This window comes from Callospermophilus lateralis, chromosome 16, assembly GCF_048772815.1.
Source record: "Callospermophilus lateralis isolate mCalLat2 chromosome 16, mCalLat2.hap1, whole genome shotgun sequence".
In the NCBI taxonomy this organism is placed as follows: domain Eukaryota; kingdom Metazoa; phylum Chordata; class Mammalia; order Rodentia; family Sciuridae; genus Callospermophilus; species Callospermophilus lateralis.
The window spans coordinates 62,906,355-62,978,443 of NC_135320.1; the positions used below are offsets into that span (position 1 = coordinate 62,906,355).

The 72,089-nt window shown below is 32.9% G+C and overlaps 1 protein-coding gene and 1 pseudogene across 2 annotated transcripts; one reads left to right on the forward strand and one right to left on the reverse strand.

The window, feature by feature from the left end:
• Positions 1–11,190: 11,190 nt before the first annotated feature.
• On the forward strand, positions 11,191–55,177 carry Emc2 (ER membrane protein complex subunit 2). Of its 2 annotated transcripts, none has more exons than XM_076835922.2 (11): positions 11,191–11,261; positions 21,128–21,241; positions 21,729–21,793; positions 22,357–22,442; positions 24,489–24,546; positions 39,909–39,994; positions 40,149–40,208; positions 43,209–43,290; positions 44,263–44,373; positions 46,380–46,484; positions 54,774–55,177. In XM_076835922.2, exons 1-11 carry the CDS (start codon positions 11,222–11,224, stop codon positions 54,858–54,860), a joined length of 894 nt encoding a protein of 297 aa, XP_076692037.1. In that variant the 5' UTR covers positions 11,191–11,221; the 3' UTR covers positions 54,861–55,177. The 2 variants fall into 2 exon arrangements, with proteins under 2 accessions (XP_076692037.1, XP_076692038.1); XM_076835923.2 differs by having other exon boundaries at positions 11,214–11,261; positions 21,115–21,241.
• LOC143382321 (U6 snRNA-associated Sm-like protein LSm5 pseudogene) lies at positions 32,850–33,776 on the reverse strand (annotated as a pseudogene).
• Positions 55,178–72,089: the final 16,912 nt, after the last annotated feature.

Here is a 72,089-nt window from a genome sequence, read left to right on the forward strand (position 1 = left end):
ACAAATAAAGATGTTGTCTGCCGAAAACCAAAAAATAAATAATAAATTCTCTCTCTCTCTCTTTAAAATAAATAAGTAAATAAATAAATAAAATAAAAAACAAGAAGATTCAAATTGGCATGTACAGCATCCTACTAAGTTAATAATAACTCTATATCTCTGTATTTCTGTAAAACTTGGTTTTCAAATGAGACCAAAAAACAGCTGATATCTTACCTTAGTCACTGGGCGTAGGAAACAAACTACTATTAAGTAATGAGGGTGAATTTATTTAATAGAAAATTTAAAAGATAAAGGATTTAAGAACAGACTTTGAGACTAGAGCAAGAAAATACAATGCGATAAAGATCAAAGGCAGTTACTTCATTCTTTTTCTCCAGTGCCAAAGGGACTCTCATTTCTTCATTTTTTTGATGCACCTGAATCATTACTCTTTCTATAAGGAGCAGTTTTTTCTGGGTCACTTACACAAACCCAAACATGGCCACTCCAAAGTTAGCTTTGTGATCTACCTAAATAACCCAAAGTTGTCAACTAGAATTCTAATTCCAAATTGTTGGAAGAGACAACCAGATTGGCTCAGTTTGAGTCAGGAGTCTAGAAGTGATCCAATCAGCTGTGTGTGTGTGTGTGTGTGTGTGTGTGTGTGTGTTTGTGTGTGTGTGTGTTTACGGGGACAGGGAGGATGTCCTATGATCCGATGATCAACAGAGACTGTGAGAACACCATTATACTTGATTTACCTTTTCAGCTGGTGATAAGGACTTAAAAGCTTTCTGTATATCCCTAGCCCAATTCCACCAAAAAAGTGGACATAAAGTAAGTAAGGAATGATTGATAGAAATGCCATAAAGCCAGTGAAGTTTGGAAAGTATAAAAAATAATGTACATATTTCTTATTCCTTAATAATTTTTTCACATGTATGCATCCAAATCAGGGTCGCTACAAGAAACTTCAGAGTCCTATTTTTTTCCTCAGAGAGATATTATCATAATTGCCAGTATTTTAGGCCAATATGATTCTCTGGGGATGAAAACTTGAAGATTTTCATCATGGCTACCAATGGTACGGGAATAGACCCTGTATCACAGAAAAATTTTCCAGAAATAATTATTCAAACTTTGTCTTGTTTATTATTAAAAATTATGTTTATACTTCTAGTTATATGAAACCAATGCTTATATCTCTGCCTACTTCATATTTTATATATGTATGTAAACAAGGAACAGGGTTAGGCTAAGCAGTGATGGACTAGAAAAGATAATGTTCTAAAATGCAAGAAACATGAACTAGCATGTTGGCCCCATAAAGATATTACTTGTTTTTTTTTTTTTTTTTTTTTGTAATACTGGGGATTAAACACAGGGGTGTTCTACCACTGAGCTACAGTCACTTTTATTTTTTAATTTTTAGACAGGGTCTCATTAAGTTGCTGAGGCTAGTCTCAACCTTTCCATCCTCATGACCCAACCTCTCAGGTCACCAGGATTACAAGAGATGCATGCCATGCTCCTAGTCCAAAGTATTCATGTATTGATAACTGCCTCCGTTTCCTTTTAAAGCTGAAAAAAGTATTTTCCTTTTAAAGCTGAAAAAAGTATTTAAAAAATAAAATTCTGTTCAATGACACTCATATTTTGGCTTTTTTCACCTACATACACTGAGAGGAAATTCCAAAGAGAAGTGGGGGGTGCATGTTAGTGGGGTTTATCAGCAGTGTTTTAAATTGGTTAAAGAAGTTCAGTTTTAGATTTTGTGTGGGAAGATATGTGAGACAGGTGTGATTATAACCTCACTGCATTCCAAATCATCACAGAAAAGTTAACTTAGAATAGGTAGATGCTTATTTTATAAGCTTTAGATATATTTGGGCTTCCGGATGTCTGGTTGAAAATTAAAGACAAGAGTCTATAGATTTAATTTAAAAATTTAAAGTAGATTCAGTAAAACATAATAAAAAGGCAATAAACAGAAATTACCTTTGCTGCTTCTGAGATATTATTTTCAAATCTACAACAGACTGATGTTTAATTATCACCAAAAAAATTACAAAGTTTGCTAGATCATCCTGTACTACTGCTAAATAATAAATGGAAAAGAAAACAGAAAGTCAATGATGATGTCTTCATTAAAATGATTATTTTAACCACTTAAAATTTATTCATGTCAAGTATATCCTTAGTTTTTATGACATTTTCACATTTAATTTTCTCAAGGAACCTGTGAGGAAGGTATTACCTTCCATCAAATAAGATACTCAGGGATTAACAGAAGGTTGTATTATTAATAAATTGTCAAGTCAGAAATGAAATCAAAGTTTTAAGATTCCAAGGAACATCCATATTTAAATATATTAACAGAGATTGAAAAAAAGAATGAATTCGATTTGCCAATTCTTTTTGGCAGTAACTGTAAGAAACATCATGTCCTTATATTTTGTCATGTCTTCATTTGGATCAGTATTGGCATTGCTATGACTTCATTTGGGATCCATTCTTCAGTTACAATTATTTTTTAAAATTTGTCTCCTATAGTTTTGTCTGTTGGTAAATCAAAGATGAACTTCAGAAACCCTGCTACCTAAATCTTGCAGCAAAAGTTTCATAGTGTATTGAATAATATATCGATTTTCTCTCTTAAGTTTTAAAAATAATTCTGTTTTTGATTTAAAAAATTGCTTATTTAAGTTAGTTTAATCTGATCTTAAAAAAACAGTACAATGAAACTTTAGAGAACTATTCTCAAAATCTGGACCAATGCACTCTGGTTGAACTTTTGTTTTTCAGTTAGTTATGCTTAGTGTGCAGCTTAGATTGATAATCTTGTCTGTGTTGACACTTTGTTATCTACTTATTGATATTATGCTGCCAATTATAACTATTTTCATAAGTGATAAGCCAAATTTAGCTCCTGAAAATGCAAAAATATTTAACTATTATCATTAACCCTTTTTATAAAATGATACCAACATCATTTTTTGTTTTTCCTTTCCTAGAATTTTTAGAATGGAAGAACTTGTGCTCAAAATTAAATGGTTTAAGGTATGATTAGTCTATTTATGAACTAAATAATCTATAAGACTAGCTTACATTTTAAAACCATATAGTGTCCTCTACTGATGTTGAATATAGATTAACAAAAATCACAAGTACCATTTTTAGCAAATCAATTATTCCTTAAGTTAATAAATAAGGTAGTGTCTTAACTAGGGAAACTGATACATTAAATAGATTACTTATCATAATTTTGACTATATAAGGTACATATTTCAAAATAAAATCAAATGTACTACTCTTACTTTCAAATTCTAATTGGCAAAAAATCCAATGTTTTTTTTTTTAAAAGCACGATTCTTCTTCAGATTTTATAGTATACCAAGATCTATAATTCATGAGATTTCTAATTTGTATTCCTACATGTGCATATTGCTCAATTTACTGTTTCACTGGGAGGCAGGACTTCGCAAAATTATTTGGTAACAGAAAATAACACTTTGCTTTTAATATCACTGTTGGAAAATATTTGACTAAAACTATATTTTTTTTCTTGTAAGAATAGTAAGGAAGTTAAAATAGAAATTAAGAAAAATAGGGAGAGAGCACAGATTTGCAAATTTTTCTCAATCTGATGCATTACAACAGACACAGGCAGGATTTATAAGGGAGTCTCCTGTATTATCAAGGGTCTAGGTTACATCATCATTGATTTAATCTTTTCCATCTCCTAATTTTAATGGCTCTGCTTTCCCAAAGGCTGCTGTAATTTATCCCATGGGTTGAAATTTAAAATAGCAACACTGATGCTCAATGTTCTTTATTGTCTTTTCCATTTGTTAATACCACACCTATTTGTAGAGATAACAGTGTTTTTTGCTCCAGTTCCAATAAAAATACTCTTTGTGTATTCACTATTTTGTCAATGAGATCAAGAAAAATATTTGTGACTTATGAAATGAATAATGTGAAATAAAAAACTAACACATTTATTCTGCTTTAGCATAAAATTTAACTGAAATGAATTTTGCTGAATTTAAGAGACAAGAGTATATCTAAAATAAATTTGCCAGAAATGTTTTGCATTAAGAGATACTTCAAGTATAATTTTATATTTCTTCTTAGATCAGACTAAAGCATCTGAGTACAAAGATGAAGTTCTAGGCAATTTATCAGTCATTGTATTAATAGTAGTATTAACAGTAATATTAATTCCTACCAAAGAAAAGAATGATTCTTGATTTGTATCTCATAAAATCCAAGTCAATTGTCTTGTCTTCGTGGATTTTACACACACACACATACACACACTCACACAAGAGTACATATATATATATTTTTTTCTGCCATGTCTTACCTTCAACACAAGGCAAACATCGGTGAACTAGGCATTATATACTAGAAAAAGACATTCTGTGCAGTTGAAATACAATTTCTATATGTCAAATATCTGGAGATTTCTATCTAATATTTCAGAAGAACACAGACCCTACCTCTCACCAAAATACTTCACTTAATAGTGTTTACCTTATGCACACCTAGAGGAAAAAACAATAAAGGCTATTGTAGCAGCCATAGAAGTGAATTGCTCAAATCTCCCTTCAAAAAGAAACTTGCTGTTCAGATGCAAGATATGCAGGGAGCTCACAGACTCCAGGATTTATTTCAGCTTGTGGGCCTCCCCAGCCAATTTGCTAGTGCAATGCTGGGCTTGGCCATTTCTGCCCCTATGGGACTCCCCTAATGGACAACATTTTCTCAGTAGCTTTACATTGAGTTGGCTGCTATTATGTCAAAACTAAATCATGGTCTGAGGCTTCTCCTACCTAATCTTGCTTCTTACTTACTTTTCTTTCACAGGTATTACATATGTATCATGGTCTGAAAGATCTCTCAATCCATCTCGCTTTTTTCCCTTTGTATCCATCTGATAGAGTGTGCCTAGTAAGTTTATTGCATTTCTAACTCCACCTCAGTGTCTGCTTTCCACAGGACCAAAGTAACACAGCTACTGTTTACTAAGACTAGTACATGAAGGTTTGATGTTTTCTCATGAACAGATTGAGATTAGGTTTAAAATTTCATAATATTGTTATTGCTGAAAAAATAGTATCAACTGAAATCACATCTCCCCCACCTCTCTTCCCCTAAACTAGAAATTGTTCAAGCCTGTTAGTTAGAGATTCAAAATAAATGTATAATGTAAACTTAATGGATATGAGAAAAAAAAGAGTATTATAATGCCGAAGCAATATCTAGTGAGATGGCAGTCATTTGAACCAAGTGGCAATTTCCAAAACATTATCTATATTGTTCCTTATCTCAGTTTTAAGAAAAGAATTTTATATAAGAGTTAAAAAATATGTTCTATACTTTGTTTTAAAAAAATTGAGATTGTGTTGTTTTCTAAGGAATGAAGGGGTGATGTATCATGGGATTGGTAGAATGAATTTAGGGGATGGACAGTCTTTTTAAAGACACTATTCCAGGAAATTAAGTGTTTTCCCCAAATAAATCCCATGGTTTAACTAAGCCCTCCTGTATGCAAAAGGACACATAATTAATAATATGAAGACTTTATGCCCAATGTGACTACTGGTCTTTTAGATAATTTTAGCCAAAAGTGGTCAGTATGACCACTGAAAGAAAAAGATGACTAGAAAGTAAATGGCCAGTCACCTAGTGACCAGAGTATGATAGCTCTCAACTATAGGTCTAAAAGAATGATTTAGTCATTTGTAGGTACAGATAGTTCAAAAATTAAAGTCACATCTTTAATTGAAAACATATAATTATAGCATATGTATGTTGACATTTAATATATTTTTGCATGAATTTGCCGTTTATTGGGAATAAATACCTTTCTGGGCATTTTCAAGTAAAGAATTAATCTACAGTCCTATTGTAAAAAGTAGAATCTAGAAGGTCTCTGGAGACCACCAGGTCACAGTAGGAGAATTTAGGAATATTTGGTATCCAACAATGGATGTTCCTGAATATTACATTTTTACATAAGAGCGTGTTAAATTTATACAGATGTATATGTGTGCCTTAACAGAATACACACTATGGGAGAAATTAAACATTTGAAAAACTAGACTCTTAAGTATGTTCTAAAAGAAAGAAACATCTCTAATTTATTGTTCATGTGGGAAAAAATCTGGGAATACTCCTTCTGGAGGTACTTTCCTCTTCACTCTTAAAACTATGGCACAGAGGTATAATTATCAGTTCGTGAATTCTATGTAAAAGGACCAAAATGATCTCACTAGAAATGTTTCCCAGAGGCTCTCTTTTGCCTTCTAAAATAATATAATCAGATATAAAATGGCTGGTAAATTTAAAAATATACACATTGCAAATGACAGCAAACACAAAAAACTAGAAGTACCAAAATGCTACAGTTCGGCCATCAAAGAGGGTATAGGTGTTTGTTCTGGAGGACCGCATTAATTATTGAATCCACTAAAAGTATAATTAAAAACATTGTCCAGTAAATTCCTAAAACAATTTATGCTAATCTGGATTTTGGTAAATAAATCTCCAAGGAAAACTGGAAAATTTCTTTCCATGGCATGTCAGAGTGAAAATCTATTGACATGGAATGAAGATTAAATAAGTACTATTTTCCTGTAAATTAAAAAAAGGGATTATGGTTATGATCCACTAATTCAAAATAATAATATGATTTAAAAGCTGTGGTAAATTTATATGAGAGTTCAAATGAAAACAATTTACTTTGATGGATAATTGTCATGGCAAATAGAGGTTATAAACTGTACTATATAACATGGGGCACTTTAATTCACTATGATTAAGACAGAACAAAGCAGACATTAGATTCTAAATAAACGATTTGAGGAAGATTCTAAATATTACAAAAATCAATTAAAATACTATTGTACTGTCTTGTTAAATAATGTACATTGAATACATGCCATAAAGTTTTATTAAATTTAAGATGCTCCTTTATTCTTTAATGTCTGAAGATATTAATTGAATTAAGTAAACCATAAAAGAGATGATTCTAAAATTCTTTGTGGGCCAATTTGGCTCAATAAATAATCAGTTTATCCCATTTCAAAGAAAATGGGGGCTTATGCCCAAGTTATTCCTGTCTTATACCAGTTCATTCTGATTTACTGTCATTCTAACACTCAAACATAACCAGGTAGAAAAAAATCCAAATCACAGTACAGCTTCACCTAAAAAACACATTTCACAATAAATGAGATAATGCTTCACATCATATTTGACACATTTTATTCATAATGTGGCTAAAAATATAACCTAATATTTGGATGAATAGACATTTCCTTGGGATTTGTTGGCAATATTCTGTAGTCAGAGAAGCTAGCTTTGAGAACATCCTATAAATGGGCTGGGGATACAGCTCAGTTGGCAGAATGCTTGTCTTACATCACAAGGCCAATCCCCAGCATCACACACACACACACACACACACACACACACAAAGAAAGTTTCTGAGTACATCCCATAAAGATAGCTTAAAAAAATACAATAGATGTTTATGTTTTCAGGGTCATAATTTTATTTATAGAAGAGATTTCTTTTTTATTTGCAGTTATAATAAACTATTTTTTGTCATTGACATAACAATTTTTCCTGAATGTTCCTGAGGAAGGCAAGTTTTATTAGACATAAAATGTTGCAATCTATAAATAATTACTTTTCCCACTTGGAAGAATAGTATTGGTGACAAAATTTCCCTTCAATATATTTTTCTCATAAATATTTCAAATTTCATCTATGATCTAACGAATCATCTCCATATGAATAACCCATCTTACCTACTAGTGGCAAGAACTTGGGCAAATCATTCATTTCAGGTTTTGAGATTAGGAAATACATAAAATGTTCATTTGTGTATATTAAACTATGGGTCATAACCTCATTGGTGTATCACACCAGTATTTTTAGAAAAAGAATTGACTAAATTTGAATAGAAAATATATAGAAATGATAATAGTTTTTAAATTTTCAATTTCAAATATATGTACATACAGCATGTGACAACCTAAAATGCACTCTTTAGTATGCACTGTAGGAAAAAAAAAAGTTTGAAAACGTTATTCTAAATAATCATGTCTATTTCCAAAATAAAATCCTTTCCAGCCTAAAAGTTTGAATTATTTCTTTTAACTTAGTGTCATATGCTTATTGCTTAACAGACAATAGTAGCTAGCTACATTTAGTTGAAGTGATTAAGAAAGTATATCCTCAATTATTTGTAACCTTTAAAATTCCTTAAAATCTTTAAAATATACTTTCTTCTTTATCCCAAGGGCAGCAACTCCCTCACAAACTGTAACAAAATTTTAGACATCAACAATTTAGTGAAAATATTAAGCACCTCTTGTATGCCACATACTATGGTAAAAAGTTGGGAGATATAAAAATGAATTGATATGGTCCCTGCATTGGTTGAATTTATAATTTTTTAGAAAAGCATCAGATACAAAAAGAAAACATCTTATTTTTAACAAAATGGAGTTCATGTGTGTACTATCATGAAATATTATCCTTAATATCCACTAGTAGAAGCCATCATTTATTTTATCTACTTCATTCATTCATTCAAGAAATATTTACTATGCATGCACTAGGTATTTTTCTAGGCTTTATGCTGCAAGATTAAAATGACAAAGTTGGCCTAGTGTTAAGTGTCGTAATGATTACAGGTTATTAACTAGGGACTATTTTTTACTGAATGGTCAATAAAGGTTTCTCTGAGTAGATAGGAATGGCTAAAGGAAGATGATCACTTAAAGCTCTGGAGAAGAATATATAGGAAAAGGGAACAGCTAGGAAAATGCCAGACCCAAGGCAGATAGGAGCTAAGCAAGTTTGAGGAATTGCAAATAGGTGAGCATAGCTGGCAACTAGTGAAGAGAGATGGAACAGTAGGTGAGATAGGGAGGTATTTGCAAGCCAGATTGAATAAGAACCTATAAATCATAGTAAAGCTTTTGGAACACATTTTTGATTGCCATAAGGAGCCATCTGAGGACTTTAAACATACAGGTGTTGTACACAAAACAGATTTTACATAGCGAGAATGAAACAAAAGTTGGTTATGAGATATCAGTCATTCAGGCAGGAGACAGATGGCTGTGACTTGGATTAAGCTGGAAGCTAGTGGAGATCAAAAGAGGTAGATGATTTGGGGAATGTTTTGGAAATTAAATATACAATGTGCTGATAGCATGAATATGGAGAGGATAGTAAAAAAGGGAATCAAGGATAACTCCTGTAACTTTAGCTTGTACAACTAGATGGTTTTATCTGTGATGAGGAAAAGCAAGGTGTGAGTGCTAGAGACAGCAGCAGCAACCTAGAGTTCTACTTGCATATTAGCTGTTCATCTAAGTGAATATGTCAAGCAAATAGAACTGGGCTTGGGTATGAGTTATGAATTTAGGGGTCATCACAATATAATAGTAGTTATGGAAACAAGACTTTAGTTGCAATAATTCTTTTAATTTGGACAACAACTTAAGGTTGTTAACTTTTTATACATTCTTGACTTTTTACATATGAGTGTCTCTGATGCTCAGAGGTACTGGCTGAAAGCCACCCAACTGTTAACTGGTAAGGTCTGGGTTCAAATGTGAGTCGTTGTTCTCCCCATTACACCAGATCATTTTATTGGAACATTAGGAGAATGTGAATCTTTGAGGGGAGTATATTTTAATTTTTGAATGAAGGACTTTTTAAAAGTCTACTTAGTCTGGAGAGAATGAAGCTCATTCAGAATCTAAGTCCATAAATTCACTAGTCTTTTCTGTCCTTATGTGACTTCTTTGTGGCAGATGGCATTGATTGTTCTTTTTTTCCTTCCAAACAAAAAGCAACCTGAGGTTGCCAGGGACTGGGTATGAGGAAATGTAGGTTAAAGGGTACAAACTTTTGGTTATAAGATGAATACTTCTGGGACCTAATGAACAGTATAATGACTATAGTTAATAACACTGTATAGTAAACTTGAAATTTGTTAACAGAATAGATACTAAGTATTCTCACCCCACCCCCACACACATTCACACATATGCAAACACACACAGTAACCATGGGAGGTAAATGATGTATTCATCTGATTGTGAATCATTTAAAAATGTATATTTATATCAAACCATCCATCATCTTATACCTTAAACATACACAAGTTTTAATTTGTCAACTATATTTCAATAAAGCTGGTAAAAATAAACTCTTACTCTCTAAGCTTGTGGGATAGAAGTCCTTTTTTCTTCTTTCCTTCTCAAATCGTGACTGCATCTTATTCATTAACCCCTAACTATGGCTGTTTTGCAGGAATTTTTAAGTCTTCTTTTCTCACTTTAATCCCCCGCTAAAATTTAATATTCTTATTGTTTAAAATACTAAATATATGCTTTGGACCCTCTAATTTCTTGCAATCCAGACATTTCTCCTTAGCTCAAGAATAGGTCCAAAGGTTCCTGAAGGCGGCTTCAAAAGAGGGTTCCCCCTCGCAGTAAACAGGTGGAGCAAAGTTTAGGAGCTGTGAAAGTCTCACTTGTGCCTTCATTCATTATTTACAAGCACCAACACATTGGCTGCTTAAGGAGATTCATAACTAGAGTGGCGGCAGACAGGCATAATTCCATGCAATGTGGTCGGTAGGAGAGCATTCATGTGAACATTAAGCATAAAGGGCGAGTGTCCCACTTAGCCTTTTAAAGAGATTTAATAAAATTTTTGGAGTATTTCTGTTTAGTTCAACCTTAAAAAATAAATGGGAAGCGAATACCATTAGGGAAAGAAAAAGGTTGGGGACAGAGGAGGTTATTTGGGTAGAACACTGCAACCAGTCCTGAAGTACTGACTGGGGACTATGAAGATAATGAATAAGCCCATGTATTAAAAAAAAAAACAAAGTGGGCACCACCGATAAAAATGATAAAAATCTAGGGTCAATAAGACACCTCACCCCAAATCTGTTCCGACGACAGGCCGGCCGCCTCAGGTTCCGCAGGCTCCTGACGCACCGCGCACGGCCTGGCTAACTCCGCCCCCTTCTTCCAAAAGCCCTTCCGTAGAATTGCGTGCACGTGCGCGGCGGACGCCACCCACTCCGCTTTCTCGGCCAATGAGAAATGGCTTCGTAATTCACTACCGCCCGGTTGCAGGTCACGTGACTGCGTCTGCCCGCCCTCTTACCCCGCTGCCTCTAGGTTCTAGGAAGATGGCGAAGGTCTCAGAGCTTTACGATGTCACTTGGGAAGGTAATTTCGGGCGGGGCGGGCACAAAACGACCCAAAGCTCTGGGGGAATCGTTTGGAAGCACCCACTACGCTCGGACAGGTGTGTTCTCCGGTCTTTGTTTGGCACCGGAGCTCTGACTGGGCGGGCAAAGCTGAGGAAGAGGTTGAGGCTGACCCTTTCCTTGGCCCGGCCACTGACTCTGGCATTCCCTACTGCTCGTTTAAAGAATGACTGACCTCCCTACCTCCGCTCCAGTCCAGCGGCCCGGCGCAGCTTCCATTTATGAGGCCGGAGCGACTTGGAGTTAAGGATGTCACACTTTTCCTGTGGTTCCTGGGCGGCGTGGAAGGGGCGGGAGAGTGGATTGTTGAAGCTTCTTTGAAGCCAAGAAGTACAGGGTCTGTAAGGCCTTGTGTTGTCAAGTGTTTGGAAGTCTTTCAAGTCTGTGCAGAAAAAGTGTGTAGAAGACCGGTGAACAAATTGTTATTTTTTCAAAACCGGGTTTTTAATTTCTATGCTTTTAATTCTCTGTCCCACTCTCCCCTCAAATCACTTTTACACACTCCATACCATTTTGTACCTATTCCCTACCAGTAAATCCTATTCTAAAGGGGAAAATAACTGTTAACTCTTGGACAGGTGATCACGTGTGGCATTCTTGTGTCTCATCCTTGGTTGATTTAGGGCAGAGTGTTTTTAAATCCCCAAACAGCCAAACATTGAATCCATTCTGCAAGAAAGATCCCCCCGCCCATTTTAGAAACTTTCGTGGGAGACCTGCTTAAGAAACTTCAATTTCATTAAAGCATGAAGTTTATGTTATTGAAATTCACATTGCCAGCCTTTAACATAGTTCAGTAGATTTCAGTAGCTAGTTTGTTCAATGAATGCCTTTGTGGGATGCTTAAATAATGGCCTAATGACATGTGGACTGAAAATTATATTTACTGTTTGATCATGAATAAATTTCTAAGTATTATGATGTTGCAGACATGTAAGGGAAAAGACAATTTCTTTACACTTACAGTACATTCAATAATATAGATAATATATTGGTTTTGTGGCTTGTGGCACATGAATATTTCTGCTGGTACTGAAGGAATGCATTATATTAAACAGAAGTCTTAAATGCTTAGTGTTAGATCTTGCATATTTCAAGTAAGACAGTCCCTACTTCATAGAATCACAGTCTAATGGAGAAGACAAACCTGTGAATAACTTTAAAAGACTTGTCAGGTTATATCCTTTCAGCCAGATGGGAAATATGTGACTGTTTTCTTTAATATTTTTAAAAAGTTTTTCAAATGTTTCATAATTTTTCAAAAGTGATATTTTAAGGTATGTTTAGTATAGCTCATTCTTAGCTCTGTTAGACTTTATAATTTCTCAGAATTCTTCTCAGAAGTCCCGTACTACAGAGAGCCCTCCTTAACCTCACCCCCTTCCCCATCCCTCTATCAAAATTTAGAAAAAAAAAAAAAAAAAAAGAAAGAAAGAATAAAGAAAAAAATCAAAACTTGCCCCTGGATCATGTGTTTTCATCCCATTGAAATACTTATCCAGTTAAGTTTTAAAATTTTATCTCTCCTAGAATGAAAGTAACCAGTCTAGTTTTGTTCACTGTCATGTCATTAGAGTTGGAAATTTGGGAGGAACTCTGATTGTTTATTGACTGAATGAATTATTAATGGGATTAATGATAAACATTAACAGATTGTCCCAAAATATAACTAAGAATAATTTTTTTAGTGTTGGATATATTTCTTTAGTATCTTAGGTCAACTTAGGCAACTCAACTAATAGTATATGGTTTGTTCACTTGTTCAGTGAAGGTTTAGACTTTTTCAGAATTAAAACTGTTTTAAGGGAATTTTAAGAAATTAGTTTTCTAGATTTTTATTTCAGAGACTCAGAATAACAGATTTTTTTAGGATGTATGAGGTCAATGAAAGGTCTCAGAGAGATTTGGAGGGGAGTAGTGTCAGAGGTGTGTCCTTAGGAATTCCATTGAATAACATCATGAATTGGTTAGTTGAAAGAATAATGTAATTCTTGTAATAGGATAATTTATTACCTGTCTAGTAGTTCTAGCACTTTCCAAGTCTCTAACAAACTGTACAGAGATATAGGATTTATGGCTTATTAATTCAGCCACTTCAAAGCATCTGTTACATAAAGAAATTTATTGATTGGAACTTTGGATGTGGGAAAGAGAATTTAGAGTTGTAATAAAGTTGTCAAATTTCTTGAGACAATATTGTTAAGCAGGATGTAGACAGGATACCTAGCACAGTTGCCTGACATGTAATAGACACTAAATGAATATTTGTTGAAAAAATTTTTAATATTATGTTTAAGAGAATTTCACTTGTTCATGCTCACTGTTCCTGCTTCATCTTTTTTTGTTCATTCTCTCAGTAACCACAATTTGGTTTCCACCCCATATCTCTTCTCTAAGGTCTCTAAGAAAATCTAATGTCAACTCAAATGTTTGTGTTTTATACATCTGTACTACATTTGCTAGTGTAGATCACTCTATGAAAAGTTCATAACTTTCTTTTTTCCTCCATGCTTTCTTAATAACATTCCTCCAGGTTCTTTTCTTACTTTTCACATCTTTCCTCTACTGAGTTCCTTACATCCACTTGCTTCTTTTTTTTCCCCTGATTCCTCAGTGATTCCTTCTGTAGCCCTCTTTTTAATATGTCATGTCATTAGGTTGGTTATTAAACTTGAGATCTGTAGATTCTTGATCTGTGCAGGCATGTTATATGGTCTGTAAACTTCATGAACGTACGTGCAAAATTAAGATTATGTGTGCATATTTTTGGGAAAATATGATTCAGAGATCTCATCAGTTTTGAAGACCTCTAAAATGGGTAAAATGTCTTCGGTCTGCAATCTTGTCAACACCCAGGTGTAAATATCAGCCTGTAATATGCTAAAAAACATACTAATTAAACATATAGTTGAATGCTTTTTATCAAGCACTGTTACAGTTATTGAGGATACAGTGCTGAACAAGACAGGCAAGTTCCCAGAGTTCATAGAATATATCCTGAAGTTTAATTTTTAAATGAAGATTCGTATTCACAGTTATCTTAGGGCATATCTTCTGGATGTTTTGTGATAATACTTAAAATTAACTTCTCCTCCCCCTCCTACATACAGCTTCTAACACCTGCATTTTCACTACTTCTTATTTTTTGCATTTTTCCTAGAAAAATTAATAGCACCATTTATCTTTCCCTCTTCATAATATAACTCTTGCTCGTTATTTGAGATATAGACCCGCTCTTTGAAATTATGTTTTAAAAAAGCATATCCCCTTTCATACAACAGTGCTATTTGCACAATCTACAAGAAATAAATTTTAGAAAACAACTCTTTCAAATATGTTCATACATATATATATGTGTATAAGTTGAAATTAGAACTTCACTTGAAAAGTATTAGCATGAACATTCCATTCTGTTCTATTCATTCTGTCTTATTCCCTCCCCCACAAATGCTGCAAGAAGTACCCTAAATTGATTTCATATTCCACTGCTGGGTTGAAATATAGATTTTGAAAAACTCTTTTGCTGAGTTCTCTGTACATGAAAATAAAATAATTCTTCCTTTTTTCAAATCAGGTGACTCGTTCTTTCAGAATGGGTCTTTTCAACATCCTGTGACTACTCCAATTAAACAAATTCATAGGACTACGGATAATTTAAAATTTATTATCTCCCAGGTATCTTACGGAGTATGATGTTTCGTGTAAATGAATCTGTATTACTTGGGAATATATAATTAAGTGAAGTATAGAAAATATAGGATTGGAGTAAGGAGTTTTGAATTAAGAGTCATCAGAGTAAGTAGCAGGCGTGTTTTTCCATCTTTCAGAGGCTAGTTGTCTTACCACAGTGACACCTAGTCCTCATGGAAGGAATAAGCAGAATAATCCTAGTCACTCTCATAACCTTTGGTCTTTAGATGACCCCACATGGTTTACACAGTTAATTGTTCAGGTAAGCAGTGAGCCGTTTACTTTACACACATATAATAAAACCACCTTAATTTTGAGGTGCTTACCTCTTGGTGGGGGTACTTAGGGTAAAATAAAAAGTTTAACCCACCCTTGAGTAAAGAGTGCTAGAAAAGCCTTTATAGAATTCTAGCCAGTGGCTGAAACAGTTATCAGTTGTTTTTCCTTAAAATCGAAGTAACTAAAATTTTGCAGCATTTTACGTTTTGTAAAATGCCCTACATAAATTACTTAATATTAAAGTCTTAAACTTCAGGGCCAAGCAGATGAGGAAAATGTGTGAAATTTGTGAAAGATAGTATTGGTGCCTATGTGCCTATGAAGAATTGGTGAGTGCATGCCCTCCCAACTATAATAAAAAATCAGCTTATAAACAAACAAAAAGCCTCAGTCAATTGTATTATCTAAGCAACAATGTAAGAGATCCAGGTTTTACTTTATGTAAAAGTTTCATCAGAAATTTGTAGGACAGGCTTGTGATCCTTTGTATTTTATAGCTGAGGTGTTAGAAATGTCAGCTGGTAGGTCCAAGATCACCTTGCTGATGCACATCAATGGCAGAGTTGGAATTTAAATAGTGGTTGTTTAACTGTAGATCTTTTCCCCTTTCTGCTAGTTATTACTCTCAGATGTTGGCATATTTTTTCCCTGGAAAGTACTAGATAGTGAATACTAGTGGTTTTTTTGTGTGCCACATGGTTTGTCTTTACTGTCCCTCTGTGATTGTAATACACAAACAACCATGGATATTATCTGAATGAAGAGGGCTCTATAGGTTCTGATAAAACTACAAAGCATGTGGCTATAGATTTTGGCCCTGGGGCTATAGTTTATTGACCCCTGTTTAAATCTCCTGATCTAAATGCAATGTGAAGAGCAAACTCAGAGATGGTGGAATTATAAAAAAGACTAAGCATTTGCTGCTATAGAATGTGCCCTTGTCTTAGGGAGAAGCTCTAAAACCTCTTCGTTCAAAAACCAAAAGAGAATTAGTAGTGTACATGAAAATAGGAAAGGATATAGAAGGTAAAATATTAATAGTAGCTAAAAGTTTTTGAGCACATGCTATACTAAATATGTTACTCAGTGCTCACTACAATAATCATATGATGCCATTATTATATTTTTATCTCCATTTTTTAGATGAGAACTGTTGACTGGCAAAGTTATTAACTCAGCTCATATCACACAGCTACAAAGTGGCAGAGCTGGAATTTGAACCTAAGCATTTTGAGTATAGCATTTCTATTCTTAACCACTGTCTACTACTGCCACTACATGGGTAGAAGAGAAAACGAAAGAAAGAAAATAACACAAAAAATGAAAATATTGAACCATTTGGGTGTTTTTATTGTTTACAGTTTTTCTGTTAGCTTGTGAGCTTTTTAATCGGGTTTCATTTTTATGTTTCTAGCATATGTCATAAAAATAACAATGCATTTCTGAATGATGAGTGAAAATCATAGGGATATATCAATAGATATATCAACTTATTGCATATCAGAAGGGAATGTCTTAGAAATTAGGTTGTCTGATAATTTATCTTGACTATAAACAAATTAGTGGAGCTGGATGCAAAATCCAAGACTGACAAGTGTGATCTTGACACTTTTCTGCTGTTCATTTTTATGTGAAATTAGTTTTCCTGTGATTTTAAAGTGAGGTGTGGCATTCAGTAAAGTTTTTATTCTCAGAAAGCTTCCTTTTCTTTTCTTTCTTTTTTTTTTCTTTTTTGGTGTAGTATTCTTGCTTTCTGAGTTTTTTTTTTGGGGGGGGGGCGGGGTGGCTTCCTATTGATCTTGGGCTGCTGAATTTTGATTTCACTTTCCTTTGTTTTGAATCCTGTCCTAAAAATGAGGCCTGACCAGTCAGGACTAACTACCTGTCAGAGGACCACCTGCTCCAGATAGTTCAGTCCTTCTTGCCATTGTCTATTTGCACTCAGCTGGGATTGGCAAGAGCAGAGCCCTTCTTGTTTCAGATGTTCTTCACATAATAGTTCTTAGTGCTTTGCAGTGAACATGTATTGGCTCTTTGGGAGTTCTCCTGTTTTGGAATTTATCAGCTTGCCACTTATTGCTTCCTGTAGCATTCTTCTGTGTTGATGTTGGTACATGTAGATCTTGTAGCTATTGATAGTGCCATTGTAGCTGCCATCATCTTTCCAGAGTCTTTCTAATTTGAAGAAAAAAATACTTCACATAATTTGTACTATTTTTCTCCATTTTCTATATCTGATGCCATTGCTTAATTGTTGCGTATCGTTTAGATCACTTCATTGATTTGGAAGGAGCTAATGCTTAATGAGTTCACACTGTGTTCCAGATTTTTCAGAGCAACCCAGTGTATAATAGCTGGCTCCAATGTATTGGGAGACTAAAGAACTGAGGCAGTCAGATCCAAGATTGCACAAAGTGAAGTTTATTGGAGGACTAATTGACAGAAACACCATCCTGAATGGCAGTAAAACCATGTGCATACTCACAATTTGGGTCAGAGGTCAGGGACTTTGAAAGAAGATAAGAGAAAAAAGCTGGAATGTACCTGTTTTATCTTAAGCTAATATCAAGAATATCAGGCACATACCTGGAACCAATGATGACAGGGTCCATGTCAGTAAAGCTCAACATACCACTCTATTGGTTTCATTTATTTATAGCATGCTGGAAAACTATGTGGGGGGAAAACAGACCAGGGTTAATCAGAGGCAATCATGACAGTTGACTCAAGGTGGCTGCAGTCATGTCAATCTGAATCTCTACAGATACTTTGCTAAGAACTTTATATATACACACATACACACAAATACACATCCCTGAGTTTTAGGTGTATTATCTCCATAAGTGTGGAAATTTAAATATATTTTCATTAAGTTGGATGAGGTCATTTAAGAGATAAGAGTTTTTATTCAAACCAATTTCACTAATCATACATTTTCCATGATTAGTTTCTTTGAACTTTTTACTACTTTCCAGTAGATCTTCTGGTTGGTTTGCTTGCTTGCTTGCCTGCACCACAGTGATTTTTGTAGCATACAGCTCTAATCATGTTGTTTTTCTTTTGCTCAGAAATTTTCAACTAAGAACCTAATTCATTACTTCTTACCTTCTTATTTCCTGTATTTTCAATCCCGGGGACCCAAATCCCTAAACTTTCACGATTTTGGGGGGTGAGGGGTTTGGGTCCCTGGGATTGAATTCAGGGACACTCAACCCCTGAGCCACATCCTCATCCCTATTTTGTATTTTATTTTGAGACAAGATCTTACTGAGTTGCTTTAGCACCTCACTTTTGCTGAGGCTGGCTTTGAACTTGCGATCCTCCTGCCTCTCAGCTTCCTGAGCTGCTGGGATTACAGGTGTGTAGCACCATGCCCAGCTTCAGGAGGTGGGTTTTTTTTTTTTTTTTTTTTTTTTTTTTGTAGTTGTAGATGGACATTATGCCTTTATTTTGTTTGTTTTTATGTGGTGCTGAGGATCAAACACAGTGCCCCACCACTGAGCCACTGCCCCAGCCCTTCAGGAGTTCTTTTTTCTTCTTCTTTTTTATTTAGAAACAGGGTCTCCCTGAGTTGCTTAGTGCCTTGCTGTTGCTGAGGGTGGCTTTGAACTCACAATCCTACTGCCTCTGGAGCTGCTGGGATTATAGGCATGCACCGCCACGCCCAGCTAGGCCCTCCTCCTCCTCCTCCTCCTCCTCCTCCCCCTCCTCTTCCCCCTCCTCTTCCCCCTCCTCTTCCTCTTCCCTTTGTGTTTTTAGTATTTTTCAGTTTTAGTTGGACACAATGTATTTATTTCATTTTTCTGTGTTGCCGAAGTACCTCATGCATGCTAGGTGAGCATTCTACCACTGAGCCACAGTCCCAGCCCCAGGAATTCTTAATAAGAAAATTTACTTTATTTGCCTTATGAACTCCTTTTTGACCTTTAAAACTTAGTTCAAGATCATTTCTGTGCAGAATAAAATATAAACCGATTTATATGTTTCAGAAGAAGAAATTAACTGTATATCACTCTTTCATGATTTGTCATGATTTTACCAATTCTGGGGCCATTTTTTAAAATTAAATTCATTTTGTGATAAATTCTCTTTTTATGATATAGAGCTCCATTGTACTGTTCATTTAACTCATCTGTTCAACAATATTCAATTCAACTATTTAAATCTGTCTAGCATGTATATCTATAGAAGGAAGAAGGTGATAACTTCAAAGTGTAGAATATATGTAAGATTTTCAGATAGTAATAAGAAAGCATGTATGTGATGAATTGGATGGTTGATTTAAACTATGTGTTTTACTCATTTCAGATTACTGTAACAAATATATCATAGACTGGACATCCTAAACAAAAAATATTGATTCCACATAGTTCTCAAGGCTAGGAAATTTGAGAAGCAGGTGCTCGAAGAGCCAGTGTTTAGTAAGGGTAGGAAGCCTACTTCTCCTCACCTAATGTAGAGGAAAGAGAAAAGATACAGTCTCTAACACCTTTTTTAAATTTATTTTTGAGTTGTAGTTTGACACAATACCTTTACTTTATTATTTTTATGTAGTGCTGAGGATCAAACTCAGGGCCTTGCAAGTGCTAGGCAAGCACTCTGCTACAGAGCCACAACCCCAGCCCTGTCTCTTACTCTTTTTAAAGGCACTGATAAACTCCCCCAAAGCGCCACCTCCTAATATCATCACATTGGGCATTAAGAATTGAGAGGAGGCACATTCAGTCCTTAATATTGTGGGGGAAAAAAAGGGACTAGATAAGATAGCTTGTGTGTGTGTGTGTGTGTGTGTGTGTGTGTGTATTTCTATTATTATTAGTTCTTAGTCTGTTTTGAGCTGCTATGACAATAACCCAGACTTTTTTTTTTAATGAATGGGAAGTTTATTTGACTTACAGTTCTGGAGACTAGAAGTCCAGGATCTAGGTCTGCATCTACCAGAGGCCTTGCTTGTGTTATTCCATAGCAGTAGGACAAAACAATGTGCAGAAGAGTAGGGAGCTGAAACTCATACTGTCATCAGAAACCAACTCTTGTGATAAATAACCCATTCCTGTGATAATGACATAGTCCATTCATTAGGTAGAGCCCTCATGACTTAATCACTTCTTTAATGGTTCCTCCTCTCAACATGGTTGCTTTGGGGATTATATTTCCAACACATAAACTTTGGAAGATACATTCACATCATAGCAATGCTGTTCTTTGAAACTTGCAGAATTCCCTGTTGTATTATAATATGCAAAGTTGTTCTGTTGATTTTTATTTTTGTCAGTGCTTTTGGCTTTATTTTACATTATTTGTATTATTCCTCATTTAAAATAACAAAAGATTTCCTTTACTTTTACTTCCTTACATGGCACTGTAACATTAAGGAAATTTATGTTGAATATTCCTTCATTGCTGAGAGTCTAATATAATAATTATAATGAAATTTTTATATTCCTGGATCAGTGAGTAAACTTCAAAATACCTTGAGTATTTAAAAATTTCTATAGATAATTGTATTTTTCTGGAAGAATAATCCCTGACTTTTATCAAACTCTGAAAGGTCTGTGACTCCCCCAAAAGTTAAGACACACTGTTGCTTCAAGGAAAAAGCATCTGTGTAGCAGATTCATGCCATTCATTACTTTTAAAGATAGATCACTTCTGAAGCTTTTTCATTCTTCTAAATGATCTATTCAATTTATGTACTACTTTATCAACTTGGAGATATGGTAGACTTCTACATTAATATGAGTTTATTTTCTTTACACAAATAGTAGATTTCATTTTTTCAGTTATTTTTATGTCTATCATTTGTGTGTATATATATATATATAATACGAAAAAATAACTAGCTTATGTTTTCAGAAATGCGAGATAAAATGAGGAAATGGAGAGAAGAAAACTCAAGAAATAGTGAGCAAATTGTGGAAGTTGGAGAAGAGTTAATTAATGAATATGCTTCTAAGCTTGGAGATGATAGTAAGTTCTTCTGTTAATTTATTACATTCAGACTCAGCACATTTCATTTATGGTTTTTCTCTCTTTTTTTAACCTGTCTTATGTATTTTCTACTGGTCAGATCACTCTTACCTGTGACTTTTTGTTTCATAAAATTTAATACTTTATTTTTTTAAGAAAAAAAATAATTGCTAGTAGAAGTGAGGCTATCAAATAGGCATTTTTATTTTAAAGCTTACAAGCCACCAGATGTCTTGCCAAAATGTATTTCATGAAGAATCTTAGAATAGTAAAAGTATTTAATATTGGATTTTTTTTTTACCTCATAAGATATCAAAATATTTTATATACCTGAAAGGATGCTTTCTTTCCTTATTATTCTGGAAATAATAAATCAATTTTCAATTATAAGTTATATTCTCTAAAGTATCACAAACTAAAGAATACATTAATTTATGTCTAGCAGATTTTTATTTTAAACTGTTCATACCCCTCTTCATTTATCTAGTTTGGATCATATATGAACAGGTGATGATTGCAGCCCTAGACTATGGTCGAGATGACTTGGCATTGGTAGGTATTTAATTATTGTTTTTTGGACTGGGGATTGAACCCAGGGGTACTTAACTGCTGAGCAACATACCTGGACCTTTTTATTTTATCTTTTGAAAGAAGGTCTCACTAAGTTGCTTAGAGCCTCACTAAGAATCTGAGGCTGGCCTTGAACTTGCAATCCTCCTGCATCAGTCTCCTGAGTTGCTGGAATTATAGGTGTGAGCCCCCATGCCTGGCCTATTTTATATTTAATTTGCTTTATATGTATATAAGTGATTAAGACTTGGTACATGGCTTGTATTGAATATTTTCTGTAATTAGTATTGACTATTTATCTTAACAGTTAGTTGAGGGCTGGGGTTGTAGCTCAGAGGTAGAGTGCTTGCCTACCACATAAAGGCCCTGAGTTTAGTCTCTAGCATCCATTTTTAAATACAAAACAAAAGAACAGAAAAGTTAAGTGGCACTAACGAGAAATTTTCAGACATAGTAAAAACTATGTAAACCATTCCTTGTAACCCATTTAATATATATAAGATAATTACTACTGTTCAAGTCTTTTTTACCAACTATTTTTTCAGTTTTGTCTTCAGGAGTTAAGAAGACAGTTCCCTGGGAGTCATAGAGTCAAACGATTAACAGGCATGAGATTTGAAGCCATGGAAAGGTAACCAAATCTTGTGAACAATGTGATTCCATTTAAAAATGGCAAAATGGAGATTGTGTTAGGTTCTCTCATGCTCATGGCACATCATTCATTGCACGAGGTCTTTTGCTGTCGAGTTCTAGAATAGTGTCAAAGTGTTTCTCATCACAAATCCTGTCAGTTACTCCCAGGAAATGGGTATTGTAACCCATTTACCATCTCTGACCTTCTGAAATTAGATCATGCTTTGGAGTAAGAGCTGGCTTCAAAGTCTTGTTTCAGTATTTCCTAGCTTTGACTTGACAAATTATTTAACTTTTTAAATTCTTTTCAAATTCATGCCTCTAAAATACAGATATTGCCAATTTGTAAAGGTTGTTTTGAGAAATATACATACCACATACATGCACAGACCCAAACACATACACACTCAAAGCAATGAAAGACACTATTATTATCTAGATTAGAAACACATACACACATTCAAAGCAAATGAATGACACTATTATCTAGATTGGAGTTATAACCTTTTTAAAAAACAGAATTCTGTTTCTAAGTGTACTCTTAACCTAGTAATGGAAAAGAGAAAAAAAAAATGGTCCTTTTTTTTTTTCCTGTGCTAATTGGGATTGAACTCAGGGTCACTCAACCACTGAGCCACATCCCCAGCCCTATTTTGTATTTTATTTAGAGACAAGGTCTCACTGAGTTGCTCAGTGCTCGGGGTTGCTGAGGCTGGCTTTGAACTCATGAGCCTCCTCCCTTGGCTTCCCAAACCACTGGGATTACAAGCATGCACCACCATGACTGGCTGAAATAGTCTGTTTTAATTGAAGCGTTGTCTATTGCTCCCTCTTCAATGATAACTTTAGAAGCACATCTGTAGGTACTCCAGGAGAATTACGAGTTCATTATATCTATAATGTAATGAATGATGGAGTTGCTATTTGGGACTGAAGCTAGAGGTACAGGCAGGTACCAGATTGTGTGGGACTTCATATATCCTACTAAGAAATTTCAACTGAGAGTAACAGGAAACCATTATAGGAATTTAAGGAAAGAATAACAGTTGGATTTGTCTGTAAGAACATTGTAATATGGGTGTGTAGTGAGTAATTTCAGAAGGGAAGCAGTTTTGAGATTGTTGTACTAGAATTATAAACTGTAGCAGAGATTGTAGAGAGAGTAAGATGAAAAGAAATTGAGAGGGTCAGAAAATAGGCTACCGATTACATTTTAGAAATGAAAGAGAAAAAGAAATTAAAAATGCCTTTTGGTTTTCTATCTTGAATGTTCAAATGTTATCTACCAAATGGAAAAAAGGAAAAAAAATGTATATAGAATGAGGAAGAAATATTTCTGGTAGAAAGACTTGTTGAGTTTGAGGTATTTGATAGTTAGCTGTGAACAATGAGAAAGTTGAACAAATATTCTGAGAGAGGTGTCCATGAGGAACAAAACATAGAAAATAAAGTCTGTTTTCAAAGATTTATGTTTGTAATGGTAGGATAAAAAGATGAGTCATACCAGTGAGAATGTCATCCAGCATGATCTATTCAGTAAGAGTACTGAATATATTCTTATGGTTTGGTGTCCTCAATCTGTAAGGCTTTTCTAATAATCAGAGACATAGAAATGAATCTTCATCTGTCTGTTTACATTATCATCTGTTTTTGCCTCTTGTCCCCTTTTCCCATTAGAACCATTAATTTGGACATAGGTGTTTGTACTGTGTATTAATTATTAACATTAACATATCTGCCATGTCCCAGGTTTGGTTCTGATGCTTGCTCTATCTCTTCAAACAGTGTTGCTAGTTTTTACCTTTGTATTCAGACCAAATTCAATCAGTGTTTTTTGAAGTTTTCTGGTAAGTATTTAAATACAGTGTGTTTTTATTTAAAAACTTAGACTGTAGTAAACTTTCCCTTTTAAATGCAGATAAGAAGACTTGGACATCAATTATGAATGCAGTTGAAGCCCTGCCAGTTAAATCTTTTTCTGTATTTACTATTATCACTGCATTTTAAAGATAATGACTCGATTTTCCTTTTTCTTTTTAAATAGATATGATGATGCTGTACAGCTATATGATCGAATTTTACAAGAAGACCCAACTAACACTGTAAGTTGACAAATTGTCCTGAGGATGATCAAAAGTTAATTTAAAAGATAAAACTAATTCATTTACAAAATAATGGAAGCATACATATGGAACCAGGTTTTATGTTTCTATTTTAAATAGTTTATAATGGACCATCTTTTAATAGATTTAATAGTCTCCAGTAAAATTCAATTTCTAGAAGATGTCTTTTTAGGAAAGAAGTTAGTTGAAATTAGGAAGGAGCAGGCTTGTACTTGAATAAAAGCCCAGCAGATCTTAATGTTTTTGTGATATTTTGAAGCTTATGAAATACTAACTTTCCTAGTTTATGTCAATATGTTTTAGTTGTCTTATTGGACAATGAAAAAAGTCATTCAGTGATTTAGTATAAAGAATGTAGGGTATTATTTTTTAATCTACCTTACACATCAATAAGGAAAACAATCTGTGAACATAAACGTACATATACATACATATATGTATATATATATGTATGTATATTATAGTATTTGTTTAAAAAATAATTCCCTAGCAAATTTTTTTTTAAGTTGACAACACTTTAGGTTAACATATTGGCAAAACTTTAATAGAAGATTCTCAGACTCTTACTAAATGAAAAGATACTGGAAGACTTTAGATATATATCACTCATTTTAATGTTTTTTTTTTGTCATTATTTCCATGTATACATGTGCCTGCTGAAAGGATATTTTCACAATTTTTGGACAAAAATCAGATTAAGTCTTTTCCTTTTATAGAAGGAAAAATGGTTACATTAATACATAATATAGGTTCATGAAAGTTTTTACTTACTTGGCAAGCATTTCTTTAAAGTTAGACATTTTTAAAAATCATGTAATATATGATTGTAGATCTTAAGATACAAAAATGTTTAATAATTGAGCAATTACTTGATTTATTTTAAAGAAACTATACTAACATGGGAAATTATTTAGTATTCAAATATTAGTTTTTAGAGTATGTTTTTCCCAGTCATTGGTTATAAATCCTTATCTCTTTTTACTCCTTTTGATATTCTGTATTAATTTACTATTTTATATTATAGTAGTTGAAGTAATAAAGACTCCTACTTTTGTTGTAATCTCACCTTAGGGAGATTTTTCTATGGAAACTTCTAGGGTTTTTTTTTTTTTTTTTTTTTGAGTATTTGTTTTTGTAAATATTTGAATAGAAAGGTTTTGTTATTTTGTTATGATTCTTAAATATAGAAAAGTGTTCTGATAACCACAGGCTTAACTGTTATAAAATACAAAAATAAGAAATAGTTTCTGTTGGTTTATCAAGATACTTATAAAAAGTAAAATTGGCCAGGCGCCATGGCATAGGCCTGTGACTCCAGTGACTTGGGAGGCTGAGGCAGGAGGATCACAAGTTCAAAGCCAGCCTTAGCAACTGCAAGGCACTAAGCAACTCAGGTCTCTAATTAAAATACAAAATAGGGCGGGATATGTGGCTCATTTTTTGGGTGCCCCTGAGTTCAATACTTGGTACTCAAAAAAAAAAAGTAGAATAGGAAAGTTTTTGAATCATTTTCTAATCTTAACTGTCTTATTAGCTTGCCATCTTGGTTAGTATTGGTTCTTTTAAAGTCTGGTAAAATTCAGCAGCATATCCATCCAGTCTTGAGCTTTTCTTTATTTGAAGGCTTTTAAAAAAATTTCGATACTTATAATTAATTTATTTTGGTTTATTGTATTGATAATGTCACTTTTCTATTTCTCATTTGCACATCTTCTTGTATAGGCTAGTGAGATTTATTCTTTTATATCCTCTCATGATTTTGTTTTATCTTTCTTCTTCTGAGTATAGAATTCCCTTAAACATCTACTGCAGTACTGGTCTAGAGGTCATGAATTCCACACCCCCCTCCCCACCCTTAATCTGTGTTACCTTTAAAACTTTTTATTTCTTCCTCAATTCTGAGGTATAACCTTGCTGGGAGTAGTAATCTTGGTTAGCAGTTATATTCTTCCAGGATTTGAAATATATTGTCCTATGCCCTTCTGGCCTTTAGTATTTCTACTGAGAAATATGCTGTTATGTTGATTTGTTTACCTGTGTGACTTGGTGCTTCCCTCTTGCATCTTTTTGTATTCTTCTTTATTTTGTACTTTTGGCATTATAACCATGTTGTGTAGAGGTTCTTTTTGGCCATGTCTATTTAGGGATATAGAAGCCTCCTGTACCTGTATATTTTCCCCAATATTTGGGAAGTTTTCTGCTATTCTATAACGATATGTTTTTTGTTCTCTCTAATGTAGCTTTCACCTTCTGGTATGCAAATTATACGATTGATCTTCTAATGGTGTCCTAGTGTGTTAGTCAGCTTTTCATCCCTGTGACCAAAACACCAGACATAACAACTTAAAGGAGCAAAGTTTTTTTTTTTTTGACTCAGTTTCAGAAGTTTCAGTTCATGATTGGCTGACTCCGTTGTTTTGGGCCTAAGTTGAGGTAGAACATCATGGAGGAAAGGCATGGTAGAGCAGAGCTTCCAGGAAACTGTAGGGACGAATAGCAAGTGCACATGCACAAAAAGGGGTTAGGGACAAGATATCAAGTATCAAGATATAGTCACTAATGGCATCACAGCCAGGAAGCTGAGTGGCAAGGACATGAGATAATCCCAGTGGCACGTCTCCAAGGACCACTGATTCAACTAGGTCCCACCTTCTACCATTTCTACCACCTCCCAATAAATACAATCAAATTATTTGTCCTCTGATGAAGTCTGAGCCTTCATAATCCAAATATTTCCCAAAAGTCTGACTTCCAAACATAACTGCACTGGGGACCAAGCTTTCAACACATCAGCCTTAAGGTAACATTCCATATCCAAGTCATAATACTCAGAGACCTTGTATGTTGTCTTTTTGTCTTGCTGTCTTACTGTAATATTTTGACAGTTGTTCTTAAGCTTTAATACTTTTTCTTCTACTTGATTATTCTGTTGTTGAGGCTTTTAACTGAGTTTTTTCCTGTGTATTGAGCTTTTGATTTTTATTTGGTTCTTTTATAAAATCTCAATCTCTTTATTGAATTCATATCCTGAATTTTTTTAATTCATTCAACTGTTTTCTCTTGGATTTCATTGAGCTTTTAAAAATGATTTTTATGACTACTTTGGCATTTACCCACTTCAATATCTTTGAAATCTTTTACTGTGAAGAACTTTGAGAGGTGACATATTACCTTGTTTTTTCATATTTCTGTGTTTCTGTATTGAGGTTTGAGCATCTGTTCTAATGAATTTCGTCCACTTTCATGTGATAGCCTTCACAGTATGTGCCTTTCTTCTGCTAATGTGACTTGGAGTTTTGATTTGTTGTGTAATATTGAGTTTATTTCCAATTTGACTCCATAGTATAATCTTCCTATAACTTTTTTGGTTACAATTTGTGGTTTTGGGCACAGAGTGTACCATAAAGGATGAGAAAGACCCATTGTCTCTGCAAGACTTGTTAGGGTGGGGATACTCCAGTACTTTAGGCACATATGGTATAGGTGGCAGAGAATGTGAGATATGCCTCTGTGTGGTTACTCCTATTATGGAGGCATTAGCTCCCAAAGTACTATTCATAGTAACTCTATTATTTGAAAGTGATTCTGATTCTTGGTGTTCTAGGTACATTGAAGGGCTTGAAGCTCTTGTTCTCTGATCAGAGACTGGTACAGATCTAAGTGCTTCACAGGGAGGGCCAGCTGGAATCACATAGCTCCCTCTCTGTTGCACTCACTTCACGCTTATGAGCCCTATGCACTCTGACCAGGTGCAGCTGTGATTGATGTAGAGGATTCACATAGATGTGATGTAATCAACTATTGTGTTTTCTCTTTCTGCTGCTACTGTGGGGTATTTGCCCAAGAACCAAACCTCAACCTCCCTCTATCTATGCTTCTCTGGGGATAGGTCAACAGCTGGGAGCCTGTATACCTCTTTTCTTTAAGTAGAAGTGTTTGTTAGGGTTCATGCAGAACTGGGTACATGGCATATGTCAGAGCTGCAGCAAAACCTTCTGGCTGACCAATTTTGGGCAGAGTGTGTATGACACCTGGAGTATATTCTCTCAGGAGGTTTTTAGTCTATGTACCCTGGAGCATGGTGTATGTCAAAGCCATATTTGGATCCCTGGAATGATTCAAAGGAATGGGAAGAAGGAAGAAAAATTGAAACTTGGAGCTCTGGGCTGGAGAGGTTATGCAGGGACCAAGTTATTGACTAGGTTTTATCCCGGAGCCTTTAGACCCGACTTCTGCTTTGAAGCTACATGCAACTGATATTGCTCTGCATCACAGAGGGCAGCATTGCTGATCTGCTTGCTGTGCCTTCCACTCCCTTTCCTGTCATAGCCATTGATGCTTGGATTAAGTCAGAAACACTTATCTAAGCCACAACTGTCTCGTGTAGCCACTGCCCAGCCACTAAATGCAAGAAGATATCCACAGGAACCCTGTAGTATGATTATTCTCAGTTTTATGATCCCCAGAGAGTTTAGTGTCTTGACAGTAGGATCCGAGAATTTATTGAGAGATGCAATGAATTTCTTCTCTAAAGCCAGCTTGTTTTGCAGACTCCAGATCACCTGTTTATTTAAGCTGTTTGTCTTCAGTGTTCAACTTTCTGAGTCACACTGTGACACTTTCTCTTTTACCTTTACTTCCTTGGAGGGAAGTTTCCCTTTCCCCCACCACTGGGGTATCTTGCTTCTCTTGCCTCATCATTCTCCTTATTCTCTGGAGTTCACTTAGTTTCATTGTCTGTGCAATTTCCAGTACTCACCCAAGTTACCCACCTCCACAAGCAGTTGTGTTTGAAGAACCAAACTAAGGCTGAGTCTATCTATTCTGCAATCTTGAGCCCTCCCACACCTTATTATTCTTTCAGAAACATTTGTTGAGTGTTTGCAATATGCTTGGTGCTGGAAACAGAAGAATATATTAGATAGCATCTTGCTCATGCTTTTAGGGAATTAGCATGATGTAATGAACACATTGCGGACTTATATATAAATATATTAAATTCTGATTTTTGGTGACTTACTGCATGAGGTTTGAGCCTTATAGATCTTGAATAATGAGTATGCCTCATCAGATCCAAGTGAATGACCTGAGTAAGCCTTAGCATTAAAATACAAAGCCCCCTTAGGGTTGGAAAAATTTCTTAAAATGATTTAGAGTGGAAGTTTTCAAATTTTTATTTTGAGGTGATGAAATGGGACACCTGGCTATTTCTTTAAAGTTGTAAAATATTCTTTTGTTAAGTAATGCATACTTATGTTAAAATTATATATAATAACAAAATAAAAAATGCAAAAACCTAAGTTAGTTTTTCTACCTCTGAGCTCAATACTCCTTACTTTAGGTAAGCAGACACTGACAGGTTTTTTTGGTATTGAGATTCTTTTTTATTTTATTCTTTTTTATTTATCTTTTTTCTTTGACATTCTTGCACAGACAAGTGTTTGCATGTGCATGCTTGTGAGTGTGTACACGTGTGTGCATGTGTTTATCTTTTAACAGGGAGATTGGTTGGAAATGCAAGTAGTGTCATACTCTGCATAACCATGTCTTTTAAAGATCAAGTCATATTAGCACGTCCTTTACCTCATCCTCTTGAGTAACTGTATAGCATTGCATTGCATGAATATGTAGTCCCTGTGATGAAAAATAGTTTTAAGTCCCCTTTGGTGAACTCTTAGATTGATTCTAATATCATCCTTTCAGACAAGTGAATATCATTTGTAGGATGAATCCCTAGATGTAGTACATCTAGGTCAGAAAATCCATACATTAAATTTTCAATTTATAATGAACACATTTTATTAGTATATAATAGTGGGATTCGTTGTGACATATTCATACATGCACATAACATAATTTGCTCCATTTCATTCTCCAGTACTTCCACTTTACCTCCTCTAATCCCCTTTCTCTATTCTACTAGTCTAATTTTTATTTTTTTAAATTGATGCCTTATGATTATGCGTAAGCATGTTGAACATTTTTTCATATATTTGTGAGGAAGAAGAATTCCAATTCTTTGTGCTGTCTTCATACATGCATATAGCATAATTTGGTCAGTTTCATTTTCCAGTAGGTACCTTTCCCTCTTTTTCTCTTTTCCTTGATCCTCTTCCCCTGCTGTTTTCTCTTGTATTTTTATGACTCTGTCCTTTCATAAGTTTACTTTTTTTTTCTCTCTAGCTCCTGCATATAAAAGAAAATCCTCAACCTTTGACTTTTTGAGTCTGGCTTATTTCACTTAGCATGATGTTCTTCATTTCTATCCACTTACCTGCAAATACCATAATTTCATTCTTCTTTATGACTGAGTAGAACTCCATTGTGCATATATACATATCACATTTTCTTTACTCATCTGTCAATAGATACCTACACTGGTTCCATAACTTGGTTATTGTGAATTGCACTGCTAAAAACCTTGGAATATATGTATTGCTATAGTATGATTTCATTTCTTTGGTTACATACTAAGGAGTGGATTAACTGGGTCATATGATGATTCCATTTCTAGTCTTTTGAGAAGTTTCCACAGTGATTCTATAGTAGCTGTGCTAATTTGCAATCCCACCAGCAATATACATGTGATCCTTTCTCCCCACATCCTTGCCAGCATTTGTTATTATTTGTACTCTTCAAGCTTGCCATTATAACTGGGGCAAGATGAAATCTCAGTGTAGTTTTCATTTGCATTTCCCTGATTGCTAAGGATATTGAACTTTTTTTTTCATATATTTGTTAGCCATTTGCATTTCTTCTTTTGAGGAGTGTCTGTTTCATTTGTCCATTTATTGATTGAGTTATTCAGTTTTTTTGGTGTTTTTTGAGTTCTTTGTGTATTCTGAATATTAATCCTCTGTCAGAAGAGTAGCTAACAAAGATTTTTTTTCATCTGTAGGCTCTTTATTTATGTATTTTTTTATTCTTGTTTCCTTTACTGTGCAGAAACTTTAATGGCATCTACTTATTGATTTCGTTTCTTGAGCTTTACAAGTCTTATTAAGGAAATGGGTGCCTGGAGGTTGACCCTATGGTTTCTTCTAGCAGTTACAAATCTATACTTACTTTTTATGGTGGACCAGAGTGATTATTTGCCTGTAACCTTTCTAGTTATATATTATCAGCTTGTTTTGTTTCAATCCTTGCCATTTTAATTGGTTAGAAATGTTATCTTGTTGTTATTTCCATTATGAATAATGTCAAACATCTTTTAATATTTCTTATGAAACCGTTTGTATTTCTCTTTCCAAAGTGCTTCCTTGTATACATTTTTCAACTACAATTTCATATCTGTGATTAACCATTTCATTCCTCATTTATTTGTCTCTATGGAGAACTGTATTTTATACCTCTGAGTTGGTTGTACAGAGTAGTTAGAGGTGCAACAAGAGAGTCTATAGAACAAGCATAGCATATACCAGCTATACTTCAAATTTTTAGGTTTTATTCTCAGAGTATGGAAAATGAAGTCAAGTTTTGATTAAGGATATACCTGCAGATATTTTTAGAATAACTTGTCAGCAATGTGGGATGATTTGAAGGATTTGAGAAGAGATAAATCATTTGGAGCTTGTTTTATTTCAGGCCAGAGATAATGAGGATCTAAGACTAGAACAGGTGGAATTGATTGGGATAGGGGAATGAATTACATGTGTTTTGTAATAAAAATATTAATTAAAAATTAGCTGTGAATATGTTTTATAAGCTCTGAAGTGTGAAGATTTCATTCACTAGACCATCAGAAAGAAGTATTAAACAGGACTATTTGTAAACTTTTATTCCTTAGATTACCCCCAAACCAGTCAGTTTTATTAAGTTTTGCTTGCTTTTAAAATATAGATTTTTCCATCATTTGAATGCTGCTGCTTTTTTTTTTTAGTTCAAATTGAATTCTTAAATCAACTCATGTATTTTAAATGTACTTATTCAAAATCAGAATTTATCATTTTGTTTGGAACAATTGTTTGAAAAACAAATGGTAATATAAATGAGGATGGAAACAGATATAAAATGACAGAAAAGCAAATGCCAAAACAATACAATCTTTGTTTCACTGACTACTATAGTGTAATAAAAAAAACAGCCAAAAGCACCTTTATTTCTTAGTCTTCAGAAAACAAGCTCATTTCTTCTTTTTCCAAGATAACCATGATTAACTTAGAAAAATGATTATACATCTTCAAAGCATTTCCCTTTAACTGGAAAATTAGCTTTAGAGAATCTTGACCTTAAATGATTTTTTAAAAACTCCATTTTGTTTTCATTATAAAACAAAATGGAATCTAGCATAAGTCAAGGAAATTCACTTCAGGTTCTTTTCCTCCAGGAACCAGCATTGTTATTTTGACTTAGTAAATTTGATCTAATTTAGTAATTCTTCCTTCTGGCATAATTTCAAACTCAGCGACATCTTCCAGTACCATATTACAAAAGTCATCAAATCCTAGAAGCATGCCAGCAATTTCCTTATCACTCTTTATCACATTGTAAATTCTTGATTCTAACTTGTCCAGAAACTCTAGCAGCAGCAAGTGCGGTGGCTTGGTAGTTAGCTACCATGACTAAGCTGGAAGTGGCCCACCGTTTGAATGCTTCTTGAGGAGAAAAACTTAGGTCACCAGCCTCCAACGTAACTAGCATATGGTAGGCCTTCAATGAATAATTGTTGAATAATGCCTTCAAAAAGAAAGTGTTATAATTATTGTCTTTTAGTTGGTTTTATATTTCAGAAGGATTTAGGTTTTTTTCCTGAAGTGTGAATTGCCTATTGTGATGTATCAGATATTTGAAATCTTATTTTGGTATTAGACATAACTGTCTGTGTGCCAAGGGTGAAGGTGCTTTAAAATGCCACATATTCTTGGAGGCAGGAGAATCTGGAACTGTGCTTTTCCTTTGCTGGCCGGCTAACCATTTCTTCCCAGGCTAACCATTTCTTCCCAGGTCCTCAAATCTGGACTACAGGGAGCACCGGATTTTATTTTGCTCGGAGACCTTAATCCTTCAATCCTTAGCCCTTCAATCAAGGGCTGTCTTTTCACAAGTAATTAGTTTCTTAAAGATGTGCCTTTCAGGAAAAATTGCTAGCTAGCCCAATTGTGTGTTATATTAGAGAAAACATGTAGTACACTTGAATATTATTTATTGTCTTTAAGGGTTTGAAATATTATATAATTTCTTGATTATTTTACTTTAACACCATTATACATGGTTTTAACTGGGAAATTCTTATAGGAGCATAATGGTTCAAATCTAGTGTATCCTCAGAGGTAGCTCCCTGTGGCCACCTCCCCTTTTAATATTTCAGCAAAAATCACACTATCCTTTATATTCATACTGAAATTTTAAAAAATACTGTATTTCTGTAGTGTTTTCTTCCCAAATATATTTATATTATAGTTATTATACATATTTCACCTAGAAGATATGAATTCCATGGGGCTAGACATTGAATTTCACTTACACATAGTGAGGAAAAAAAGTAGAATCTGTGTTGTTGGTCAGTTCATTTATTTTTGAATGGTTGTAAATTTTGCCATGGTATTCTTTTACTAGAGTGATTTCCACTATCAAACATTGGGTTTTCAGAGCAGTTATTGTATTTCTTAATGCCTTCAGCTTATTAATTTAGAACGTTGATTAAAGAAACTGATAAACTGTTTGAAATGGTATAGGCTAAAAATCTGCTGATCTTTGTGAGGGCAAAAATGGAGTTGTTAGCATCGATTAAATAATTATATAGCTTATTTAATGTTTATTAATTCATTTTTTTTGACTCGGTACAAGTAAAACATACTCAGATAAAATAACAGTTTATATAATTAATCTGGGATTTTTTCTACTTTACAGCCAACTTAGAGTAAAGCTGCAGCTTTCTGCAAAGCAGAAGGTGTGATAAATGAGTATAATTGAAAGGAAGGCTGATATAATTAAAGAAAATAATGATGGTAATGATAGTGATGATGAAATGCAACATTTCTTGAATATTTATTGTGGGCCCTCACTAAGCTAAGCACTTTACATATGTCATCTCATTAATTATCACCATAGTCCTCTCTAATATTATTAACTTTATTTTATGGGCAAACAGGATTATAACAAATTCAAGTGCCTTGTTCAAGATTATACAGCTAGTAAGAAATAAATTCTGGGGGCTGGGGTTGTGGCTCAGAGGTAGAGTGCTTGCCTAGCATGTGCGAGTCCCTGAGTTCGATCCTCAGCACCACATAAAAATAAATTAAAAAGAATAAAAGAATTAAACTCTGGATAGTTAGTTAATTATTCTAGATTCATGATTAATGTTCTTAATCATGAAAAAAGAAGCAATGGTAATGAATTGGAAATGGAATATGGCAGCTACCTGTCCCCCATACACAAATTACAGTACTTAAACTTAGTCATTTAGATTGTACTTGCCTTTTTCAGAGAGTATATGAAAAACAAATGTTTTTATTTTTTTTAAATTTTCGTTTTTATTTTTTTCAAGTATCCTAAGCATGATTCTTCATAGAATATTATATATACTAGGGAAGTTATGATAGAAATTGGTCTTTTTTATGAGCCCCTTTTGTATGTTCTGGGTGAGTTCCAGAAGGTAAGAGAAGCCTTTTTTGAACCTTATTCTGGTTGCTTGGTCATTTAAAATCCAGGATTTTGTGTGGCTTCAGGGAAATGTGTATCGTTTGACTCTGGGTAGGACACTGGATAAGGAATTGGATGGCTGAATAATAAGTGTCCATAGAACAACTATGGCAGAGAAGAGAAGTGTACAGATTCAGGAATCCTAGGATTTGCTGTGTAAGCCTAGGTTTTTGGTTTTGATCCATGTAAAATGAAGAGATTTAACTGTTACTACCTACTCCTCAAGTTCATTCCAGCCATAAAATTGTATGCCTTTATTTTTGCAGCTGATTACTACGCATTACTTCCTTTAGTGTCCAGGACTGTTCTGTGTGTGAATACACAAAAACTGAGATGTGTGTTTCTATTTTCATCTTAAATTTTTTTTGGTAGAGAGGTACCGGGGATTGAACTCAGGGGCACTTGACCATTGAGCCACATCCCAAGCCCTACTTTATTTAGAGAAGGGTCTTACTGAGTTGCTTAATGCTTCCCTGTTCCTGAGACTGGCTTTGAACTCATGATCCTCCTGCTTCTCAGCCTCCTGCATTGCTGAGATTACAGGTGAGGGCCACCATGCCCAGCTTCATCTTAATTTTTTGAATCAGTATTTTTGTTACAATTAGTTGTATATATATTGTATTTAAAATTTTACATATACATTAAATGGCAAGACTTTTAATACCTTAAATGAGGCTTTTCTTTTCTAATTCTGTATCCTAATGAGTACTTTTTGAAGTTTCATGTTTTACAACTGAAATTTTAATCATTTATAAAATGTAGAACAGTTTTTATTATAAATATATATATTGACTTTTGCAAAGATTGAGCCAAACAAAATATTCAGAATATCATTATATGTTACAGGAAAACAAAGTACAAGAAAGAAATGCAGACTAGAAGTTTATTTAAGACTTTAACATTTAGTCTACTTATTAGTATTACCGTTTGTACTAAATCTTTCTGTTCCTTCTCCTTTGGTTAGTTTCCTTACCTGTATGCAGTAGTCAGTACAAAGCTGAGTATTCAAGGGAAACCCTCTGCAGCGTGCCAGAGTTCTTACTCTGTAATTTCTTTGCTTTTCCGGTATTCTGTCTTATATACTCTAGTGTGTTTGGTCTTTCTGGACTCAGTTCCTTCCCTGAACTCTGTAACTCAACTAGGTTCAATCTGCTTTTCTGCTCCCTGCACAGGCAGCCTTAAAAATTTCTAAAGATAGTAAGCTAGGACAATACAAGTAGGGCTCACCTGGTTTGCTTCCCACCTCTCATGGATCACTGTCCTTCATTGCCTGATGTTCTGTAGCTTGAAAAATAGTTATTTCATATATTTAGTCCAGCTGGTGCAGTCCAGTAGGACAAATCTTACTTAATATTGACTGGAAAATGATGTTAATTTAAAGCATTTGTTATAAAGATTGGTTTCAATCTCCAAAACACTTCATTTTTAAAACTGACCATTACAAAGTCAATTTAATTAATTAATTAATTTTTACGTGTTACTGAGGATTGAACCCAGTGCCTCACATGTGCCAGACAAGTGCTCTACCACTGAGCCACAACCCCATCCCTCAATTTAATTTTAATATTAAATTTGTTTTACTTAGTTCTTGTATAATTAAGATATTCTTTTTTCCACAAAAACACATAATTCAAAATAATACTAACAAATTATTTAATTAGTACCACTATAGAGTCTTCTTTTTCAGCATATGTCATAGAATAATCTAGGAGTCTGAAATTCCAGATCCTGTCTCTTTGATAAATGGAAGTTGTGTACACCTTTATTTTTATAAAAAGTACTTTTTAATTTTTTATATATTGCAGCATGAATCTAGGGGCACTCTACCACTAACCTACATAACCAACCCATTTATCTATCTATCTATCTATCTCTTTTGAGGCAGGGTCTCAATAAGTTGTTCAGACTGGCCTTGTACTTATGATTCTCCTGTATCAGCCTTCACAGTAGCTAGCATTACAGGCCTGTGCCGCTATACTTGACTTAAAAGGACTGTTTTTTTTTTTTTTTTTTTTTAAAGTCATTTTGAGGGGCTGGGGATGTGGCTCAAGCGGTAGCGCGCTTGCCTGGCGTGTGTGCGGCCCGGGTTCGATTCTCAGCACCACATACAAACAAAGATGTTGTGTCCGCTGAAAAAACTAAAAAATAAATATTAAAAAAATAAAATAAAATAAAGTCATTTTGAAAGATTAATTTTCTTTTCAACACTCTAGAGTGGTGCTTTACAAACTGTATTCTGCAGAAGACTGGTGAAACATTAGTGTGTGTTCAGCAGGGTGCCTGGTCAAATAACTGAAAAAATAAGTTAAAGTTAGGTGTTCCTTCTACACTGTACTTCATGAAATTCATATTGTGTATAATGGTATTTATTACAATGTTTTTACTACCCTTTTAGTTGTTGCTATATATATTTATTCTTTGTGTCTTATTCATTAAATTTTGTACAAAATTTTCAGCAAGTTTTCACTGCGTTTTTATAGTATGTTAGCTGGTTATAAATCCTGTAAGGATTAGGATAATATATAAATAATTAAAGTAGTCTTTGCCTTTCCTTTAAAGATCTTATGGTTAGGGCTTTTTTGTAAGACTTAATACATAAATGTTAAGCATAGACCATAGGTTGAAAAAGCTGTAGATAGTACTTAATTCTGTTATATGCTTGGTACTGTGTTAGCTGCTTCACAGTGATACTTGGATGCAGATGGTAATGCTGAGGTTTGAAGAAGTTAAGAAAGCTGATATGTGGGTTTAAGTTACTTGTCATTTTGTTTTGTTTTGTTTTATTTGAGATATTGGGAATTGAACTCACAGGTGCTTAACCACAGAGCTACATCTACAACTCTTCTTAATTTTCATTTTGAGACAGGGTCTAGCTAAGTTGCTGAGACTCACCCTTGAACTTGTTATCCTCCTGCCTCAGGTTCCTAAGATGCTGGGATAACACACATGCACTCACCTTCCTGGCTTTTTGTTTTTAAAAGCTGGATTTTTTTTTTTTTGTCATACCATATTGCCTATGGAAGAAGTAGTGTCATGGAAAATGAAAGGAGTAAATTATGCTTCAAATGATGCTTGATTGGTGAAATCAGATATTATACTTTTCCAAAGAAGTCAGTTTCTTGATTATATGTTCCTCAGTATTTATAGGATTTGAGACAAGGGTCTTATTTTAAGTCCAATCATAATGGCCTTAAAATTTGAGTAATTTCAGAGCTTTAAAGTTTGAGACTTTTTAAACTTGATGGATGTTTATTATAACACTTTTATTGTTTTTCATAGTGGTATTATCCTAAAAATATTTGAATGTGCCTACCATGTGGCAGGCATTATTCCAGGTCTTTGGCATGAGCCAAATAATCAGGGATATGCATTCATAAAACATGTCATTTTTATTACTCAAATATTGTTAGCATGATTACAAATATTTTTCTTGGCTTTACTTATCAGGTAATGTCTTGATTTCTCTACTTTTTTAACTTTCACTTCTTCAATCCCAAATCATTCAGTCTATACCCCACTGGGTTTAGCTCCTATTACTCTAAAGAGACTTTGGATTTTTACCTCTGTCTGTATCTTTTGTAGTGCATTTTACATAAAGCAACAAGTCTTGTATCATAATTAATAAGCTTAACAATTCTAATCAGAGTATTTTATTGTTTATCCTTCAGCATTTGAATTGAATAGAGATTGAGGGAATGCAATTTAATAATTTGTATAGTGCTCTCCAGTTGCTGACTTTTTACTTTAACCTCAGAATTAGTTATACACATCAATTTTTTTCCTGTCCCTTTGCTCATGTGTTTCTCCTGATATACCATATAACTTCCTGTTTACTTTCTTAATGTCTGTTCACCTTTTCTTTTTCAATATGGGTGTCACGTCTGGGAACCTCTTTGCTTCTTATCTTTACACTTCTTCCACTGTGCTACAGCCTGTGTTATCTCTTTCTTGTTGTCTTGACACCCTATATATCTCTATCATTGCCCTTAATGCATTAAAATTTTTACATAATGTGTCTTTCTCATGAGACTGAGAAAGAGGTTATCTCATTTTTAATCTTTATATATTCATTGCCTGGCATAGTTCCTGACCAAAAAAAGTAGATATCTAATTTATATTTGATGAATGTATAGATTAATGGCATTGATTTTTGTATTTATTGTTAAGATTTTAATTTGAGTTTTAAATGCTTATTACAAAATGTTTCTGTCAAGACTTGTTTTATTCTTTTGAAAGACTCATAGGTAGATTTTTCTCTTAAAATTGTGAAAACATTGTCAGAAGCCATATTTGTATAATGACATTCAAGGGGCCATGGTGAGATTTTTCCCTTAATCTCCCCTATTCCTCTACCTCTTAAGATATGGATCTTATGAATGAGACAGAGTAAAGGACTTTAGGTTGGATAAAGATTAGGATTCCCTGCTGGCTTGTAATTATCAGAATCTAGATGACTGTTTATTTGGATGAACTGATGCATACATTGTATGCATCAAAAGTAAAGCATATGTGATTGTTAGAGGAATGTTTGAATTCCCCAGTGGGATGTCATGGGGTATGTTTATAAACTCACACTAAGCAGTAGTTCCACAATGGAATTTCACTGGCATTGAGATAATAATTTGCACAGTCAAATTACCTTCTTTACAAAAACCCAGGGAATCCTGAGAGCCTAATCCTTTATTAATGTCAACCCATAGGCTGCCAGAAAGCGTAAGATTGCCATTCGAAAAGCCCAGGGGAAAAATGTGGAGGCCATTCGGGAGCTGAATGAGTATCTGGAACAGTGAGTGTTTTACAAGAGGATTGTGTTTTGTTATTCTGATAAATCTTTTTTAATTAAAATGGAATTTGCATTTGATTTTCCTGCTTGCCTCCATGCTGTTCATTTACAGAATAACTACACATTTACTTTTTTTTCCCCCCTTTTCTCCCACCAGATTTGTTGGAGACCAAGAAGCCTGGCATGAACTTGCAGAACTTTATATCAATGAACATGAGTAAGTTGTTAAACACATAAAATTTTGTTATGAGTGAAATTTTCTTCATTAGAGTGGGTTTCCAAAGAATTTGTAAGAAGGTATGAACCACCTGTCATTTTAAATGAGGAGCAAAATAAATTACCAATTAAGTTTAAAAATAACGTATCAACAGTTTTCTGGTTATAATGTGTGAATAGCTCTAATGAGGTCATTTGTGTTGTGCTTAATTTGTTTGTTTGTTTGTGTGGTCAGTAAATTTTTCTTCAAAATACAGATAGCAGTCTTTGGAATTTGAAAGTTCTGCATTTTCAAAGCTAAGGTTATTTTTGGTGAATTAAAATTGTGAATTTTTAAGAGTTCAAATTGTTCTTACCTACAAAGAGTATAATACTTCCTGCTGTTTAAAAATTCTGTCAGTTGTATGCATTTATTAGCCTTAACACTAGAGAATTAAGTCTTCCAAATATCGAAAGAAGCTTTCAGTTGCCTGGGTTAAAAACCAAGAATAATCAAGAATGTTGAATGCTATAGGGAACTTGCTTATTGGATATATAATGTTTTTGTTAGCTTTTTTATTGCTGTAGTGACAGGAGGAAATTCCAGTGTGAGGGGATTAGTGCAAAGTCTCAGTGAACATTTTCTAATATCAGAGAATTAACCTAACTTCCATCTGGAGATGTAGTTTTTTTTTTCTTTTTTTCCCTTAGTTTTTCTAAATCCGAAGTATATTGCATTGTTTGTTTCCTCCTTTTTGAGAGAATAGAATCAAATTCTCATGCATGTACATGAATAGTTTACTTTGTTCTCATACTTGTAGAAGCTGAAACAGGAAATAAAATAGCATGAAGACATTTGTCTCTTGCCTTTGCTCAAATCTGTGTGTGTGTGTGTGTGTGTGTGTGTATGTGTGTGTGAACGCACGTGCATGTGCACGCGCTTCCACATGCATACAATATGAAATAAAGGATCAAGTAGTTATTTCCATAATTTTAATAAAGGTGGGAGCTAAAATAAAAGCAGTAGGTGTTATTTAATGAAATGTGTACTATATTCCAGGAACCATTCTTTAGTTCTCTGCTGTACTCTGACTGTCAAAGTCTCTGTTTTCAGTTAGGAAAACAGAGATGTCTCTATGCTTGTATGTACACATATATAAACATACTCAGTTATATATTATGTACACATATATAAACATAGTTATGATTATGGTACAGTATGTTTTTAAATAACAAACTGAATTTTTAGTGTACATTGAAAAAAATTAACATTAGTTTTATTCTGTTTCTAAAGTAAATTTGTTTTGTATTGCTTGAAGGTTTTGTGATTAAAAGTAATAAAGGAAATCTTTTTTTTTTTTAAATTTTCAAGTTTAAAACCTATGCAGAAAATTTAGAAAACCTAGTGTAGCTTAAGGACCAAGATAAAAATTACTTGAAATTCTATCATTCTAAGTTAATTACAGTCTTCCTTTCCTGTTTTATCTTGCTTTATATTCTATCAGAACCAGACACATAGTCCTCAACACATTTAAGTCCCTAAGAAATTTATTCCTAGCCTTAATATGAATTTTTGGCATCATCTTAGTTAAAGAATATATATATAACCAAACTTTTTGATAAATTGGATGTTTAAGGTAGAGACAACTTTCCTTTTACCTTTTAGAATGGTAGATACTAAATAGTCATAATATTGTTCTGACATTTATTAAATCATTTGTTCAAGTCTTTTGTTTAGTCACTTACTAAATGCCTTGGTGTTTCAAGAATTAATGCTTCAAGAATTAATGCTGTCAATTCATAAATCTAAAGTGCTTCAGTTCTTTGTTAGTGTGCAGGGTACAATTAGTTCGTTGGGCCCTTTGGGTTTGACTCTGGTACCCACTTTTTATGTCACCATTGACAACTTCATCAATATTATTACCACAGATTTTCATTGTGGGTCTAGGCAACACATATTAGGATTGCAAGCTGTCTGGAGGAGCACAGCCTGGTATTCAGTTTACATCTCTGCTGCCCCAGTGTTCTCAGCTATACAGTGATGATAATCTGCTTTCAGAATTTTTGTAGGATAGAATATTCATAATACTGCTAGTGTGCAACACATAATGAGTATTTTATAAGTTAAACATTGGTGAAGCTAGAGTATCTGTATTTCAAAAAGTAAATATATCAGGCATTAATGCAAAGGTAGGTACCTATGCATATTGGTAACGAATGCTAAAAATAGCTGTAGGTAGTTTTTTTTCTTTTGGATAGTGTCATCACCTGAGAATAAATTTAGAATACCTGTGTTTCTTAGTATTTCCTTTTAAATAGTAAGAATAGTTGCATGGTTTTAAACATAAAATATATTAAAGTGAATAATAATGATGACATGGTTTAAAGCTGTTTTCCAAAGCCATTTCTGGTAATTTTCAGCAAGATTTTCATTTTACTACCACATGATTTGAACTAGTAGAGGGCATATCAAAACTAACAATCTATTATTCATAGGTTTAAAAGATATAATTTAAATATAATTTAATATTTGACAGTAAACTTAAGTAATGAGAATCTTTGTAATAGAATATGTTGGCAAATATATGTCTGTGAAGGATTTTTAATGATTAGGGAGTATTTGATAAAGTGTGTAGTTCCTCTTTATGCTAGCTATTTGAACATTTTGTTAATGATCTGTGGACTTCCAAAAATTATTTTATGTGTAGATCCAAGGTCTTAAAGTCTTTGTTATTAATAATGTTTAAATATCATGATAGTGGCCTAATTTTTTAAAAAGTAGTATCTATAAATTGTTCATAGACTGCTTTAGGATTTAGACATACATTTGTTTCAATACATTAAAATTTTTATATTGGTATTTATGAATTTAGGATAAGTACTTTATTAATAAAGCCATTTAGATTGTTTTGGAAATAACGTGTCTTGACATAACTAAAATTGTTTTCAAATTTTTTAAAGGCATACCTAAGATAAAATTTGTGATTTTTCAAAAGTAATTTCTCCTCTTGATATTCTTCAGCTATGCAAAAGCAGCCTTTTGTTTAGAGGAGCTTATGATGACTAATCCACACAACCACTTATACTGTCAGCAGTATGCTGAAGTAAGTGTTTTTAGAAACAACAAATTTCTGTGATTTTATTTTTCTTGCTCTTGTGTATTGTTATGGTACTAAGAATATTTTTTTTCATTGAGGTGAATATGTAAATATTTAAACCATCTGATGAATATTGAGTGAGGGAATAAGATACTGAATTTTTACTATTACAGTGGAAAAGCTGGACTTTCAACTAAAACGGTGAATTCTTTGTGTTTTATATAGTATATTAAACTATTTTGTTTCCTAATATAAAGTTATATGTCACAATTGTCACCATTTAATTGCTGTGAAATTTACAGTGATTATGGTTTTTAAATTCATATTTTTGGAAATTCATATTAAGGCCAGTATTTTGGGATGAAGGAAGTGTTTAATCTGTCTGTGGTTAAAAATGGTGTATAGGGGTTAGGGTTGTGGTTCAGTGGTAGAGCAGTTGCCTAGCATGTGAGGCACTGGGCTCGATTCTCAGCACCGCATAAAAATAAATGAAGGTATTGTGTTTATCTACAACTAAAAAAGAAAAGTGGAAAAAAAGAATATCAGTATAATTTTATGCTATCAGGTTAGAGGACTTCATTATTAAGGAATGCAAAAGGATCATTTTTTTTTAATTATTAGAGTACAAATGTAAAAGGGCAACTCAATATCCAGGTCTAGATTTGTAATGGTAGTAACAGAAAATATACTGATGTGTAGCACTTGCAAGGCAATACAAGCAGAAATTTTTCTGAGCTTTTTTATTGTGCTTGTAGTTTTAGAAACTACTCAGTGATCTTAATGTTCATAGAATAGAATAGCTTTTTGGGGGAAGTTATGTTAGATTAGATTTAATAACTGTAAGGTGAATTCTTTTAACATCTTGCATTTGTTTACATAATATCTGTTTTGATTACTTAATGCCTATGGTATGATGAAGCATGCTATATTTTAAAGTAGTAAAATAAACACATTTCAGCACACTGCAATTTTTAACAGGTTAAATATACCCAGGGTGGACTTGAAAACCTCGAACTTTCAAGAAAGTATTTTGCACAGGCATTGAAACTGAACAACAGAAATATGAGGGCTTTATTTGGGCTTTACATGGTGAGTTGAGGTGCATGCTTAATGTTATTTTGCAAAATCTGTCTTTTAAACTCCATTTAACAATCCTCTTTATCCATTCCTTGTTTTTTTTTTTTTTTGTATTAATAACAGCAGGTTGTAAGGCAGTTTTATATTTGAATGTTAAGATATCTTAGCTATTTGACATTTCCGTATAAAATATCTTTTATATCAGAATTGATATCTACTCTTACACAATTAAATAGTAATATATAACAAAGTATATTATATATATTTTAATTGTTTTGATATTCTTGGGTTTGTGCCCAACATTATTTTATTTGTTACCTAAGTTTACTTGTGTGAGATGTTTTTAAACTATGCTAATAAAAAACATTAGAAAATAGAATCTCTAATATGTCAAATTAATTATTTTTATGGCATAGAAAAAAGTTTAGAAATTGTTGGGAGTATGTAGTTATCTACGCTTTATGCCAAATGAAGAGCTTAGAAAAGCCATTTAATAAGAGCTATGGGAAATAAAAGAATTTGCTGAGCTTCATATATAAAATGAACACCTCTGCAATCAAAGAGACTAAGAAAATAAACTTTAATAGGTCAGTTCTTTGAAATTTTGTTTTGTTTTACTCTTTCTATGAGTTTTCTAATGAGTATCTTGTTATAGCTCAGTAAAAAAAAAAGACTTGATTTAAAAAGTGATGGGAAGAAATATAAATAATTTTTAGAAAGGAATGACAAAATAAGGCTAGAATATTGTTCAAAGGAATTTAAGAAAATTCCAAGTTTCAAGTGCTTAGAGATATAGTTAACAGTAACATATGTTACTAAATAAATTAAATACTTACTTTGAAAATTGTGTGACAATACATCATTATTAATAATACATTTACATTGAAATTTATGCACCAGGCATCGTGTTTGCATTTTTTTGTTTTGTTTTAAATCCTTAAATCTTCACTTGAAGTATTTGAATAGATATTTCTGTCATTTCACAGATGGTAAAACTGATATACAGGCTTAATTAATTTACCCAAATATGTACACAGAGCCCCCAAGTGTTTAAGCTGGGATTTCAGTTCAGGCATTTTAATCCAGTCTTTTAACCACTGCATTTACAAAAATTCATATCCAACAAGTGATGAGACACAGAAGTTTTGTTATTAACTACAGATACATCATTGACAGTGGAGGTTAACCTATAACACCCACTTAGGTAAAAAAGAAAGGCTTAACCTTTTTATGAATCACTGGGTGACAGATCCTTTTAAGAATAAGATATATTTAAGAATAAAACAGAATTTATACCTTACTCTTCCCCAGAAATACATCATTATTTAAAAATTAGGATATGATTTGAGGGATTTATAGATTCTTCATGGGTCCAGATTAAGAATTTCTTATTTAAATACGTTTTTTAAAAGGAGAAGGTATAACAAATTATAGTTATTAATGAATTCTGTAGAACAAAACTTAAAAGCTCTTTATCGAAAAGAGAAATGGGTTAGTTAAAAGGATGTTCTTTCAAAGGTCTTCTATTGAAGTTGTTTTTGTCAAGTCAGATCACTCCTATTGGACTGAAATTTTTTCACTTGTTAGTATAGTATAAATTATTTTTGAGATTTCTATTAATACTCAGTGCTTCTGACATTGGAAAGCTGATTCTATTCAGTAACAAGAATATGCATTACTAAAATTCTAATGAGAAAGTACTTTTTGGTTTACAAAAGTATGTTTCCATGGCTTCTTTATTTAAGTGATAGGGGCTTTTACCTTTCAGATTTGTGGTAGATATACAATTAAATACCTTCAGGTATTATTTAAAATACCCTTTTGTCTCATTACTTTGGATTATGCTGTATTTTAAAATGTTTTCATTTTTAAACACCAATTTCATTCAACTTTATTTTTTAAAGGTTTTGATAGTCTTAAAATTTTTTTGTTATCAATTCACTGCAACTGTTACCCTTACATGTTTTTGATTGGCTAGAATAAAAGAAATTTTGCTTTTGATGTTTCTTTTTTTTTAGTCTGCAAGTCATATCGCTTCTAATCCAAAAGCAAGTGCAAAAATGAAAAAGGACAACATGAAATATGCTAGTTGGGCAGCTAGCCAAATAAACAGAGCTTATCAGGTTAGTATTAATAATTTTGTTTTTATGTAGATCAGTTAATGTATTTCTTAGTGATTTTTGTCTCTTCAAACTTTGGTAAATATGAAGTAATTTTAAAACTTCATGTAAGATAAATAGCATGATCCATTTCAAAAGAATATTTGGTATGTGAGTATATTATTAATCAGAGGTATCCCAAGAAATAAAGAAGGAAGGGAAAACCTAAAAATAAATGAATCAAACTATTAAAGTTTCTGCAGTCTGCTTACACTTTAAATCTTATATTAAAACTTCTACATTCATTTCATAGTTCTCTGAAGCTCATCTCTAAGAGATTTTTCAGGAAATATTTTTCAAGGAAAATTTGCTCATGGGAAAAAATATTTTTTCACATCTTCCATTGTTTATAACTAGCAGCCTTTATATTTAAAGGATAGTTTGACTGTTTATGTACTCTTGGCTTACATTTACTTTAATTATGTATCTTAATCATGTAGTTTTATTGTTATTTAGGATAAAATTTTGCTGTCAAGAAGCCTAATGCCATCCTGAGTTTCTCTCATAAGTGATTTAGACTTTTATCTGGTACTCAAAAGAATTTGCTCTTTTTCTTTAAAATCTAACAATCTCACTATGATGTGTATTGTTGGTTATTCTTGTATAAGTTTTCCTAAGTACACAACACAGTTGTTTAATATGTAGATTCAGTAATTTTCTTTGAGAAAAGATAATTTTAGAATTATATGGATTTTTTTCCACTTGCTTTAGTTTTTTTTTTTTTTTTTTCAGGGCTCCAATTATAAGTATATTGGATTTCCTTTCCTTACCTCCTATTCATTTTCTCTCAGATTTTTTTCTGTCATTTTTGTATTTTATTCTTTTTCTCTTCATAATAATTTTTTATACAGTTTTATTTTTTTCTTGTTTTTCACTTATAATAAGACAGTTTTACTTGGCTGTTAGGAGGAAACCTGGAATATGGGGAGTGGAAGATAGGATAGGGTAGCTTACCCAACTTGACTATTCTACGGCTTCCTCCTTTTTGTTACAGACAACTTGATTAAGACCTTTCTGTATATCCAGTGCTTGTCAGAACTAACATAGAATATTTACTTCATAGTAGTTCTCTGTTCTACCCTAAAAAATTCTAAAGATCTTGGATTCTGAAATATTACTCTCAACTTTAAATGTTATATAGTGCTGTGCCAGTTTTATATTTTTAATATTTTATTTTTTAGTTTTCGGCAGACACAACACCTTTGTTTGTATGTGGTGCTGAGGATCGAACCTGGGCCGCACGCATGCCAGGCGAGCGTGCTACTGCTTGAGCCTCATCCCCAGCCCTGTTTTGTTTTTTTAATAGGTGCTTCTGGGCATTACTCCCTTCTTGTGTTCCTTATCTGAACAGTCTTCCTCTTAGTATATGTTTTTTGCTTCAGTTTTTTCTCCTAGTTCGAGGTTTTTAAATTTGGCTTCAGTTATTCCTCCTGGTATGAAGTTTTGTGCTTCTGTAAGAGAGTGTTGGCTGACTATTTGAGAGATTTTGAGACCTTAGATGTAAACTTACTTAATTTCTCATTTGCACAGTTTATTACACTTGCTTTTGATTTGGAGCTTGTGAAGACTTTCCAAGTTTTGTAGACCATTTATAATTCATCAACTTAGGTTTCCTTGTTGAAGGGATTAATGCTTGCTCATGATTTTATTTTTGGTTTCTTAAAAAGAGTAAGTGGGTTGTTCTGTTACTTTGTGTTGCTCCTGTTGCAGACTTGTTGATCTTTTATAGGTCTTTCTGCTATTGGTGACAAAATCACATTCTAGGGTTTTAGAAAGAAGATGTAATGTGGGCTTGTTTTCTTCTGTGTTGGTTTTGTTTTTGGTGCTGTTTGATTCTTTATTTTCATATTCCTGGTTGGAGAAGATAGGAGAGATTTAATTTAAAAGTTTAGTGTCATCCTAATCATGGTATTTAAAATCACCTTTGTGTAGTTATATGTTGCAGAGAATGTTAGTGTTTTTTAGTGTATTGTAAGTCAAAATATTTATAGATACCAGCTAGATTATTCTGCTTAAAAACATAGTTTGAGATATCTCAGATCTGTAATAGATAGGGTTACACAATAAGTAGGCCTGCTGTGTGTGTTTGTGTGATTGATTTTAAAAAAAGACTTGTGTAATACAAAACTGATTTAAAAATAAGACTTGTGTAATACAAAACTAATAGTATGCGCACTTCATCATTGTTTTAACTTATCTTTGCGAAACAACTAACTACTAGGTTCTTTTTTTGACATAACTATTTTTTAAATCCATTTCTATTAAATTGTAACATAGAAAAAAGAACACAAGTCATAAATATGCATCTAGGCACATAAATATAAACATCACCTCCTGATAGGTCCTTGCAATATCTACTTTTCAAGAGTACTGACTTATAACTTTATAATTTATGGCATCATACAGTTGTATTCATTTTCTCCTGATCTCACTCACTATTAGGTTTATGAGATTTACCCTTGTATGTGACTATAGTTTATTCATTTTTATTATACTGTGGTATATTGAATGACTATATTACAATATATCTACTCAATTGTTGACGGGCAGTTGGATTATTTTCTGTTTGGGACTATTCTGAATAGTGTTGCACTGAATTTTTTGTTTGGTCAACATTAACATACATTTCTGATGCATATACACTTTTCAGTGGAAATTTTGGGTCATAGAGTATGTGTATATTGAACTGTAGTAGATGTAGACAGTTTTACAAGTTAGTTGATTTACTCCTACAAGTAACTTGAAGAATTCTCATCACTTATATCTTCATTAACACTTGGTTCTGTCTGTCTTTGTAATTATATCTGTTCTGGTATGTGTATGGTGGTATTTTGTTTATTTTATTTTGCATCTTCCAGTGAGAATTCTGTCGTGTTTATTGGCCATTTAGATATCCTCTTTTATAAAGGCTTATCTTTTTCTTATTGGTTTGTATGACTTTTTCTTTCTTTCTTTTTTTTTTGTTTTCTGATTATGAGCCCTTTTCTGGCTATGTATGTAGCAAATACCTCTCTTTTCTTACTCTCCTTCTCAAATGAGTTTGACAAATAGAAGTTCTAAAGTTAAATGTGATCAAATTTATCAGTGATATCCTTCATGGATATATCATGGTTTGTACTTTTTATTTTTTGTTAATAAATTTTTTGCTACTCAGTGGTCAAAAGAGTCTTGTGTGTCTTCAGGAATTCTAGTTTTTTACTTTCATATGTAAATCCATAGTTTACTTGGAAAAGATTTTTATTTACGATGTGACATAGCAGCCATTTCATCCCATGTGGATATCCATTGTTTTCTGTCCTTCTCTGTATTCTACTATGAATCCCATTCCATGGAACTAGTTCCGTGTATTAAAGAAGACACAGATGGTAGATCTGTATTGTCTGGGTTCAAAATTTAGCTCTGATATTTATTAACTATGCAACATTGGATAAATTGCATAATATCTCTGGACCTGGATTTTCTTTTAAAAGTATTCTGAGAAGTAGAATAAAGGAAAGGGAGCAGGGGGAAGGAAATGGGAAGTAATGAGGGTTGAATTGGATCAATGATATACTATGCTTGTATAATTATGTCAAAATGAACCCATATATTATATATAACTACAATGCACTAATTTAAAAAAATGAAAGTATTCTGAGGAGTTAAGCTTTATTATATTATGAATTACATTGGAATTACATCACCAAATTACATTATGAATCATTTCAAATTCACATTCTTATGCCTATTCTGATCATTGCAATTAAAATAATAATTAAAAATAACAAACATTTATAGAGGCTGTATTATGAATTACATATTTTTCCTATTTTACAGGGCTTTTTATTTTTGTTTTACATTGCTGAGTATTGAACTCAGGTCCTCCTGCTTGCGAAGCAAGCATTCTAACACTGAGCTATATCCCAGCCCACCTGTTTTACAAATGAGGAAATTAAAGCACAGAAAGATTAAATAATGCTCCCAAAGTGACATACCTGGTTAATGACAGTTGTTTTCAAACACAGAAAGGCTAACTCCAGAGTTGATATTCTTAAGGGTAATAATATACTGCCTCTATAAGATGTGTCATGTATAAATGTATCTGAAGATGTTAATGTAGTTTCTAATTCTTTCCTCAGTTCTATTTTCTTGTGAACAATTGACATTCTACCTGTGCTTATTTCTCTCTTCATTTAGGATATACAGCTCTCAGTAGTATAAAATTACTATAATTACTATAACTCAAGAACTCTTTTCAGTGATGGAAAGCCCAGTTGATCACGTCTCTAGCCAGACACACCCTTCCTGCTTTATGAGATGCGTTTATTTATAGAACTAAATCCTGTTTTTAGTTCCATTTGCCCGCCCTCCTTCTCTCCTTGCACACTCTCTCAATATGTTGTGAGATCCATTTTCTTTTCATAAAGTCTTATAAATTCTGAGTGTTCTTTGGAAAAGCTATGAAAGCACTACTGGTGCTCCTCAGGCATTGAGTATCACACCATAAACTCCATAGTTACTCAGAGATATCTTAGACTTCTTACTGAAGGTGTGATTTGTCTTTTCTTCATTCTATAGGAAAGACAAGGCATGGAAATTTTCTTGTCAGTTTCTCAATTCATTTTGAATATCACCTTAGGAAGATAACACACCTCTCAGTTGGTCCTGTCAGGTTTCTGTATAGCAATGTATAATACTCCTGAATTAGGAATAACCTCTCATACAAAATTTATTTTTATTTCAACACCAGAAAAGGAACAGGTTTTAAAATCTTTTGGTGTTTTTGAAGCTTTCATATTCTATACTTTCTCTAGGAAGTTTCTCTGTATTCTTTCTGTAAACCAAATTCTTAAATATTTGTATCCATTAACTTTTGCATACTTAGTGATTTAAAATACCTTATTTGCTTATGATTCTGTAGGTAGGCAGTTTGGTGTGAGATCTGCTGAGTAATTGTGGTAGTTTTGGCTGAGTTCATTCATATTTCTGCTAGTATGCCATAATTGGTTAACTCACTTAAATAGCTGACAGTTGATTTCATCAGCTGGAGATACTGGATCTTTTCTCTCATATGGCAGGCTAACTTGGGCTTATTCACATGATAGTTTCAGGATTCCAAGAGGAGCTAATAGGCAAACTACAATATGCACAGGCTTAAAAAACCTCTAATTGTATCATATTTTGCTAGTATTTCATTGGACAAAACAACTCACTTGGTTAACCCAGATTCAAGGGACACAAGTTCTATAAATCTTTAAATCACATCCTTTTGTTTTAGTTTATTTTGCCTTTTTATCCACTTTGATACAATAGAATTATGTACACTGCACACATTTAAAGTGTATTGTGAAGATACACAGCATTTTCATCACCCCCAAAAGTTTCCATCTGTCACTTTGTAGTCAGTCCTCCCCACCCACACATAGCAGGCAAGCAGTCATTTGATATTTATCACCCCAAATTAATTTTGCCTGCACCAAAACTTTATGTAAATGAGATCATAGGTTATGGGCTCTCTAGTGTCTGGCTTCTTTCACTTAGCATGTTTCTGAGATTCATCCATCTGCCATTCTATTCTATTTATCCTATTACTTTGTCGACCCATACTATTTTCCACAAATTGTGTGAGCGAATTTTTGTTCCGTGTGTCCCAGTTGTTAAAATGGACAAATCATTGATTTCTGGTTTTGATATGCAAGATTATTTGGTTGTTTTATTGTTCTTTTGATGAGTTTTCTTATAGATCCAAAAAAGAAATATGAAAGAAGAGTTTACTTAATTACATATAACTGTATGAAAAGAAAAACACAAAATTTGTGAATAATGTAGAAAAGTACATCCTCCAGAGATTGACATTTTTGTGATTAGGTAAATTCTGGGATCTGTTCGAGAACTTTGTGACTCTCATCTAGGCATGTAAATTAGAATTAAGTATAAAATAAATATTCCTTATAGTAATGTTTTTCTAGATATTTATGAATGAAAGAAAATGAATTTTTAAAGAAGGTTTTTCTTCATCTCCACTGAATAATGAAATAATATAGCTACTGCTTGCTTTTCAGTTAAATAATTGGTTTAGCATGTTTAATAGAAGCAAGCACATTTGATTAATGCTCATGAAAAACTTTAACGTGAACCTACTAACAATTTTCCAGATAAATGCTCTTTGGTATACTGTTAAATTCACCTATGCTATTGAGCCGTATGTTATCTGTGATTACAGGGGTGATTCTGTTATTATCCTTGGGAAACAGAAAATTAAGTCATGATTTGAAGAAAAAAATGTAATTCCAGCATAATCAGTTAAATTGCTATGTAATTCTGGAATAGACAGAATAATTACATGTCAGGCAAAATTTGAAGTGATAGATTTATATTCCCAATTTTGTTTTTGTTTGTTCTGACACAATTTAGGTTGGTTTATTGTAAATTACAATGTTGTCAGTAGTGTTTGACACCATCTTAGATGATGTTTTAAAATTAGCTAATTAAAAAAAAATCACACTTCCTATTATATTTGTTAGGTACAAATCAAGAAAAATACTATAGCTTAAAATTCATATTAGAACATTAGCTTTCTACAATTTTTAAATTTTTACTTTGCTGCTTTAAAACATTAAGAGTCAATGTTACCACATGGTATCCTATTTTTGTACCCCTCCCCCAACCCATCAAAGCTTCTCTTCTCAGAATTAGACCTTTAAGTATCTGATTAGGACCATTCCTGTTTACATTAGGCAATGGTAAAGAAAAGGCTTTCTGTTCTTTGTAGATCCTTGTGAAGGTGAATTTATCAACTGGGATAATATAAGTAATAACCATGCCTCACATCCTTTATTTGCCAAGGGAAAGGAAGAAAAAAAAATGTTTTAAATGTGGTGTTACTGTTGCCATATTTTATAATTACAACTTGTATTTTTAACATTTCAGTTCTTAGTGATACTTTAACTCAGGGAAAAATAAAAGTGATCTTGATTTTTATGAGCTTTTCTCTTTCCATGGCATTTCCCTTAAAAAAAAAAACAACAACTTTTTATTTACTCTATTAAATATAGATTCAACTACAGAAGCTAATGTTTTAAGAACTAAGGGAGTTGTAATGTTATGGTGTAGCCAGAAAGGTCAGAGACAGGTTACCAATTTGTGAAGCCTATGCCTCTGTAATGTTACCTGTACTTGATTATTTAATCTTTCTGAACAGGTCATGAGAAGTTTGCTTAGTTAATTACGAAAGAGAAGAAACACATTATAAATCAAGTACTAAGTACTTAAGATAGCATTGCTATTTGAAGGCAGGATCAGTCGCTTTAAAATATGTTATCTAGATGCTAGATGTTACTAATACCACATTTTAATTAATACTTTGACCAAGGGAAAACAGATAATATAATTAAGCTTTCCTCCATCCTCATAACACTTATTTATCAGTTAAATCTGTTGTGTTAAATCAGACTGATAAATGATGGAGATTGTCAGTCCAGTTAGAAAACTCATTTTGAAATCAGCATGGGGTATTCAACAGTGTTCAACCCCACAGATTTTGTGTACTATATTGAATTTAAGATGCCATGAGTTTGCTTTTATATAGAGATAGTACTTGATGTATTATTTTTGGTTTTCATTATAAAATCCAACCCCAGTTTAATTTTATAAAGTAAATTACAGTTTTGTAAACTAGAAAATGGATATTTAAAAATATGTTGCATCATTTTAATATGTTGTGTGTAGTGTTGACAGGCTTTGTGCTACAAAAACATATCATTAGTCAACTGATAAATCTGTAAACTTAAAATATTACCAACTTTGACTTTTTTGATTACTTGCAACTTGAAAATATTTAATAAAAAGTACTTTAATTTACATTATATCTTTGTTTGAAACTGTAAGAATCTGTTTAGAGGTGAGATAAGTGCTATTGTGTGCCTTAATAAATATGTTAAATTTCTAAAATTTATGCTTGTTATTTTATGCATGTTTGGGGTCTGAATATGAGATAGTTTTAAAATCAAATCTATGATGTTATCATACTACTTAAAACCATCCAAGTATGGAGTGAAACCTTTGTGCACTTCAACTGAGGTTGAAACCTTAATAAAAAGATTCTTAAACCTTAACTTTTGTTCTTATGAAGATGTTTGAGTCCATGCTAGTGAGAAAATAGTTAATGTTAAGTTTCATTAGCAATATGAAGGTGATGTTGTGATTTTTTTTTTTTTTTTAACCTGCGATTGAAATTGAGCCTAATAGAGCTTTCTTTTGTTGTTGTTTAATTAGTTTGCAGGCCGAAGTAAGAAGGAAACCAAATACTCTCTAAAGGCAGTTGAAGACATGCTGGAAACATTGCAGATCACCCAGTCTTAAGGTTTCAAAAACTCTTTGACATTAGATTTCACAACTGCACAGTTGAAATTATTGACCTGTGACTTATTTAACTAAATGCCCAGTGCTATTTATATTCTAATTTTCTGTGAAGAAGGCAGTTGTAAAGAATGTGTTTATATAAGCCTAAAAATGCCTTTTACTACTAAGCAGGGAGATGGGGGAAATCCATGGAAGAAAGATATAAGACCTATTGATTGTACATCGGTCTTTTCATATCACATATATAATTGCTTTTAATCCACAATCTGATGTAGAAATAACCTTGTTAAATAAACCATGATGATTTGTTAAACTTGCATATGAAGATCCTAGCTTCTTTTTTGTTATAATCATATTATTGTCGAGCTCAATTTCTAGTTAACTCCTCACTGATGATTGGAAATACACAGCATACCTAACTTACTTGTTTATAGTATTAGGTTGGATTTTGCTTTGCATTCCTTTGGGCTGTTTAAATTACTTTGTCTGCTATGTTCTGAAATCTTGCTTTTAAAGTATGTCATTCTCCAAAGTTCTGCAATATCTGTGAAATTTTTGTTTTCATGTAGATATTTCTACTTATAAAATGCCTTAAGGTTAGTCTGTGCTGTAACACTTCAATTTAGCCTTTTCACAAATTATATTTATTGAACTATAACTGTAAATTACATAAAGGTATATTTAAGTACATAGAGAATTAGGGATTAAAGAGGTTGCAGTGGTTGAGTTCCCTTCAGTTTTGGCAAGTGATACAATTTAAACTATCTTTAGAAATAGAATTATTACAATTCTCATATTCTATTAACTTCCTAGTTATAATTACATTTTCTTATTTTCATGAAAAACAATCTTTATCCTGTCTTCAACAGTATTTTACATGTTTCAATGGAAAAGAAAGGACTTTGAAAGTTAAACATTTTATTTAGACACAAATCAGTTTTTAAAACAGGCAGTTGCTCATGAGGACAAATATTTATTGTTAGTATTAGTTTGTAATTTATATATGTATATTTAAATTAAACTTATTTTTGCTAACAATGTACAAGGCTTCCAAACTTGTCATTGCTGGATTTGGGCAAGTAGGGACTGTGGAGAATTTTAATAACCTGTAAGTCTTTAGGAAGAAAACTATTGCCAATATCCATTTCTTTTAACTTTTGAATGATTCTTACTATTAGTAAATCACTCTTCATATTTAGTCTAATATTCCATGTTACAGTCTTTTTCATTTTATTCTGTAGTGAGTAATAAGCAGCTGATTAAATATCTTCTGTGAAATAATTTCTCCCGTATGCAGATAATTCTTCCCTACTGATCTTTGTTTTCACAGAGATGTACTCTTTGTGTACATGAAACTGGTAAATGTATTTTCACCATGATCAACAATTTCAAATTTACATTTCCTATAAAGAAACTAGTGCCTGCTCATTGTCCTGCTACCTTTTCTCCTCCTGACCACCCATCATCACTAGATTAGTATTTACTTTACCAATTTTTATTTGTGTAATAGTTAATTTCTTGCCTTCTATAGCTGTCAGTCTTAGCTTCACTTCATTTTTACTCATAAAAAATAAAGTTATTTTTTAGATAACTTTTTGCCAAGAGTTTTTACTTATTAAGTACTTTGTCAATGGTAATATTTATAAACTTCAACCTAAATGTATAGATAATCCCATCGTGGCAGACAATTCTCAACATATTCCTATTAATTCTATTTCTTTTCATTGCCAATACCGTTTTGCCTGAATAGTGCCAAAGATCCTTCTCTTCAAAGAGATTAGAATATCCCAGAGGATATATCTTAATTGATTTAATAGAGAAGTGGTAGTTTTCTTGTGGTCAGTGATTAGACCAAGGCAGAACTTTTTGCAGTAAAGGAAATTGTATTCATGCCATCTGCTGTGGTAGCTACTAGCCATTAGTGGTTTTTGAGCACTAGAAATGCTCCTGGACTCTTAGTGCAACTGTAATATTCAGTTTCTAATTTTTAAAATTTAAATAGTCACATTACTTTTGACTATCTTACTGGACAAATCTCAGGTGTGGGATGCAACAGTTCAGCTAATGAAATGCATAGAAGCCTTCTGGGAGGGCTCTCCTTTCAAATGAAGAAGTCAGAGCTTTGTGCCTCTTTCTCCTTCTGACTGAGTGCCAATAAGAAAATTGTAACAACCATTTTACAACCGTGAAATGGCAAATGTGAGAATTGAAAGTTACATTTGAAAGGTGTAGCTCATAGATTAGGGAGAACCTGGCTCCCTGATGACATTGTTGAACACCTGAACCAACATGAGCAATTGCCAACCTGTGCACTTTTTTATTTGAGAGAAAATAACTCCTGGTTGTTTAAGACACTGTGTTTGGGGTTCCACTTTTTTTTAACTGTATATGTTTCTAATATATCCAACATTCAATTTTTTTTAACACACAAAGCTCTTATTTTAGACATATCAGGAATGCTGTTTCAGAATATAATCATTTAAAGCAAGCAGATAGTTATTTAAACTAAATTACCTATTTAAAATATTTTATTATAAATAGTCATTATGAGAACTATTACAAAATACTTAGAACTGTTTTCAACCTCTTTGACTTTGAATCTCTGTTGTGCCCTTATCTTCATCCACACTCTTTTGGCAGGTAAAACCTCTGTTATGAGCTGAATTGTGTTCCTACAAAATTTGTAGTCTTTCCTTATATAATAAAATCTTTCTTGACTTTTCATCCAGAATATTAAGGTCAGGCCTCTCTGTCATGTGCTCTTTTTTTGTGTGTGTGCCTACTAGTAATTTGTTTATAATGTTACATTTTGGAATACTTTAGGACTTAACAAGAAGTTGAAAAAATGTTAGAGATTCTTCTATATGATTAGTACAGCTTTTCCCTTTTATAATATCTTATATAACGATATAGTACATTGTCAAACTGGGAAATTGACATTGCAGCAATACTACTAACTCAGGTACAGAGCTTATTGAGATTTTACAATTTTTACATGCTTTTTTTTCTGTTTATGAACTATTCTCATGTGTAATCAGGACATAGAACTCTTTATCTCTACAAACTAATTCTAAATGGTTATGCCCTCATCTAACCCTAATGCTTCATAACTATAATTTTGTCACTTGAATAATGTTATATAAATGGAACCTTATAAAGTATGTAACCTTTTAAGACTTTTTTCATCCATCATATTACCCTTTTAAATCCTCAGTGTTGTTTGTCAGTAGTTCGTTCCTTTTTATCACTAATTAATATTCCATTTTACCAATGTACCACGATCTCTTAATCCAGTTACCATGGAAGGACATTTGAGTTATTTCCAATTTTTGCTTATTGCAAATAAAGTTTCTGTGAAGATTTGTTTACTGAGTCTTGGATGAACATGAAATTTTCATTTCTGTAGGATAAATAAATACTTGAAATATGATTGGGTTGTATGGTAAATGCATAATTACCCTTATTAGAAACTGCCAAATATTTAAGAATAAATAACAGCAATTTTACATTATCTCTTTCAGAAAATACAGGAAATGGGAATACCTCCCACCTGATTAGTTGAAACCAACATTATTCTGATAAGAAAAAGTGATTATAAGAAAAGAGAAGTAGAGACCAGTGCTTTCATGAAATAGACACAAACTATCAGCAGGTCGAATTTGTGAAAGACAGGAATTCAGGTCTGATTAAATACTTGAAATTCGATGTATTTCATCACATTAGGAAGAAAATCAGAAAAATGCAGAATAAACATTTTGCAAAACAATACCCATTTATGATTCAAAACCAAACCAAAACTCAGAAACAAAAGAAAACATCTTCAGCTTAGTAAATAGCATCTACAACAACTTAATGGTAAAAGACTGAATGCATTCTCCCTAAGACTGGGAATAAGGGAAGGACATGTGTTGTCATTGCTTCTGTTCCACTTCTATTCAACATGGCACTTTACATTTTAACCAGTTAAATAGCCTAAGGAAATGAAAAACATACAGATTGAAAAATAAAATGTCCTTATTTGAAGATAATATTATCTACATGGGAAGTCTCAAGAAATCTCCAAGAATGTACTGTAATAAGTAGATTTAATAAAATCATAGAATACAAGATTAATACCCCAAACTTAATTTCTGTGTGCTAGCAATGTATACAAAATTTTATAATCACTCAAAAAAATTATACTTTGTATAAACTTAACAAAACACAGGATCTAATTGCCAAAAACTATAAATGATTACCCCCATGTTTGAGTGAATTAGAAATACTATGCACACTTAGTTATAATTTATTTAACAAACTATACTTTCAGAAATAATTTAACTCCATTTCCTCACTTAGTTTCCTGATAAAAGAAATTGGAAAGTCATTGCAAAAATCTAGTCTGCATATCATGAACAATACTGTAATGCTGCCATGAAAATCATCTATATGCCACAAAAATGATAGGGAAAAAACCCTACCTAACAATTTGACTACTTTCAGAAATATAAGCTAGAGGAATTCATAGTAGCCTCAGAATATTCTCCCCAACTATCAGGACCTAGAAAGATCTAATAAGTGATTCTCAAAGTATGGCCACTTGGAAACTTAGAATTACAAATTTTGGGGGGCCCCACCCTAGGACCACGGAATGAGAATGGGGTCCAGCAATTTATTTTAAATGGGTATTCCTGAGGCTCACCAAAATTGGAGAACTATTGGTGTACACTAGACTCAGTTTTGGAAAACAGATTGAAAGAAGCAAATGATTCCATAGAGATCAGAAAGTACCTTTGTTCCTTGTATTGTGTTTGTATATTTCATTCTTTGTATTTTGCCCTCTTCTGCTTTGTATGTTTCCCCCACTTTGTCCCATTCAATTTATTTCTACAATCCCATTCTTCCTGAATGCCATAATAAAGAACTGAGGTATACTTTTTTTGTGTTTTTAATAGGATATTTTTGTCGATATAATTTAAAAATTAGCCATATGAGTTGAATTATTACTATTTCACTTCTCATAAGTCAAGCTTAATTCTTTTGATTTATATGAGTAGCCATCAATAACTTTTTTAAAAACTATATTTTTAAAAGCAGAGAATAAAGATGAGTAAGTGATCTTTAAAAAGAGAAAAAGTATATGTATACATATATGTTCATATGGGCACTTTACATATCTGTGTGTACCTATGATTGTATATATACATAGTATACATGCAAATTTGTGTTTATTTTGTACCCAATTGTAATAACCATAATGGGTGATAGAAGATATATAAGCTTTATATTATAGCAAAGCAAGAATTAATATTGATTTCTATACTCGTTGTTTCTTAATATTAAAAAAACTGATTAATAATTAAATTTAGGGGCCCCCCAAGTTAAATTAACACATTGGAACAACCACTTTTGTTTACAAGTGAGTGAATTGCAATAGGGTAAAGTACATACCTACTATTCAATATAATAAGATTAAAAAATAAGATTATACAACTCAATTTCAAGACTTTAGATCCCCCAAAACTATTCTACCTCAACAAACTGCTGCCAACAGCAATAAGCTTAGGACATTAATCTTGCAAGTAAGTCACTACTGGAACAACGTCTCTCTGCAGAAATCTAAGTAATGATCAACCTTTCAAAGACAGAATGGATTAGAAATGAAAATAAATCTGAACTCATGCTCAACTGACTTGAGAGATACATTACTAAGAATTTCCTTTCCTTATGAATTCAGTTCTTTTTCTAGTCAACAAATATTACATGAAAACATGGGTAAGAATTATGTGAAATGATGAGTTCATCGCATCTTTTGAAAACCTTAGGAAATAATGTGTGCTGTCAACATGACATCCATTTAAAATCATTGAAAGTTTCCAGAGTGGTAACTATAGCCAATGGTTTCCAGAGTGGGGCTCAAATGACAACTGATTTTAGATCTAGTTTCATGATACTGGTCTACCTGTCATACTCAGTAGGTCAGAGAGGATCAGAGACAATACAGCCCCATAGGTTGATAATTCCCAAATGACTGGGAAAAAAAAAAAAAAAAGACCTGCTTGCATATATATATGGTCATCATTCTTGTGAGGGGAACCAAAGTTGAGTGATTGCAAATAAAACATTTGAAGAAACACTATATAAAATCGTCTTACTAAAAAGAACTTCACATGGCACCATATAAATGAATTATAATATCATTGGGAAATAGACATGGTGTCAAACAAATAGTTGCATCCCCAGTGACAATCAAGAGCCAGAGCTGCCCTTGCAAACAGCCCCCATGGTGTCAGAAACTGGTTAGTGTACGAGGGTAATCTGACAGATATACTGTTGTCTTTATATGTAAACAGGATAATTTTCAAATAGTAATGAGATGTATATTTGGAAATGACACCAATGCCTACACAAATGTAGTCTTACAAATGTTAGAGGGAATTTTTTGATATATGAAAGTTAAAGATGTCAAAGTAGTCGAATACAATGCTGTTTCTTTTCATTTTGAGGTAGGCACTGTTAATATGTTTCTTCTGCATGCAACTCATTTCCCACACGTAAATATTCACTAATGTAAACAGACTCACAATATTTTGTGGCTTTTATTTAGATTAATAGATTTAAACTTACAAATAATTTTCTATTAACAAATCTCAGATGTTAGTGGACTGGTTGCTCGATTTATAGTTTCAACAGTTGTTGATTAGAAATAATAAAAAGCTTGATCAATTTTGTGTTTCTTTCTACAAACTTGTAGAAGTACGCCACCTAGAGTTTTAAAAATTTTTAATGATTAAAAACTTCAGGCTGTGTAGATGTTATTTAAAAATTTTTTAAAAGCCACATTTTAAACAAAATCATGCCAAATATTAGAATAATTATTGAATTTGTTATATATGTAATCTTTGTTTTTAGAGGTAGCTTTCTTAATATCACTGTAAAAGAAATATTCTATTTTTATTAATTGTTTCAATTTAAGTACTTCAGCCAGTATGCCCATTTGAGAAAACAAATCAAGTTCATAAGTTATAATTTTTTAAAGCCTGATTCTGTAGCATTAGGACAAATTTTAATGTTATTACCAACTTCAAAAATTAGGAAAAGATACACACACACACACACACACACACACACAGAGCCCATTAACCTTGGCATGCTCAATGGATTTTTACACTTTAAGAGTAGATGACATAGCCATCTAGTAAGCCATCTAGAGATTTGCATACTGGTACCATATTTGTATACATAGCATGTAATATTTTTCAAATACTTATAAAATGTAAATAAAAGATCTTTTATTTGGCTTCATGGCTTTTCAAGTAGGCATTTTCAGGTACGTACATTTATTTTGGAGGATAAAATAGGGAGAATTGGTTTTCAAATTCATCCACTGACCTGAATGTCTTTACTGAGAATAAGTAAAATGTTGAGGCCTTTCCAGGCTTCTTCAACTGGGCTATGCTAAAAAGCATTACCATGTCATAATGCTTAGTGATAGGGAAAATTTCATAAAAATTTCCCATAGTGATAGGGAAAATTTCATAAAAATTAATACAAATCTTTCTGAATTTAAAAGCAGAGTTGCTTTTAGAGATCAAGATCTTCAATATTAACTTTGCTTTAAAAGATTATTTTCTTTCCTGATTTTTGTATCCATTGAAATATAATACTTGGAATTTTTATTTTAGGATGTTCAGATTTGGGAGCAATTGGAGACAAATAATGTTTCTTACAACTTTGTCCACAAGAGCAGTCCTTTAATGAAATACTGCTTTGACTTGTTAGTGTCCTGTATTAATGATTTCTACAGAGTAGAGGAAAAAAATCCTGGAGATTTTCTTTTCCTCTACAGTATCTAACATATATTAGCCCCACAGTGGATGTTTATGAATATTTGTTGATTTCATATTTTGTCTCCATGCCAAGTGATGTCAGTGAGAAGTGTCATGGAGCTGCTAAACTTTAACACTCAAATTATCAGAATATGAATTTGATTAGCAAAATTTGAAAGTTGTTTGTAGATTTCTTTAAATTGAATATGGCAAATTTTATTTAAGGCTCAGCAGGAACTCCTTGATAGCAGTTACATATTGCAGAAGTTCAGAATGAAAGATTTATGAAATTTCCCAATCCACTATGAATATGAACCAGACAGAAAACTTACCCATTGAGTTACAGTAAATGTCAGTGCTAAAAAACAAAAAACTTATTTTCAATTATAAGGAATGTATACTCTTTAGTTATAAGATTGTCTCAAGCTTTAAAATATGTGACCCAGAATATCTTCTAGTTGCTATGGGGAGTTCTGTTATTCGTCAATGTAGGGTTTCCTACTTGGCAACACCATGTATTTATGATGGCATCTGTGTTTGCTGGTTGTTGCATTTGCAGTGGAATTTGTATTTCGGCCAGTTGAAGAGAGAAGGGAAAAGAAAGCAAATTAAACTTGACTTCTTGGCAATGAAGCAGTAGCTTCTTGTTACTTGCATCCATATATTCCAAGAACACCAAATGCAACTGCAGTGTGTTCCCTAGTTATTCCATATGTAACTGGTTTGTAGTGTAATAAGCTTTTATAACAATATTAAGAACCCAAAATTAAAAACTAAATAGCATGCCTCATCAGTTGACATGCCACTTTTTTTTTTTTTTTTTAAAGTTTTTTGTTTTTGTGGTGCCAGGAATTGAACCTGGGTCCTTGTGCATTCCTGGCAGACACTCTACCACTAAACCACACCATAGAAGAATAAAAACTCTCAGTTTGTAATCAGCCAACAATTTTCCAGTAGGTCAATAGGAGTGAATCTTCATTGTTTAGTAAATTAATATGTTTATGATATGTATCTCAAATGAAGATGCAATTGAAAGCTGGAGGGTTGTGTAAAGACTTGTGGAGAAGAGAAGATAATGCTAAGTGAAGTTGCCAATCCCCAAAATCCAAATGCTGATATAAGGAGGCTGATTCATAGTGGGGTAAGGAGGGGGAGCATGGGAGGAATAGATGAACTCTATATAGGGAAGAGGAGTGGGAAGGGAAGGGAGAGTGCATGGGGTTAGAAATGATGGTGGAATGTGATGGACATTATTATTCAAAGTACATGTATGGAGACACAATTCGGTATGAATATACTTTATATAAAACCAGAGAGATGAAAAATTGTGCTCTATAAGTGTAATAAGAAGTGTAATGCATTCTGCTGTCATATATAAATTTAAAAAATTAATAAAAAGACTTGTGGAGAAGATGCATGGGCTTGGTATTGAAAGCTGGATAGTTTTAGATTAGGACTGACATTCTAGGTAGGAGGAACAATTCATAAAGGGGAGAAATAACATCTTTTGGAAGCACAGTGATAGAGAATTGTTTAAAAGCAAATAAAAGAGTAGGACATTCAGTGATAGCAACCTTATATTTACCTACTGGAAAATTGTTGACTGATGATAGATACCAAAGAAATTTTTATTTTTACACTTGTCTTTCAAACTAAATGGATCTCTTTGAGGGCAAGACCTAAGTACTATATCTCCAGCTCCACATTGCCTGTTGTTTTGTACATATTTGCACTGCCATTGTATTTGCATATTTGAACAAATGTTGTAAAGCACATTATAAGTTATAAAGGATGTTTATGTAATTTTAATTTAATTTAAATACCTGGTACACAATATCATTATTATTCCTATTTTAAAAATATGGAACTAGGAATTAATTTTATAAACTATAAATGGACAAAGCATACATTTAAGCATTGATGATCAGGAGAAAAAAGTTAAGGCAGGGTGGATAATGGCTACAAGAAGAGTGATAATTTATTTAATCTTCCATTTAATAGTTTCAAAGTTATATTAAAGATTCTTAAAATTTTCTTCTTACCTTTAAAAAGATGTTTTATTTAGCAACCCATATTTTCTGTGGAGGTGAATATTTGTCTAAATTTGAGTGTTGCTTTCTAAGTTTTAAGAAATCTGTTGAAAATCATCATGTTAATCCAGTTTTTCTTAAATTCTGTCTGTTCATATGAAATGTGCTTTCTAAACTACTTATGCATAGAGCTGCTCAATCTAAGTTGGAAATGGCTACTTTTTGATGGTGAAATGATAGAATTTTAGGTTTCTTCCTTGCACTTTGATATACTTTCTAAACTGAACATGCATTTTTTTTTCTAAAAAAATAAAGACATGATTTTTTTTTAAGTTGGACACAATACCTTTAATTTTATTTATTTATTTTTATGTGGTGCTGAGGATCAAACCCAGGGCCCCGCATGTGCTAGGCAAGCGTTAGACTGCTGAGCCACAACTCCAGCCCCAGACATGATTCTTAAAATTGAAAAATTTCATGCAGCTACTGTTCTGAGGAATAATGTATTTTGGGAACCACTGATGTAGGTCATTATTTCCCAACCTTTTGGATGAATGATCTCTTTCACAACAATGCATGGTCTGCCAACTCAAGAATTTAGAAGATTATTTTCCAATGTTTCTATGGCATATTAATAAGGAAATTTTAGCAAAAATGTTTTCAGAATTATTACATTTTATTCTCAGATGACAACATAAGAGACAATGCTGTTAATTGTTAGTTTAGCTCCACAAATGTGTTGTAAATGTGGCTTTTACTCCCAGTTCAAGTCAAGTTGGGTATAATTGTCATTGTAGTTTATTTTATTATTTCTTGAGGTCTAAGAAATATTGGTGCATTTTTAAAGAATTATGAAGAGACAAACGAATGGGTCTAAGGAATATCATTTAAAATAAATTTACATACTTACATTTGTACTCCTCACTAACATATATCTCAACTTTTTTGTTATCTTTCATCAACCATTGCCTGATTATCCATATAAATTAGGTGTTAAGAAATCCAAAATGGATGATCTAAAACTAAGTAATGATTAATACCTTGCTTGCAGTGATGACCAGCTGTTCTCTGTTGAGCCGTAAACAGACAGTAACTGCACTTGGAGCACTTTAGCTGATTTCTAATGATTTCTAATAATCATTCTTACTCTGCTTACACTCTCAGACTCTCCAAATGTTCCATTTGAAATGAATATATTTTTTAAAAACTTATTTACATTTTTTAAAAAGGTACTGAAATAGATACAATTAACAAATTTAACATCATCTTTAAGAAGAACTTTGTAAACCTTGAGGATTACTATTTGTGAAATGATGAAATAGGGGAGCTAAGGAAGGCATAAACTTCCATATAATTCTTAAGGAAAAGAGAATATGGAAAGGAGAGAAGAAAGGTAAGGGCTTGTTAGAATGGAAGAAAACAGCTGTGAAGTCAGAAGAACTAAAGATACCTAATAATTACTGAGTCTACATTAAATCTGTCAGGGAGAACAACTAAAATAAGACCTCAGAAAAGATGGCCAGAATTGCCAGCGTTTTTGGAGGACAGGTTTCATTATACAGAAGAGGCAAAGCCACATTCTGTGACATTCAGAAGACATGTTTGTCTTTCACATTAGAATTGTGCCTTATGCTTCAAGTGTGTGCTAAGGCTTAGCACAGGGTTTTGCTTAGAACAGGTACCAGACTGTGATCTTGATAGTGCATGACTGATATTGATTACAGATTAAAATGGTCTGGAAATAATCAGTTTAGACCTTAATGAACAAAGACCCAGAGGATAAAGGCACTCTTGAGGGGTGATCCACAGGACTTATGATTTGAAAATGGTACTAAATTAAGGCAATATAGGTGTTTTCAACAGATGAATGGATTTTAAAAAGTAATGTGTATACACAATGGAATATTAGCCATAAAAAAGAATAAAATTATGGCATTTGCCGGTAAATGAATGGAACTGGAGAATATCATGCTAAGTGAAATAAGCCAGTCCCCCCAAATCAAAGGCCAAATATTCTCTCTGATATGTAGATGTAACTCACAACAAGGGTTGGTTGGGAAGGGAAGAATAGAAGTCCATTGGATTAGACAAAGGAGACTGAAGGGAAGGGAGGGAGAGAGGAATGGGAAGGACACTAAAATGAATCTGACATAATTTCCTATGTTCATATATGATATACACAACCAAGGTAACTGCATCATGTACAATCACAAGAATAGGATCCTAATTAGAATAAGTTATACTTCATGTATGCATAATTTGCCAAAATACATTCTCCTGTAATGTATATTTAAAAAGAATAAATAAAAAACAATGACCTTCCAGACTAAAAAAAAAAAAAAAAGATGAAAAACAAAGATGCATGGCAAATAGGTCATCTGGATCTGCCTCTAGATTGTACTTCCCACCTCTCCCATATTCTAGCCTTTCCTATTATAGCCACTGTGAGTCAAGACCAGTGAAAAATACTAATTTAAATATTATTTTTTCTATCTTAAATTGATGACAACTTAAAACTTTAAAGAATTTCTTATGTAAAAATGTAGTAATGCTAGTATTTTAATATGATGAAGAAAAAGCAGTATAATTCAATGCATATTTATGAATTTTTTAAAAATCAATAAAAATGAGCAAAGTATATGGATACATAACTCACAGAAGAAGGTACTTAGCCAAACTCAATTTAATAAATATTCATTGAATAAAAAGCAGGTTGTGGTAGGAATTTGAAAGAAGAAATGGAAAGTAGCCAGATTATCAATAGCCTTGTATGTCATACTATAGAGCTTGGACTCAGTCCTGTAAGTAATGGAAATCTACTAAAGCGTTGTCCACATTGAAGTAACATTATCTTATTAGCCCTATAGTTGGTGTACTGAAAACAGACTTGAGCTGGCAGAGAAAGTTTATAGGCAGAGCAGTCCACATGAGAAAACACTGGAACTGTGGTAGGGATCAAAAGAGAGAAATGGGCAGATTTGAGAATCATTAGAACTTAAAACATGTAAGATTTGTTGATGAACTAGATGTGGTAGGTGAGAAAGAGCACGAAATCTAGTAAAAAATCTGTTTATTAGACTGTCTCAATGATGTAATGTTTGATAGGAAATGGATAAGTAATATATGTGTTTATTATAAGATTTCAAAATCATGCTTGAAGTCTACTTTAACAAATTCTAAATGCACTTGTCTTTTTAAATTGAAGCTACAAGGAGTTCTAAAGTTTTGTTAGTCAATTAGTTATATAGGAAATACCATTCATCCTCCATACTAAAATTAGAACTAAGATAAAATTCACATAATTTTTAAAAAATAGCTTAGAAGAGAAAATGTTTATTAATATATCTATAACAAAGAATAGACATTGAAAAAGTATTTCCCTTTAATGTGATTGAAAATAATGTTAGATTCAGTTCTGGCCTTTAGATTCAGTTCTGGATAGAACTTAAAATTTAAGATATGTATATTAATTTTACTTTAAGAACTTAGCAACCCCCTGGTGCAAGTCTCATCTAACATTTTCTTTTTTTTAATCAGTAAACACAATTTTTTTATTTAGAGATTCTGATAAAAATATAGCTTCAGTTATAAAGATATATTTTTAATTCTAGAACTCAGGTTTTGGACTTAGTCCTGTAAGTAATGGAAATGCTCTTTCAGGAAGGTATGCAAAATAGTTTGAAAAATCTGTTCAGTATCATGAAAATATATGCAGAAAGATAACTAATGTCTTCTACTAACGGACTCTCACTCACCTAGATAGTCAATTCACAGAAATTCTACTTGTGAACATTCAAATTTGACTCAATTTAGAATACTATCAAATAGATTCACACCAAATAAAAGAAAACAGAAGATACCAATTTGTGGCACATCTGTTAATGATGACACTATATTACAAGATTAATATACCATTTCATTTAATTTTAGTTTTTTATGCAACACTTAAAACACTGGCTCACAGTAAATTATTGAATCTTGGTAACAAGGAAATGAATAAGATTATTAGCATTGCAACAAAACCCTGAAATAAAATATCACTTGGTAAATAGCAAGCCAGTTACATGCCAAATGAGGGAAGAAATCAGAAACACAAATGTTCCATCATGGCCTTACTTTTGAAAATGAGTAAAAGGAGTTAGTATATTACCATATAAAATGTTACCTTATACTTACTAGACCTTTATTTTCTTAAGAGCAAATGATAAAATAAGATCCAGATTTTTATAGGGTGGGAGTAGGAGCTGGTGTTCTCTTTCTGTTGTACGTAAGGATATGTCTGTCTTAATACTTTAATGTAGGATTGTTTCTTTTGCATTAAAAGTTAGGAAGACCCATATAAAGGAAAAAAAATTACATCAAAGGAAATCTGGAACAGATAAATGTCTTTTAGGACCTGAGTTAACGTAGTATGTGCTTGAAAATACCAATCTTAAGTAGATGTGGGGTCTTTTACATAGACCCCAAAGCTCATATTTTTCTTACAAAAGCAGCTAGGCAGAAAGCTTTTGAGATTAGGACCAAGAGTCAAAAACTCAAATCATGGACAACTTTACTCACCCAGGTGATAAAAATAAAATAAACTGTTCTGTATCATAAATTATAAGTTTTATACAAAACATTATATACCATAAAACACTATATTTTAAATAATTTTAATTTCCAACAAAGATACTAGTAGGAAGATAATTCAATAGTATCAAATCCTTTGAACCTAAGATGAGAAATGGAATCTGATTTCTATCCATGGTGAAAGATGACCTCCTTAGTTTACCAAGTGTATTGAGGGTCACCAATTATTTTTCTCTTACTAAATCACTAAGTATAACTCTGATATGCTATGGTATTTGCTGAATTCTTAGGATTATTCAGCTTCTTTTTCATCAAATGAAGGGATTGAACAAAAATCAAGTTTTTCTTTGATTAAAAAAAATCACTAGTTCTTGCATCTTGAAAGCTAACAGACCTGTTCTGCCATTTGCCTGCCTGGAAGCTTTGCACTGAGTATGATTTAAGGAGAAGATGTTTAACATTGTGGCTGATTTGGATTGCAGGAAATAAGATAGTCAGCTGGTGAATGCCAACTCAGGCCACACATTTTTAAGACTTAACTGCTGAACCTTCATGGTGCATATAGCTGTTTTGGAAGCTGCCAAAGAAGAGTTACAGCCTATGTGCTGTAGCCTGGATTTGGTCTAAAATGACCTGAGCTTTCCAAGTTTCCTCCTTTCCCACCCCCACTTCTTTTTGGATCACACCAAAACAATTTTCTTCACTGTTGAAGTATCTGGTTAGTTCTAAATATTCTTGTGATTAACTAATGGAGAAAAATTGATTCAAGGGGACTAGAGCTATGACCCAATCTAAAGTTTGTACCAAAGATAAAGTTTAGTGACACTAATGCTTAGGTCTGTGTATTGTGTGGATTTATGATGAGCAAAATAACAGTATCTAATTATGCTCAGAAAGTAGATATATTGTAATATACTCAACCCCATCAATCTAATCTTTTGAGTAGAAGTTGAAGTCTTCCCTCAGTTGTATTTCTGCTTCATTTTTAAAACTTACATGATTCTACTAGCTTGTACATTCTAACTTCACTTTAAATGCTAAGCAATAATTTTTGTAGAGTGTGATCTAATGTATTCTTTCACTTCTTAGATAATTAGAGCTGTTTGTGCACAATTCTATCAATTGAGCTTTAAAATTATTTTATAATTCCATCTGACTATTTTATTCATGCCAAAATATATAAGAGACATATCTATTAGAGAGTTGGATTAAGAACAAAACATTTTTTCTAACATGGAATTTCAGGGTAGACATGCAAATTGTTGTCCTGCTTTGATTTTTTGAATCTAGAGACATTTTTATTTAGTGTAATACTTTATTTATTATAATATTCCACATCTGGGAAAATCATTCAAATTTCTCTACAGAAAAATAAAACTTCTCTAAATACAAGTTGATAGAGTTTTCATATACATATTGAAATGTTTGCTGCTTTTAGGGATGAAGATATAACTCATTGGTAGAGCACTTGCCTAACATGTATGAGGTCTTGGGTTAAATCTCTCCAGTATGGCAATAAGTAAATAAATAAATAATGCTTTTGGTGACATAGATAGACCATATCATATTTCTCAGGTGGCAAATGTATTCTCACTTTCCTGTTTCTGATGTTAGTCCCCTCCCACCTACTTATCTCTCCTTGTCTCTAACCTTGCCTTGATTACAAGAATCAACCATCTGTTGATGAACTTGGTTCCTTCAGTGAAATAAGTGTCATCAGAAATTCACATATACTTTTGGACACAGATGAGTATTTACGGAGAAGCATTTGTTATCATGATTAAACCAATAACTCTGATTTCAAATAAATAAGCCTTTTATGATAACTGTATGCAGTAGCCTAGTTTTTGGATTAATGTTTTTAATCCAAAAATCAGCCTTTCAACAACATTGAGCATCAGAATAAAGTACAGATGTTAAAAAAAATAAAGAAAAACACTATATCCTCAGAGATCCATGAAAGTCCTTTTTCCACTCTAGATATAACAACCTTGGTTTATTTGAATTGACCTACCATGTGTTGATTTAGATATTAAGTGTCCCACAAAAATGCATTGTGAAACAATGCAAGAACAACATTCAAAGGTGAAATGATTGGGTTATGAGAGTCTTAACCCAATTAGTGAATTAATCCCCTGATGAGGATAAACTAAGTGATGATTGTAGAAAGGTAGGGTGTGGCTGAAGGAGATAGGCCTTGGGAGCTTACCTTTGGGGTATATATTGGGTGACCCGAGCTTAGTCTCTGTTTTCTTTCTGATCATCATATGAGCCATTTCCTTCCACCACACTCTTCTGCCATGATGTCCTGCCTCACCTTGAGCCTAAGGAATGGAGTCAGCTGTGTATGGACTGAGACCACTGAAACTGTGAGCCCCCAAATAAACTTTTCCTCTTCTAAAATTTTTCTTGTCAGGTCTTTTAGTCACAGCAATGAAAAAGTTTACTAAAACACTGTCTTTTTCCAGAAACTCAAAACTGTATCTCTGGACCCACCTAAAGCCAGACTAGCCTGATAGGCCTGATTTAGCCACATGTGTTAATCAAATCAGTTTAGCCTTTTGCCATAGGGAAGAAGCCCATATGGTATAGTAGAGAACTATAGATCTTACATCCAAGACTAGAACAAAGATGAGACAGGAGGCATATTACAACATGGGAAGCAAGAAAGTTGAGTTGATCACTAAAAGAAGATGTATATCTGTATATGACTCTGAAGATTGGATATGCACACTGCCTTTTGAACTGATTAAAAAAAACTGTATAAAATAAAACATCTATTATTTTTAAATGTATTGGTGAGTTGTGTGTGGGGGGGG

Excerpts from the sequence above, each read along its gene's own strand:
- Emc2 (XM_076835922.2), top strand. The coding sequence starts at position 11,222 with ATGGCGAAGGTCTCAGAGCTTTACGATGTCACTTGGGAAG. Across the intron at positions 11,262-21,127 it reads TTACGATGTCACTTGGGAAG|AAATGCGAGATAAAATGAGG; the intron begins GTAATTTCGGGC and ends TTATGTTTTCAG. Across the intron at positions 21,794-22,356 it reads GTCGAGATGACTTGGCATTG|TTTTGTCTTCAGGAGTTAAG; the intron begins GTAGGTATTTAA and ends CTATTTTTTCAG.